The sequence below is a fragment of the Eubalaena glacialis genome, chromosome 1, assembly GCF_028564815.1.
Source record: "Eubalaena glacialis isolate mEubGla1 chromosome 1, mEubGla1.1.hap2.+ XY, whole genome shotgun sequence".
Taxonomy (NCBI): domain Eukaryota; kingdom Metazoa; phylum Chordata; class Mammalia; order Artiodactyla; family Balaenidae; genus Eubalaena; species Eubalaena glacialis.
This window is the reverse complement of record NC_083716.1, coordinates 133,111,532-133,183,620: the sequence shown is the minus strand read 5'-3', so window position 1 is coordinate 133,183,620 and position 72,089 is coordinate 133,111,532.

Below are 72,089 nucleotides of genomic sequence, written 5' to 3'. Positions count from 1 at the left end.
CTGTGGCTTCTCTAACAAATGACCACAAGCTGAGTGGTTTAAAACAACAGGAATTCATCCTCCCCCAGTCTTGGAGATCAGACATCTGAGATCAAGGTGTTGTAGGACTGAAGTCCCTCCAGAGGCTCCAGGATAGGGTTCTTGCTGCCTTGTCCAGATTCTGGGGGCTCCATGCATCCCCAGGCTTTTGGCTGTATCCCTCCCATCTCTGCATCTGTCTTCACGTGGCTTCTCCTGTGTCTGGGTCTCTCCTCTTTTGTCTCTTGCAAGGATGCTGTCATTGGATTGGGGGCCACCCTAACCCAACATGACCTTACCTCGAGATCCTTAACTACATATATGAAGACCCTTTTCCCAGATATGGTCCTGTTCACGTGTTCTGGGGGGACACATCTTTTGGGGTCACCATTCAACCCATTATCTGTGTATAAAATAACCCTCATTTTAGGAGATTACCAAGATCTCAAACAGATTGGCACAGACTACAACCATGTGGGTGGGGGTCTGGTGATGATGAGGACTCTAGAATCACCTGGAAAGGATCAAGGCCTGGCTTCATCAGAAAGTGAGCTCTTCCACCATGGGGCCAGTAGAAGCAGCCACTCCACTCTGCCCGTGGAAAGGGGCACAGTGCCAAGTCCAGAAGTGGTTATGTTGCAAAGCTGGCTCTTCTGGGATTTCCTCATCAATAGCATCATGTAACCAATAACTATGGGCTTGGAGGAATCGCTTTCTGGTACGTGATGACAGCACTGTCACTTTAGGTGCAGCAAGCCTAGAATAGGAATGTTTGAAGGAGAAGAGTTTGAGAGATTGCAAAGCTTGGTTGTCATGGAAATTGAGCAGGTTTTTCAAGGTTGTCAAAGAAACTTCTCTCTTAAACTGAAGGCACGGCTGGGAGAGCTGAACTCCAGGGATCTTTTAAAGGGGCTGCTCTGAAGCACCATCACCTAGGTGGTGGTCTCAGCATGAGCTGGGGTTTTCGAAAAGTGTGATGAGATTAAGCCTGACTTTGTGTGACAGCTGGGGAGGGGTTTGCAAAGCACCTTGGCTTTTAGAGCAAAGGTTTGTTGCTGGAATGAAGTGTCTCCCAAAAATGGGCCAAAGCTGAAGATGTCTCTGTCCCCCTTCTTGTGAAAGTCCAGGGAAGGTGGGTGTCAGGGCCCAGGCCCTGTTCCCCTTGTTTCTCCTCCCTGCTTCCAGGTGAGTGCTCTAACCAGCAGAGTGGGGTGACCACGGGGGCATCATTCCCTCCATCCTAGGATGCAGGCTGGCCAAGCCCCTCACCACCTCCCCCCCTTCCCCTTGGTAACACAAGACACTGTGTCCCAGCTGCAAGGGGTGGGAAGGCTGGGGGGTGCAGGGTAGGCATAAACAGGAAAAAGGGAAATGGGTTCTGATGGGCAGCTGGGCGGCTCTCCTGTGAGGGTCACCCAGATGCTAGTGCACAGACTCTGGGTCCTGTGAAGCTTTGATGCTTTGTGGTTCTGGAAATCCTATAGGAGACGGTCCACAGCAGGTGAAGCTAATGCTGTCAGTGGAGGTGGTGAAGCCAAAGATCCACAGTCCAGACTAAAGGTGCCAATGTACATACAGGACAAAACCATCTCGTGTGAATGTAATTCAGGCACATTTAACATGAATGCAGTCGTGTTAATGCCTAACATCTTCTATCTTGTGCCTCCCTTCCGGGACGCCCTTCTCAGTTCCTGAGGCTCCTGTAACTCATGTACAGGGGAATGGAGAGTGAGCTCTGTCCAGTCTGAGCCCTGAGTTATCCTGTGTGTGAGTCTATCCGGGGCTGCCATAACTAATACCACAGACAGGACAGCTTAAACAACAGACATCTCCCAGTCCTGGATGCTGTCTGAGATCAAGGTGTTTCTTCTCAGGCTTCTCTCCTTGGCACGTAGACAGCCATCTTCTCCCCATGTCCTCACATGGTATCCCCCGTGTCTATCTGTGTCCTAATCTCTTCTTGTAGGACATCAGTTCTATTGGATTAGGATCCATCCTGGTGACCTCATTTTTACCTTGATCGCCTCTTTAAAAACCCCATCCCCAAATACAGCCACATCCTGGGGTCCTGGGGGTTAGGGATTCAACATGTGAATTTGTGGGGGACATGGCTGAGCCCACACCATCCTGCTTAGGAACCAATATGTGCCTCAGTCCCTGCTTCCCTCAAGTCCCATGGGGATCACGCGATGGCTCAGGGAGAGTCTGGGCAGAGTTTGTGTCCCGGCTGGGGAACCCTTCTCTGCTCTCTTTGATCAGGCAGTGGCAGTGCATTGCTAGCCCCGTCCTGAGGTGAGCAGTTCTGGGGTTTTGTGCCGTGTCACCTGGCCTGCTGAGATGCTCATTGTCAGGGGACCCAGGAGCCAGCAGCCTAGTGGGCATACCAGGGACTCTCAGGGCCATAATGGACGCCTCTCCCACCAGACACCCCAGCAAAAGTGGGGAAACTTTGCGGGGGTGTACAGGTGGGAGAGAGTCAAAGTCTCATTTATGCTTCAGAAAGACCACTCTTTGGGGTGGGATGTGAGATGCACTTTGGGGGAAGTGAGCTTTGTCAGGGCCTAATGGAGGGATTGGGCTTGGGCCAGGGCTGCGGGTGTAGAGGTGAATTAGTGTGGGGACTGGCCACAGACTCTGGAGGAGGAGCTGACAGTCACTGGGGCACAAGGAGAGTGAGAGGCTGGGAGGCCCCAGTGTTACCGAACCAAACTTGGGTCCGCTTGCCCAAGTGCAGTAAAGCCAATCTACTGACACCGGTTGTGGTGATGGAAAGTAGAGCTTTAATTGTAAAAGTGCCGATACATGGAGGACAGGAGGCTTGTGCTCTAAAACCCAGAACTCCCTGAGGGATTTCAGCAAAGCATTTTAAAGGCCACTTTAAGGAGGGAGGTCACAGGGTATGTGATCAGCTGGTGCACAACCCTCTGGCTGATGGTAACAGGGCAGTTAACATTGTAAATTCATAGGCACCAGAAGCTCTGGGGCTACCTGTTCATGATCATCAAGTAGTTAATTTCTTCCACTTGGTGGTAGTTTTAACATCTGTAAAACAACTCAGGAAGCGTACATCAGATACTGTTATCCAGGTACTTCAGAGAGGAGCTACAGCAGATGATATGGGGGAGGGGTCTGTCCTGGGAAGGCTCCATAGGGTCCTGTTCGGTTACACCTGGTGCCTGGGCTTGGCAACCTGGGAAGGTGGGGCTGCTCCTGGCTGTGGGGAGCTGCAGGATCACAGTCCTCTGAGGGGGCCTGTTAACCCCCAAGGTGAGATGGGGATGCAGTGGCTGGACAGAGGCGTCTGGTCTGGGAGAGGGGTCCAGTCTGGAAATGTCACTGGAATCATCGCAGGGAGGGAGAGGAAAGGCCAATGGGGGCAGGTAGGTCACGGCAGACTACGTGCAGGTGACGGCGGTCCTGATGGAAACACCTCAGAGCCAGAAAGCAGTGGCCGTCAGGGACTCAGCTTCATTCTCTTGTTCCTTTGTAAAACCACTGTGTCAGAGTTTGAGTCACTGCCAGGAGACTTCTGAGCCCAGTGCTGCCATGGCTTCATCAAAGGGTCCAGGTGGAACACAGAACCACTGCAGGCCCCGCTCATGTCCCCACAGGGAATGAATCCCATCAGGGCACCAGGGCTCACAGACTTCAGAGAACCTCTGTCCTCAGGACTGGTCTTCCTCCTTCCTCTCACCTGCTGGTCAGAGGCCCAGGAACCCCCAATCTGGCGCCACCCCCAGGACCTGGATTCTGGGACAGCTTAGGGGTAAGCAAGACCCTTATGCTCTGTTATCTGCCTAGGGGTGAGGATGTCTTAAAAGCTACAATTGACTGATTATGAAGGACTAAGTGTTTCCAGCAGGTATGGGTGGAAAGATGGGGTGTGAAATTCTTATGTCTGCAGGGTCTTCCCAGCGTGAAGATCTGTGCGTTTCCCCCGGCCAGTCAGCATCCTCCCAGGAAGCCCAGATCCAGGATTACGAGGGCAGAGGCTCTCCCCTTGCTTACTTGTAACTTCCCACTCCCACACCAAGGAGCCTGGCTCCCACCATCTGCCATTTATGTATGCATTGCTCCTTTCCAGGTTACATGTGCAGAGGTTTCAGAATTGTTAGCTACTACACCCTGGAAAGAACTTCATAAAATAAAGCCCACTGTTTATGTATGGTCAAATTTACCTTTAGTCTACAGATTCTGTTCATTTCTAAAGGTTACTTAGGTCAGCACCTTTTGCCCTATCCCCTACCCGTACTGTGAGTTTTTTCCATACTTTTCTTTCTTTTGGGGGGGGGTTGCATTGGGTCTTCGTTGCTGTGCACGGGCTTTCTCTAGTTGCGGCGAGTGGGGGCTACTCTTCATTGTGGTGTGTGGGCTTCTCATTGTGGTGGCTTCTCGTGTTGCAGAGCATGGGCTCTAGGCTCACGGGCTTCAGTAGTTGTGGCACGCAGGCTCAGTAGTTATGGCACACGGGCTTAGTGGCTCTGGAGCATGTGGGATCTTCCTGGACCAGGGCTCAAACCATGTCCCCTGCATTGGCAGGTGGATTCTTAACCACTGAGCCACCAGAGAAGCCCCTTCCATACATTTCTAATGCAGTTACATTCTGGCACATTATGTATTCCATCCTGCGACACTCCTACATTCTAAATAACTAAATTTGAATAGATTATGATTGACCCCTTGGGCTATACAAATCGATGGGCTTAGACAAATGCATAGTGACAGGTATCCATCCTAGAGTATCACATGGAATACTTCAAACCCCCCACCCCAGGATTTGCTTATCATCTATGTAGCTTCGCCTTTCCTAGAATGTCATAAATGGGGTCATACTGGGTGCAGCCTCCTCAGACTGGGCTCTTTCACTTAGCAGTATATACTGAAGATTTATCTATGTCTTTCCATAGGTTGCTGGTGCATTCCTTTCTACTGCTGAGTAGTATTCCATTGTACATGTATGGGAGGAAAAACAATTTTCCCTCTACTTTTCTAGGTTCTTGGTTGAGACCACCCCCCGCCCCCCCAATAATAAAAGACAGATTACCAGGAGAAAAACAGAAGTTTAATGACATGTATACCCCCTGTATACAGGGGAGATACCAAGGAAAACTGACTCACTCCCTGAAATGACCAAAGCCATCACCTTAAATACCATCTTCAGCTAAAAACAGAAGAAAGGTGTTGGGGAAAGGGGGAAGCCAGTTATGGCAGGTTATCATGCAAAGCACAGTAAACAAACGTATGATTGTTTGCACATTTAAGTCAGGACTTCTTCACTGATAACAGTTACTTGAGATTTCATTATCCTTCTTTCTGGTGCAAAGAGGGACATATCTTTATAAATGGAAACTTCTCTACTGTAAATGTCCTTCACAAAAGGGAAATGTCTACTCAGTTTTCTGAGATTCCTTTTTTTTTTTAAAAAGCAAACTGAAATAATCCTTATGCCAGAGAGGCATATTTTGGGGTGGCATATTCTACTTACCTTGACATGGATGTACCCCAGTTTGCTTATGCATTCATCTATTGAAGGACATTCTGATTTCCTCAGGTTTTTAGCCATTTATGAGTAGAGCTGCTGTGCATAATTGCATCTTTGTTTGCATTTGGACATAGATTTTCAAAGCAGTTGCCTAAATACTGAAAGCACGATTGTTGGATCCCAAAGTGAGACTTGTTTAGCTTTGGAAAGAAGTGACAAACTGTCTTACAAAGTGGCTGTACATGCATCCCACCAGTAAGCAGGGAGAGTTCCTGTTGTTCCTCACCCTCTAGCAATTGGTATTGTCATTATTTTGAGTTTGCCAGTCCTGATTTTGGAGAGGTAGCAGTGAGTGGTGGTGTGAAGTGAGATCTTAATTCCCTGCCCAGGAATTGAACCTGGGTAGCCTGGATGAAAACTAGAAATGCTAGCCACCACACCCCCTGGCTCTTGCCCCCAGTGAAAAATGCATTTCTTACAGAGGCAAAACTGTAAAAACAGGTACAAAGTTTATTATTAAGACATAGCACAACAAGTGGGAGAGCACACAGAGAAACAGTTTGTTTAGTTAAGACAGAAGTAAGGCAGAGATGCACACCCGGAGAGAAAGGGTGTGGGCATCCCCCCAGTGAGAAGGAGCACAGTAAAGAGGCAGTTAAGTCACTTATATAGGGCAGTTCTTCCGGGTCTCTGTTTACCTCTGGCCAATTATCTGGTTTCTTTTTCCACATATGCCCTGTCCTAGGACCCTCCCCAACATGCGTGTGCAACTTTTTTCCAAGATGGATTACAGCCCAGAGACCTATGGGACGGCCTTAGCATCACCTATTTTGGGGTGGTGCTCCTTCCTTCTTGACCTCCAAGAAGGCTTTCTGCACATGCGCAATGTCTCCCTTGCCCCAAGGATGGGAAATGTATGACCTCTTGATCTTTTAACAGGGTTTAGTCCCACTCTGTCCTTGCCATAAAAATGTCCAATGTCCAATGTCCAGTTACTTACCCTGTTTCTGTTGCTGGTTTTTGTATCGAGGTGCAGGTCTCAAAATATAGACAGGAGTCCAGTCATAAACATGTAGTCCTGGAGCCCGTTTGTCTCTTGCTTCAGGAAATGTAAACAGGGGGCTGGTAATGAATGTCTGGCCTGGAGCCCATCTTCTTCTCACCCCAGGAAGGGTGAACAGGAGGCCAGTTGTAAATGTCTATCCTGGAGCCCATCTATCTCCTGCCTCAGTCCTAATAGGTGCGCTGTGGTAGCTCATGATTTTAATTTGTAATTCCCTAATGGTGTATGATGTTGACCATGTTTTTGTATGACTTTTACTATCTGTATATCTTTTTTGGCTGGGTGTCTGTTCAGATCCTAACCCATTTTTTATGGGGTTGTTTTAGAGGTCTTTGTCTATTTTGAGTCCAAATCCTTTATCAGATACAAGTTTTGCAAATATTTTTCTCCCAGTTTGTGGCTTGTCCCTTGATTTTCTGAATAAGGTCTTTGAGAGTAGAAATTTTTAATTTCATAAAGTCCATAAGATTACTTTTTTCTTTTGTGCATTGACATTTGTGTTGTGTGTTAAAACTCAAAGCTCATGATCTCCAGACCAAACCCAAGTTCATATAGATTTTCTATGTTTATTTCTGTAATTTTTATAGTTTCACATTTTAAAAGTCTGTTAATAAATTTGAGTGAGTTTGGCGTAAGTTTTAAAGTTTGTGTCTACAGTCATTTCATTTCATACAGTTTCCAGTTAATTGGTCCTTAACTATTTTGGAGAAGTCATGGGATACTTGACTGTATTTCAGTTTGAATTTTCACAGTTTAGCGGATGCAGCCCAAATGCCCTTAAACGGTGGGGCCTCCACTGAACTGGGAGGTGGCTTGGTCTGCACGTTTCCATTGGCTGGCAGGGAACGTGAGCCCGCCTCCCTGACCCTCGGCGGGAACGCGCATTCTGCCTGCGGACTTGGCTCCCCGCGCAGCCGATGGGAGCCCTGTCTCCTCAGGACCCCCTGGGGCTTTGGCTTCTGGAACACGCGGGGCTGAGTCCATGGTGACGGCCAGGCTTTGGGACAACCCGGGGTCGAGTCCACACTAACGGAAGCCGGGTCTCCTCAGGACCCACTGGGGCTTCAGCTTTGGGACATCGTGGGGTCCATTTCTCTCTGACAGGAGCCTGGTCTCCTCAGGACCTGCTGGGAGGTGATGCCGCTGGGAGAAAAGGTGAGGAAAAGTAGGGAGAAGGTTCCTGTGTGTGGCTGACCGCTGAGGGTGTCTGTCTTCAGAGGAGCCAGGAGAGGAAGGGCTTGATGTGGAAAACTGGGTTTTGGGCCGCTTTTGTGTGTGGTGTAGACAGAGTGCAGTGTTGTTCTTTGGCGTGTGGAGTCTGGTTTACCCAGCACCATTTATTGAGGGGACTGTCCCTTCCCTGGTGTATGTTCTTGGCTCCTTTCTTGTGAATTAACTGACCACATACCTGTAGGTTTATTCCTGGACTCTCTGCTGTGTTCCTCTGGTCTGTGTGCCTGTTTTTGTGCCAATTCCACACTTTTTTGGGACTGTAGCTTTGTAATGTAGTGTGAAATCAGGGAGCGAGATGCCTCCAGCCCGTTCTCCTTCCTCAGGGTCGCTTTGGCTCTTCTGGGTCCTTTGCGGCTCCACACAAATGTTAAGATTGTTTGTTTTGTTTCTATGAAATGTCATTGACATTTTGGTAGTGGTTGCGTGTATGTGTACATTGCTTTGGGTAGCATGGACATTTTCACAATATTTTCACCCATGCGCATGGGATACCTTTCCATTGATTGGTGTCTGTTCAGTTTCTTTCATCAATGTCTTAGTTTTCAGTGTGCAGGTCTTTCAAGTCCTTGGTTAAATTTATTCCGAGTTTCTTGGGGGATGAAATTATAAATGGAATTGTTTTCTTAATTCCTCTTTCTGATAGTTCATTATTAGTGTATAGAATCACAAATGATCCTTCAGTTTTACTGAATTCATTTTTTTAGTTCTGACCATTTTTTTGGTGGTTTTATGTGAAAACCTAGAATTCAGAAATCCCACTGTTTTCCACTACACCCAGGTCATCCACAGCGCCCAAGACCTAGTGAATCCTAATATTATCTTCCCACGGTGCCTCTTAATACCATGTGGACAAAGTGATTAGCATCACCACTTTGGTTGAATTTGGTCTGGGTAAGTCTTGGCCTCTCTAGCAATGTTTGATGTCATCGCTGATTTTCTGGCATGTTACTGACATGGTTGTATTGAAAAGTATTTTTAGTAAATTTCAAATGTTTAAACTTTAAGTAGCAGTACAAAGTTGTCTACATTCACACGAAATACTGCAGTATGTTTTGGCCAAAACAGGGCCAGTCTCCCAGGGAGCCAGGACATAACCCCAAAATGAGGGATAATTATGGTTTCCACATTATAATCCTATCCACAGGACCACTTCAGCTTTCACCAGCTGCCCCAACTTTGTGGAAATGTCTTTTTCCATTCTAATCCAGTTTTCTTTTTCTGGAACCATCACTGGGGCTTTCCCTCAGTTTAAAAACCTTCATGGATTTTAAGTGTACAAGATGAGTATGATCTGGGTGGCTTTTCCTGTGTGGCTTCTTTCATTTAGGATGATTTCAGTGTTTATCCATGTTGTAACATGTATCATTTTTTTTCATTGTGATTGAAAACACATAATATTTATCATTTAAGTCGTTTTAAGTATACACTTCTATAGCATTAAATACATTCACATTGTTGTAAAAACATCCTCACCATCCATCTCCAGAACTCTTTCCTTTTCCCCTAGTGAAACTGTAACCGTTAAACACTTATTCCCCTCAACCCCTGGCAAACTTATTCTACTTTCGTCTTTGAATTTGACTTATCTGGATACCTCATACTAGTGGAATCATAGAATGTTTGTCCTTTTCTGTCTGGCTTGTTTCACTTAGCATGATGCCTTCAAGGTTCATCCACATTGCAACCTGTGTGAGAATTACCTTAGTTTTAAAGGTTGAATCATATTCCATTGTGTATATACTACACTGTATTTATGCATCCATCTGTTGAAGGACACTTGTGTTGCTTCCACCTTTTGGCTATTGTGAATAATGTTGCTATGAATATGGGGTACAGATATCTGTTCCAGTCCTTGCTTTCTAATATTTTGGGTGTATACCCTGGAGCGGAATTGAGGGATCATACGTTAATTCCATGTTTAAGTTTTTGAGGAGCCGCCATACTGTTTTCCACAGCAGCAGCACAATTTTACTTTATTCCTTTATATGACAGAATAATGCAGCTTATGGATCTACCTTATTTTGCTTATCCATTCACCCGTTTGTGGACATTTTAATTGTTTCTACCTTGGGCTATTGTGAACATTGCTGCTATGAATATTGATGTATAAGTTTTTATTTGAACACCTGTTATCGGTTCTTTGGGTGTATATCTAGGAGTAGAGTTGCTGGAACATATGATAATTATATTTTTATATTTTTGAGAAAATGCCAAAGTTTTGTACACATACATTGCACCATTTTACATTTCCATAAGTAAAGTTTAAGGGTTCCAATTTCCCTACATTGTTGCCAACATTTGTTATTTTTATTTATTTTTAATATAACCATTCTAGTGTGTGTGAAAGGGTTTCATACTGTGGTCTTAATTTGCATTTCCATCATGGCTACTGATGTTTGACATCTTTTCATGTGCTTGTTGACCATTTGTATGCCTTGTCTGGAGAACAGTCTATGCAAGTCCTTTGTGCATTTCAAAGATTGGGTTGCTCTTTTATTGAGTGGTAAAAATTCTTGATATATTCTGGATAAAGACTTATCAGATATATAATGTGCCTATATTTTCTTCCATTCTGTGGGCTGTCTTTTTACTTTCTGGATAGCCTCTTTTGATGTACAAAAGTTTGTAATTTTGAGGAACTCCAGATTATCTGTTTTTTTCTTTCATTGCTTGTGTTTTAGTGTCAGATCTAAGAAACTATTGCTAAATGCAGGGTCATGAATCCCTTGGTTTATTCCAGAGTACCGTCATCCCTTGGTATCCACTGGGCTAGGGTTTAGGTCTGGGGTTTGAGTCAGGTCAAGGGTCAGGGTTTGAGAGTCAGGGTAGAGGGTCTAGGGTTCTGGGGTTAGGGTGTTAGGGTTAGAGGTTAGGGTTCTCTAGGGTTAGGGTTAGGTTTAAGCATAACTGGCCCCCATTGCCCTTCCTTTCTCCTCTCTCAGGTCTCCAGGATGGATAGCATTTGCCCAGGGTCACACATGAATCAGGGAGTTGAGCTGGACCACTGTATTTCTACCCCCCCAGTCCTGGGCTCTGAGAGAAGAATGAAATGTCTGTACTGTCTCTGAGTGTTTCAAATTGAACTCGATGTCAGTCATGGGTTGTGGAGGGTGTCAGGAGTCATGCATGGTTGCTTCCTGCCCTCCCATCTGGGAAAGGTGGTGCTGGCCCTACTCTGCCTGGGCAGCCCCAGTTCCAGCAGAGTGCCCAGAGAGGAGGGCACTCAGTGGACATGTGTGGATTAATGCAGGACTGGGTGTAGCAACGTGCCAGCCCCCTGCCTACTTGAGGGCTGGTGGGGCCCTCCTGGGACTGCAGGCATCCTTTGTCCCATCGGAGTGGGTATCAATAGACAATCAAGTCTCAGGCAGGACAGTCCTTGACCTCTGACCATCCAGGGAGGCATCTGTGGTCCTCTAGCTCAGTTCAGCCTGGGCCCTGTCAAGACCCCGTGGACAATTAGTGAGCTGACCATGGTGGTGAGCAATGGAACATCTACCTGGGCAATGTAGCCTTTCCTTTGAGATGTTTCAACTACCAACATCCATGTGGTTGAGAAAAGGGCCTCCCCTTCACAGCCTTCACAGCCTCCACAGCCTCATAGCCTGCCAAGAGAGGTAATAACCCTCTAAATATTTGAGTGTGTCCCTGATACAACAAGCATACAGCAGACCATGGCCCTGCAATCCTTTGTCCTTTTAGTTGTTAGAAATTTTGACATTCATATTCGTTAAGAGTCGAAGTTATGGGAGTAACTGGGCCTCCCAATGGGAGGTTCACACTGAGACTGCATTGTCTTGGAGAGCCATATGCATCCATGTGGCCTCTGGAAAGCCTGCCAATTATGGGTTCCATGGCATGGAATAATTCTTGCGCCTCCCATTACTTCATTGCACAAGAGTTTCCTTACCACCCTAGCATTTGGTTTCTTCCCTTAGTAAAGGAGACAGAAGAAACTGGAAAAGGAGCAGTATTGTTTTTCAGGGATGGGTAATTAATACGGCAAGGGAGATGGCATAACTCAAGGGCTTCCACCTCTCAGGGGCAGGAATGAGGTCTGTGTGTCTTCTGAGGGCACACGGGCTGTTCTGGGCCAGCCTTTGAGATGTGAGGACCTGATGCCCAAGGCAGGAGACTTGAGTTTACCAACAACAATGATCCTGCCTTTTCAGCAAGTCAAAGAACTTCTTGCAGTCTTGGGAAGACAGTAAAAGCACTGGATGAGTAGCTGCAGCCCCTGACCCTAAGTGAACCCCTTTCTTCCTTTTGTGTCAGATTCTGTGCTATGCTGTGAGCTGTCATTGACATAGAATCTGCTGCTTTCTCGCAGCCAGCACCTGTTCTCATGCCCAAGTCTAGTGCCTCAGTTTTCCTTTGGGAATTACATCTCACCTGCTTCCAGTCCAAATAGTTCCAGAAGGATGAGCCCATGTTCCACCCAGCTCGAAGATGGGTTTACAACCCACATCTAGCCAGTCCCATTTTCCATCTTCTGGTGATGGGTCAAGGATGAGAATGAAACCCAAGCCAGGCCAAAGGTATTCAAAACCATGACTTTTCTTAGAACCCAAGAAAAGGAGAAACTTTTTCTCGGAAAAAGGATGGTGAGTTGCTGTTGGCCCAAGGGCAGAGAGAGAGACTGTGCCTGTGAATGAGGTCCCCCAAAGGCACTGAGCAGGACAAAGGTTTGGAGAGAAACAAGGTCACACAGAGAGTGTGAGACATTGGACCTGCCAGGTCCAAACCCATTCTTAAACTTGCCACTTGTAAGTATTAATTTATTTCTACCCTTATAATAAATACTAATTTATTTTACTTCAGTAAGTGTGTCCAGTTGCTGGGAATAAAAAAAGTCCTAGTTGACACATCCGAATCAATAATCCCTGATCCATCCTCAGGTGTCCTCACTGGGTAGGTGTGGCTGGGGAGATGAAGACACTGGGTAGGGGCATATACTAGGGGAGCTGCCAAACAGCTCTGTCCCTGTTCTTTCCGTGTCCTGGGAGAGGGAAACCCTGGAACAGTGATAGGATAACCAATAAGGGAAGAGGTTCCTCAGTGGTTAATTAGTCTTTTTGTATTTTCCTTAATTTAGGGTCCATTTTGGTAATGTGTTTTTACAAAGAAATCACCCGTTTCCTCTGGATTTCCAGTTTTTACAATAGGTTTCTCTTATTTGACTTTTAATTTTTCCAGTCTAATTTTCTACAGAATCATCACAAATAATGAACAAATATTGATACTTTATTATTAACTTAAGTCTCTATTCATGTTCCCTTTGTTATACCTTTCCTTGTTCCAGGGTCTCAAAGGACATGGGGTCATCATGTCTGTTTTGTCTCTTCTGCGCTTTGACCGTTGCTCAGACTCTCCTTGTTTCCATGACCTTGACAGTGTGGAGGAGGATTGGTCAGGTATTGTGTAAACTGCCCTGCACTGGGATTTGCCTGGTGTTTTTGTTGTAATTAGACTTGGCTTTGAAAAAGCAGATCACAGAGGTAAAGTGCTTCCTCTTCACTATGTATCGAGAGAACAGGCTCTTAAGGGAACTTCTCACTTATATTCTTAACTTTGGTCACCAGGCTGAGGTAGTGTTTGTGAAGTTTTCACACAGTGAAGTTAATTTTTTCCCATGTTCATCCTGTGTGTCTTATTTAGGAGGGAGTCATAATGCAGAAGCCACACTTGAGGACAGAGTGGTTAGCTTCACATCCTTGATGGACAGCTGAGTATCTATATGAATCATTTAGAAACTTTCTGCCTAGGAGATTTCTATTTAACATAATTCATCAAAAACTATGTAACTTATTTTTACCGGTTTGGACACATGAATAATTATTGTAAACTTTTGGGTATAATCCAGCACTACATTATTAGACTGCTTAGTTCATTCTTGCTTTGGCGGTTGAGCGCTTTTTCCATTTGCTCCTGTTTTCATTTTACATAATTTTTCTTTTGTGGGTTTTTAAAATTTTTGGTACTTCTTTACTTTCTGATATTTTAAGATTATCCTGCTTCATATATTTACTGTCTCAGTCCTAGCATCAGCCCTTTCTTCAAAGAGCCCTTGTTCCTTTTATTAGAGAATGGTATTAAAAACTTACACGTGGGAGCTAAATATGCTCAGCTGACAGTGCATGGAAATATATGCATGTATCCCAGCCTATGCATATACACATAATTATAAAGATTTCCATGGGGAACTATGTGTATCTCTATTAGGCTAAAGATAGTGTATACTGATGTCTCCTACCTGGTCTGTTATGACATGGATATTGTAACCGTCTCCCTTTGTTTGTCTGTGACTTCCCACTCCAGTGGTAAGAAACCTGGCTTCCACCATTTGTCATTAAATTCAGTGCTTGTTCCATTCGATCACTGATATAGTAGTTTCAGTACTATTAGTTACCACTCTCCATGGGGAAGAACTTACAGAGTCCACTGTGTATGTACGGCATATTTTGCCTTTGGCCTACAGAGTCCGTTCATTTCCAAAGTTAACTTAGGTCAGCCCATTTTGTCCCACCACCAACAGTGAGTTTTTTTTCATACCTTTCTAAATCAGTTAGATTGTTTGTTACATTCTGTATGCCAGTCTTTGACACTTCCATATCCTAAGTAACTAAATTTGAATAGATTATAATTTACTTGTTGGGTTGTAAAAATCTGTGGGTGTAGACAAATGCGTAGTGACAGGTATTCACCACTAAAGCATCATATGGACGTCTTCAACTACATATTCCATAAACTGTTTACCATGTCTGTTTTGCCTTTTCTAGAATGTCATATAAATGAGGTCATACAGTGTGTAGCGCTTCAGACTGGATTCTTTCACTTAGCAATGTAAGTGTTAGATTCATCTATTTTTTTTTTTTGCACGGGTTGATGATTCATTCCTTTATATCTCTGAATACTATTGCATTGCATGTATATGAGAGGAAAAATAATTTTCCCTCTACCCTTCTATGTTCTTCATTGATATCCCCCTTGTAATGAAAGGGAGATGAACTGGAGAAAAACAATCAGAAGTTTAATATATACCATGCATACCTCCTGTATTCTTGAAAGATACCTAGGAAAACTTAGTCTGGCCCAAGCCATTACCTTAAAGGCTACCTTCAGCTAAGAACAGAAGAAAGATGTTAGGGAATGAAGGAAGCCATTTAAGGGAGGTTATTAGGCAAAGCACAGTAAACAAGGGTATGGTTGTTATGCAGATTTACATCCAGACCTATTTCATTGACAAGCTTTTTTTTTTAATATTTATTTATTTGGCTGTGCCAGGTGTTAGTTGCGTTATGTGGGATCTAGTTCCCTGACCAGGGATCGAACCCAGGCCCCTGTCTTGGGAGTGTGGAGTCTTAACCACTGGACGACCAGGGAAGTCCCAACAAGTTTTTCTTGATATTTAGTCATCATTCAATTCCTGGTCCAGAGAGGGACGTACCCTTATAAATGGAGATATCCTTAATAAATGTAAATTTACCTCCTAAAAGGGCATTTTCTACTTGGTTTTCAAAGATTCTCCTGGGTCTGCTGTTTTTTAAATTAATCAGTCCAAAATAATCCTTTTGTCTAATGGGCATATCTTGGGGTGGTGTATTCTGCTCCCTTTGACATGTATGTGCCCTAATTTGCTTATGAATTCATCTACAGAAGGACATCCTGATATCTTTAAGTTTTTAACCATTATGAATAGAGCTGCTCTGCATTACTTGATGCTAGTTTTTGTTTGAACACAGGTTTTCAAAGCAGTTGTCTAAATACAAGAGGTACGCTTCTTGGATCCTAAGGTGAGACTATTTAGACTTGGAAAAAACTGCCAAACCGTCTTCCAAAGTTGGTTGTACGTGCATTCCACCAGCATCTTGAGTATATTCCCGTATGCTTATTTAGTATCTGTTTATCTTCTTTGGCCAGGTGTGTGTGTTTCAATCTTTACCAAATTTTAATGGCACTGTTTGGTATAATTTGGGTACAAACCCTTTATCAGATACGTGTTTTGGAAATAGTTTCTTCCAGTTTGTGGTTTGCCTTTTGTTTTTCTGAATAAGTTCTTTCATAGAGTAGAAATTTTTAATTTTATAAAGTCCACATTATCAATTATTTTTCTTTTGTTGATAGACTTTTGGTGTTGTGTGTTTAAAACGCATCACCAGACCCAAGGTCATGTAGATTTTCTTTTTTAAAAATAAATTTATTTATTTATTTATTTTTGGCTGTGTTGGGTCTTCGTTGCTGCACGCGGGCTTTCTCTAGTTGCGGCTAGCGGGGGCTACTCTTTGTTGCCATGTGTGGGCTTCTCATTGCGGTGGTTTCTCTAGTTGTGGAGCATGGGCTCTAGGTGCGTGAGCTTCAATAGTTGTGGCATGTGGGCTCAGTAGTTGTGGTGTGTGGGCTCTAGAGTGCAGGCTCTGTAGTTGTGGCACATGGGCTTAGTTGCTCTGTGGCATGTGGGATCTTCCCGGACCAGGGCTCGAACCTGTGTCCCCCGCATTGGCAGGCGGATTCTTAACCACTGCACCACCAGGGAAGTCTTAGATTTTCTTTTTTTTCTAGAATTTTTATAGTTTGGTAATTTAAACTTGTCTATGGGCACTTTTGAGTGAATTTCGGTTTACATTGTAAAGTTTGTGTCTACATTCATTTCATTACATATGGTTTCTAATTAATTGTTCCTTAACCATGTTTTGAGAAGATACAGAGAGATACTTGGCTCCATTTCAGTTTGGATTTCCAAACTTAGTATATACAGCAGAACAGCATTCTGGATGAGGCCTCTGGGTTTGTGAGTGTGGCGCTCCCGGCACTTTTCTGACGTCCCACAGGGGGCGCCGAACCCACCTGTCTGACCCTGGGGGCACAGGTGCATCCGGCCCACAGACTTTGCTCTGTGACAAGCAGACAGGAGCTTTGTCTCCTGTCAGGGTTTAGGTTTCTGGACGATGGGGCAGTGTCTACACTGACTGGAGCTAGCTTTTCTCAGGACCCACTGGTGAGGAGATGCCATGAGAGGAAAAAATGGGAAAGTGTAGAGAATCTTCCTGTGCAGCTGACTGCTGGGTGGATGGGGTGCATCTTCAGGGGACTCAGGAGAGAAACGGTTTAATGTGGAATACTGTGCGCTTTTAGTTAGTTTTATGTGCAGTGTAGATGGTGACCAGTGTTGTTCTTTGGAGCCTGGAGTCTAGTTTTCCTGGAACTGTTTGTTGATGGCTTTGGGTAGAATAAACATTTTAAGAATAGTCATTTTTCTGATGCATGAGCATGGAATATTGTTTTCTATTGTGTCTTCAATTTCTATATCAATACTTTATAGTTTTCTGAGTATAGGTCTTTCATGTCCTTGGTTAAATTTATTCCTAAATAGTTTGTTCTTTTTGATGGAGTTGTAAATGGGGTTGTTTTCTTAATTTTTCTTTCTGATGGTTCGTTTGAAGTGTATAGAAACAAAACTGATTTGTGTGTAATGATTCCATATTTTGCAACTTTACTGAATTTATTTTAACATTTTTTTGAAGTAATGTGAAAAATTGTAATGCTAAAATCTCACTGTTTCTACTGCATCCCAGGTAATCCACAGGACCCAAGACATGGTAGCTACTAATATACTCCTCTCATGGTGCCTTTTTTTTTTAAATTTATTTTTGGCTGTGTTGGGTCTTCGTTGCTGTGCACGGGCTTTCTCTAGTTGTGGCAGTGGGAGCTACTCTTTGCTGCAGTACGCGGGCTTCTCATTGTAGTGGCTTCTCTTGTTGGGGAGCACAGGCTCTAGGCGCGTGGGCTCAGTAGTTGTGATGCATGGGCTTAGTTTCTCTGCGGCACGTGGGATCTTCCCGGACCAGGGGTTCAACCCGTGTTCCCTGCACTGGCAGACGGATTCTTAACCACTGTGTCACCACGGAAGTCCCTCCCACTGTACCTCTTAATGCCATGTGGACCCCTACAAAGGAAATAACAATCACAACTTTGGTTGAACTTTGTCTGGGTAAGTCTTGGCCTCTATAACGAAGATTGATGGCTGTCTTCTCTGATTTTCTGGCATGGTACTGACATGGTTATTTTGAAAAGTAATTTACTTTCCAGTAATTTAAAATGTACACAAAAGTTTCAGTAGTGGCAAAAGTACTCACATTTGCCACTTCACACAAAATGCTCAGTGTGTTTTACCCATAACAGGGACACTCTCCTTAGGAATCAGCACATAACCCCTAAATGAGGAAATCATGATGTCTACATTATAATGTAATACACAGGCCCACTTCAACTTTTGCCTGTTGTCCCAACTGTATGAAAATGTATTTTTCCATCCTGATTCAGTTTTCTTTTTCTGGAACCATTACTGAGTTTTGCCCTCATTTGGACAAGCTTGATGGATTTAAAGCAGACAAGATGAGTATGGGATCTTGGTGGCCTTTTCTGTATGGCTTTTTTCACTAGGATGGTTTTAATGTACATTTATGTTGTAAGAAATATCAGCACTACACTTTTTTTTCATTGTCATTAAAAATACAAAACATGACATTTACCATTTAATTCATATTACATATACACTTTTGTGGTATTGACTGCCTTCATATAGTTGCACAAACAAGTTAACTAACATGGGTACCACCTGTGTGCATGGGAGATACCCAGGAAATTGAGTAACACCCTGAAATGGCCCAAGACATCACCTTAAATACCGTCTTCATCTCAAAGGGAAAAAAAGGGAAAAAAAAAAGGAAGGGTATGGTTGTTTCTGTCTACATTCATCTGATTGCATATGGTTTCCAATTGATTGATTGATTGTCGTATAACTAGTTTTGGAGAAGTCATGGGATAGTTGGCTTCATTTTAGTTTGAATTTCCAAATTTAGTGGATTCTGCAGGCTTAATACAAGGTTTACAAACTTGATATTGGATCAGGCCATCCCATGGTGTAATCGGTATTAATGGTTTGTTCAACAATTGAAGTTCTGTGTCATATGAGTTGAGTTCAGACTGGAGTAATCTTGGTTAGTTTCTATCTGTTATACATTTGTCCCAGGATGAAAGGACAAAAGAAAAACAAGGCCTACTTTATAAAAGTGCCTTCAAACTAATCGATGGTATAATCTCCACCTAATTTTTTAAAAATTTATTTCATTGAAGTATAGTTGACTTACAATGTTGTGTTAATTTCTGCTGTATAACAGTGATTCAGATCTATATATATATACACACACACATAGTTTTTTACATATATACATATGGTTTACTACAGGGTATTGAATATAGTTTCCTCTGCTGTACAGTAAGACCTTGTTGTGTATCCATCCTATATATAATAGTTTGCATCTGCTAATCCCAAACTCCAAATCCATCCCTCCCCCGTCTTCCTCTTGGCAACCACAAGTCTGTTTGTTTCCTATATCTGTGAGTTGGTTTCTGTTTTGTAGATTCATTTGTGTCTCATTTTAGATTTCACATATAAGTGATATCATATGGTATTTGTCGTTCTCTGTCTGACTTAACTTAGTATGATAATTGCTAGGTCCATCCATGTAGATGCAAATGGCATTATTTCACTCTGTTTTATGGTTGAGTAATATCCCATTGTATATATTTATTTATCACACTTTCTTTATCAATTCATCTGTTGATGGACATTCAGGTTGCTTTCATGTCTTGGCTATTGTGAATAGTGTTGCTATGAACAGAGTGGTGCATGTATCTTTTCGAATTACAGTTTTGTTTGGATATATGCCCAGGAGTGGGATGGGTGGTTCATATGGCAATTCTATTTTTATTTTATTTACATTTTTATAAATTTATTTATTATTTATTTTTATTTTTGGCTGCATTGGGTCTTCGTTGCTGCAGGTGAGCTTTCTCTGGTTATGGCGAGTGGGGGTTACTCTTCGTTGTAGCGCAAAGGCTTCTCATTGCAGTGGCTTCTCTTGTAGGGCGCACGAGCTCTGGGCACGTGGGCTTCAGTAGTTGTGGTATGCGGGCTCAGTAGTTGTGACTCGTGAGCTCTAGAACGCAGGCTCAGTAGTTGTCGTGCATGGCAGGGCATTTAAAGTTAAAAATTGAGTTACCATATAACCTGAAAGGCCCACTATTGGGCCTGTCACCTGTGAAAGCCAGAATCAAAAAGACACGGGATGGATAATCGTGTACTGCAGCAGTATTATCAATAGCCAAGACATGGAAGCAAAAAAAAGGTCCATAAACAGATGAATGGAGAAAGAAGAAGTGGTATATGAACAGAATGGAATATCAGTCATGAAAATAAATAAAAGAATGGCCTATGAAGCACCACAAAAGAGCCTAGAGATAATCACACAACGTGAAGTAAGTCAGAATGCAAAAGACAAATATCCTATGATATCACTTATGTTATCTGAAAATTCATAAAAATAAACATATTTCCATAGAGAAAGACAATCTCAGATTGAGAAGACAAACTTATGGTTAAGCCAAAGAAAAGGTGTGAGGAATGGATAAATTAGGATATTGGGGTTAACACACATACACTAATACATATAAAATATATAATCCCCAAAGACCTATGGAATACCAAGAGTGGTCTACTCAACAATCTATAATAACGTACATGGAAAATGACCCAAAGATCAATAGATATATGTATATGTGTAAATGAACAAGATTCTGTACACCTAGAACCAAAGACATTTTTCAATCAAATTTGCTCTGTTAAAAACGACAACTTAAAGACACAAACAAGAATTAAGGAGGCTAAAACTTATGGGGGTTTGTCCTGGCACATTCCACTCTAATCTGCAACCTAAAACCACAACTTGCAGCAAGGTTCTGTTTCCCTAGCAAGCAGACTTGGCAACGTAGAAATGCTGCCACCCTAAGGCCGTTTCCTCAAACAGCAGCTTTACGTCTACTGCTAATGGTCACTAATATTCACAAGGACTGCAGGGCTGTAAATGACTCATGCCCTCAAAAAATGTCCTGGGGTAGGGAATGAGCAAAAAAATCCAAATGCGGCAAATTATTCAAGAAGGCAATTTGAAGTTGTAAGATTAGCTCAATCTTACACAAAAATGAAAAGGACACTGATAAATGCAAAACATCAGTAATTATTAGACGCATGCAAATCCAATCTACATAAAGGTATCACCTCGCACCAGTCAGAATGACCGTCAGCAAAAAGTCAACAAACAATAGACGTTGAAGAAGTTGTGGAGAATAGCGTAACCTCTCGGTCTAAGTGGGATGTAAACTGGTAACAGCCAATAATAGGAACAGAATGACAGTGAGTTTAAAGGTAAAAATTGAGTCACCATATGATCCGGAAGGCCCACTATTGGGCCTGTCACCTGTGAAAGCCAGAATCAAAAAGGCACGGGATGGAAAATCGTGTATTGCAGCAGTATTTACAATAGTCAAGACATGGAAGCAAACAAAATGTCCATCAACAGATAAATGGACAAAGAAGAAGTGGTATACATACCGAATGGAATAGTAGCCTTGGGAAAAAAATGACAATGCCATTTTCAGGACTACAGATGAGCCTAGAAATAATCATATTAGGTAAAGTAGGTCAAAAGGGAATGACAAATATCCTATGATATCATTTATACAAGTTATCCTAAGATTGCTACAAATGAACATATTTCCACAGAAAAAGACACTCACAGACTTATAAAACAAACTAATGGTTAGCCAAAATGAAAGGTGGGAGGATGGATAAACTAGGACTATGGGGCCAACATACATATACTGATGTATGTTAAATGTATATAAACATAGAACATATAAACTATATGAATTATATAATCACCAATACATATAAAATATATACTGACAAAACACCTACCAAATACCAAGGGAGGTCTACTCAACATTCTGTAATAACATATATGGTAACAGGCTCCGAAGATGAACAGACATATGTATGAATCATTGAGCAGATTCTGTACAGCCAGACAATCACAACACTCTAATCAAATTTACTCCGATAAGAAATAGAAATTAAATTTAAAAAACAAACATAAGTAAGGAGACATAAACTTCTGGGGGCTTGTCCCAGCACGTTCCACTCTAATTTACAACCTCGGAACACTACCTCCAGGAAGACTCTGTTACCCTAGTAACAAGAGTTGAGAACGTAATAATGCTGCCGCCTTGTGGCTGTTTCCCACAACAGCAAGTTGAAACCGAGTGCTAATGGTTGCTTAGGAGTCACAAGGACTGCAGGGCTGTAAATGACACCTGCCCTCAAAAAATGCCCTGGGGTAGGGAATAGGCAAGAAAATTCAACACATGACACATTTTTCAAGAAGTCAATATGAAGAAGAAGTTGTACTCACTCATTAAAAAAAAAAGGGAAAAGAAAAAAAAGGACATGCCTAAAGCTCTGTATAAGGAATTATTACCACATGCAAATCCAACCTCCAAAAAGGTTTCAGCTCAAACCAGTCAAATGACCATCACCAAAAAGTCTACAAAGTATAAATGCTGAAGGGGTTTTACAGAACTGTGTACCTTCTAGCTGCTGGTGGGATGTAAAGTGGTAACAGCACTAATGAAAACTGAAGGGAGCTGCTTTAAAAGGTAAAAATTGAGCTACCATATGATGCGGCAGGGCACCTTTTGGGCCTATAACCTAAGACCACCAGAATCGGAAAGACAGAGGCAGGCAAATGTGCACTGCAGCAATATTGAAATAGCCAAGACATGGAAGCAAAAAAAAGGTCCATAAACAGATGAATGGACAATGAAGAAGTGGTATATGGACAGACTGGAATATTACTCACGAAAAAAAATAAAAGAATGGCACACGCAGCACCACACATGAGCCTAGAAATAATCACACAACGTGTAGTAAGTCACAATGCCAAAGACAAATATCCTAGGATATCACTTATGTTATCTGAAAATACGTAAAAATGAACATATTTCCCCAGATAAAGACAATCTCAGATTGAGAAGACAAACTTAAGGTTAAGCCAAAGAAAAGGTGTGAGGAATGGATAAATTAGGATATTGGGGTTAACAAACATATACTAATACATATAAAATATATCATCCCCAAACACCTATGGAATACCAAGAGTGGTCTACTCAACACTCTGTAATAACCTACATGGAAAAGGACCCAAAGATCAATAGATATATGTATATGTGTAAATGAACAAGATTCTGTACACCTACAACCAAAGACATTTTTGAATCAAATTTGCTTTGATAAAAACTACAACTTAAAGGCACAAACAAGAATTAAGGAGGATAAAACTTATGAGGGTTTGTCGTGGCACATTCCACTCTAATCTGCAACCTAAAAGCACAACTTGCTGCAAGGTTCCTTTTCCCTAGCAAGCAGAGTTGGCAACGTAGAAATGCTGCCACCCTAAGGCCATTTCCTCAAACAGCAGCTTTAAATCTACTGCTAATGATCACTAATATTCACAAGGACTGCAGGGCTGTAAATGACTCATGCCCTCAAAAATGTCCTGGGGTAGGGAATGGCCAAGAAACTTCACAACACAGAAAACTTTTCAAGAAAACAGTTTGAAGAGGTTAAGTGTTATTCACTCTGTGATTTAAAAAACAGAAGAACATGGATAAAAGCTCAATACCAGGAATTATTGGTTGGATGCAAATGCAAACTACAAACAGTTTTCGCCACCCAAAATTCAAAATGCCATCCGTAAAAAGTCTACAAACAATGAATGCTGACGGGTTAGTGGAGAAAGGCATACCCAATATGCTGTTGGTTGGATGTAAACTGGTAAGAGCTAGTCATGAGAACAGAATGGAGCTGCATTTAAAAGGTAAAAACTGAGCTACCATATGATGCGGCATATCCCCTAACGGGCCTATACCCTCAGGAGACCAGAATAGGAAAGGCACAGACAGGCAAACATGCACTGCAGCAATATTTACAATAGCCAAGACATGCAAGCAAACAAAATGTCCATCAACAGATGAATGGACAAAGAAGAAGTGGTATACGTACCGAATGGAATGGTAGCCTCGGGAAAAAAATGAACAATGCCGTTTTCAGGACTACAGATGAGCCTAGAAATAATCATATTAGGTTAAGTAAGTCAAAAGGGAATGACAAATATCCTATGTTATCATTTATACACGTTATCCTAAGATTGCTACTAATGAACATATTTCCACAGAAAAAGACACTCACAGACTTATAAAACAAACTAATGGTTAACCAAAATGAAAGGTGGGAGGATGGATAAATTAGGATTATGGGGCTAACATACATATACTAATGTATGTGAAATATATATAATCATATAACATATAAACTATATGAATTATATAATCACCAATACATATAAAATATAGAATGACAAAACACCTACCAAATAGCAAGGGAGGTCTACTCAATATTCTGTAATAACATACATGGTAACAGGATCCGAAGATGAACAGACATATGTATGAATCATTGAGCGATTCTGTACAGCCAGACAATCACAACACTCTAATCAAATTTACTCCGATAAGAAATAGAAATTAACTTTAAAAAACAAACCTAAGTAAGGAGACATAAATTTCTGGGGACTCGTCTCAGGACATTCCACTCTAATTTACAACCTCGGAACACTACCTCCAGGAAGACTCTGTTGCCCTAGTAACAAGAGTTGAGAACGTAATAATGCTGCCGCCTTGTGGCTGTTTCCCACAACAGCAGCTTTAAATCCAGTGCTAATGGTTGCTTAAGAGCCACAAGGACTGCAGGGCGGTAAATAACACCTGCCCTCAAAAAATGCCCTGGGGTAGGGAATAGGCAAGAAAATTCAACACATGACAAATTTGTCAAGAAGTCAATGTGAAGAGGGAAGTTGTACTCACACTTTTAAAAAAAAAGGTAAAGAAAAAAACAAGACATGCCTAAAGCTCAGTATAAGGAATTAGTAGCCACATGCAACTCCAACCTCCAAAAAGGTTTCAGCTCACACCAGTCAAATCACATTCAGCAAAAAGTCTACACACTGTAAACGCTGAAGGGATTTTAGACAACTCTGTACCTTCTAGCTGCTGCTGGGATGTAAAGTGGTAACAGCACTAAAGAACACTGAATGGAGCTGCTTTAACAGGGAACAACTGAGCTACCATATGATGCGGCAGGGCACCTTCTGGGCCTATAGTCTAAGACCACCAGAATCGGAAAGACAGAGGCAGGCAAATGTGTAATGCAGCAATATTGAAATAGCCAAGACATGGAAGCAAAAAAAAGGTCCATAAACACATGAATGGACAAAGAAGAAGTGGTATATGGACAGAATGGAATATTACTCACGAAAAAAAATAAAAGAATGGCACAGGCAGCACCACACATGAGCCTAGAGATAATCACACAACGTGAAGTAAGTCAGAATGCGAAGGACAAATATCCTAGGATATCACTTATGTTATCTGAAAATTCGTAAAAATGAACATATTTCCCCAGAGAAAGACAATCTCAGATTGAGAAGACAAACTTATGGTTAAGCCAAAGAAAAGGTGTGAGGAATGGATAAATTAGGATATTGGGGTTAACAAACATATACTAATACATATAAAATATATCATCCCCAAAGACCTACGGAATACCAAGAGTGGTCACTCAACACTCTGTAATAACCTACATGGAAAAGGACCCAAAGATCAATAGATATATGTATATGTGTAAATGAACAAGATTCTGTACACCTACAACCAAAGACATTTTTCAATCAAACTTGCTCTGATCAAAACTACAACTTAAAGACACAAACAAGAATTAAGGAGGCTAAAACTTATGAGGGTTTGTCGTGGCACATTCCACTCTAATCTGCAACCTAAAAGCACAACTTGCTGCAAGGTTCCTTTTCCCTAGCAAGCAGAGTTGGCAACGTAGAAATGCTGCCACCCTAAGGCCATTTCCTCAAACAGCAGCTTTAAATCTACTGCTAATGATCACTAATATTCACAAGGACTGCAGGGCTGTAAATGACTCATGCCCTCAAAAATGTCCTGGGGTAGGGAATGGCCAAGAAACTTCACAACACAGAAAACTTTTCAAGAAAACAGTTTGAAGAGGTTAAGTGTTATTCACTCTGTGATTTAAAAAACAGAAGAACATGGATAAAAGCTCAATACCAGGAATTATTGGTTGGATGCAAATGCAAACTACAAACAGTTTTCGCCACCCAATATTCAAAATGCCATCCGTAAAAAGTCTACAAACAATGAATGCTGACGGGTTAGTGGAGAAAGGCATACCCAATATGCTGTTGGTTGGATGTAAACTGGTAAGAGCTAGTCATGAGAACAGAATGGAGCTGCATTTAAAAGGTAAAAACTGAGCTACCATATGATGCGGCATATCCCCTAACGGGCCTATACCCTCAGGAGACCAGAATAGGAAAGGCACAGACAGGCAAACATGCACTGCAGCAATATTTACAATAGCCAAGACATGCAAGCAAACAAAATGTCCATCAACAGATAAATGGACAAAGAAGAAGTGGTATACGTCCCGAATGGAATGGTTGCCTCGGGAAAAAAATGAACAATGCCGTTTTCAGGACTACAGATGAGCCTAGAAATAATCATATTAGGTTAAGTAAGTCAAAAGGGAATGACAAATATCCTATGATATCATTTATACATGTTATCCTAAGATTGCTACCAATGAACATATTTCCACCGAAAAAGACACTCACAGACTTATAAAACAAACTAACGGTTAACCAAAATGAAAGGTGGGAGGACGGATAAATTAGGATTATGGGGCTAACATACATATACTCATGTATGTGAAATCTATATAAACATATAACATATAAACTATATGAATTATATAATCACCAATACATATAAAATATAGAATGACAAAACACCTACCAAATAGCAAGGGAGGTCTACTCAATATTCTGTAATAACATACATGGTAACAGGATCCGACGATGAACAGACATATGTATGAATCATTGAGCAGATTCTGTACAGCCAGACAATCACAACACTCTAAGCAAATTTACTCCGATAAGAAATAGAAATTAACTTTAAAAAACAAACCTAAGTAAGGAGACATAAATTTCTGGGGACTCGTCTCAGGACATTCCACTCTAATTTACAACCTCGGAACACTACCTCCAGGAAGACTCTGTTGCCCTAGTAACAAGAGTTGAGAACGTAATAATGCTGCCGCCTTGTGGCTGTTTCCCACAACAGCAGCTTTAAATCCAGTGCTAATGGTTGCTTAAGAGCCACAAGGACTGCAGGGCGGTAAATAACACCTGCCCTCAAAAAATGCCCTGGGGTAGGGAATAGGCAAGAAAATTCAACACATGACAAATTTGTCAAGAAGTCAATGTGAAGAGGGAAGTTGTACTCACACTTTAAAAAAAAAAGGTAAAGAAAAAAACAAGACATGCCTAAAGCTCAGTATAAGGAATTAGTAGCCACATGCAACTCCAACCTCCAAAAAGGTTTCAGCTCACACCAGTCAAATGACATTCAGCAAAAAGTCTACACACTGTAAACGCTGAAGGGATTTTAGACAACTCTGTACCTTCTAGCTGCTGCTGGGATGTAAAGTGGTAACAGCACTAAAGAACACTGAATGGAGCTGCTTTAACAGGGAACAACTGAGCTACCATATGATGCGGCAGGGCACCTTCTGGGCCTATAGTCTAAGACCACCAGAATCGGAAAGACAGAGGCAGGCAAATGTGTAATGCAGCAATATTGAAATAGCCAAGACATGGAAGCAAAAAAAAGGTCCATAAACACATGAATGGACAAAGAAGAAGTGGTATATGGACAGAATGGAATATTACTCACGAAAAAAAATAAAAGAATGGCACAGGCAGCACCACACATGAGCCTAGAGATAATCACACAACGTGAAGTAAGTCAGAATGCGAAGGACAAATATCCTAGGATATCACTTATGTTATCTGAAAATTCGTAAAAATGAACATATTTCCCCAGAGAAAGACAATCTCAGATTGAGAAGACAAACTTATGGTTAAGCCAAAGAAAAGGTGTGAGGAATGGATAAATTAGGATATTGGGGTTAACAAACATATACTAATACATATAAAATATATCATCCCCAAAGACCTACGGAATACCAAGAGTGGTCACTCAACACTCTGTAATAACCTACATGGAAAAGGACCCAAAGATCAATAGATATATGTATATGTGTAAATGAACAAGATTCTGTACACCTACAACCAAAGACATTTTTCAATCAAACTTGCTCTGATCAAAACTACAACTTAAAGACACAAACAAGAATTAAGGAGGCTAAAACTTATGAGGGTTTGTCGTGGCACATTCCACTCTAATCTGCAACCTAAAAGCACAACTAGCTGCAAGGTTCCTTTTCCCTAGCAAGCAGAGTTGGCAACGTAGAAATGCTGCCACCCTAAGGCCATTTCCTCAAACAGCAGCTTTAAATCTACTGCTAATGATCACTAATATTCACAAGGACTGCAGGGCTGTAAATGACTCATGCCCTCAAAAATGTCCCGGGGTAGGGAATGGCCAAGAAACTTCACAACACAGAAAACTTTTCAAGAAAACAGTTTGAAGAGGTTAAGTGTTATTCACTCTGTGATTTAAAAAACAGAAGAACATGGATAAAAGCTCAATACCAGGAATTATTGGTTGGATGCAAATGCAAACTACAAACAGTTTTCGCCACCCAATATTCAAAATGCCATCCGTAAAAAGTCTACAAACAATGAATGCTGACGGGTTAGTGGAGAAAGGCATACCCAATATGCTGTTGGTTGGATGTAAACTGGTAAGAGCTAGTCATGAGAACAGAATGGAGCTGCATTTAAAAGGTAAAAACTGAGCTACCATATGATGCGGCATATCCCCTAATGGGCCTATACCCTCAGGAGACCAGAATAGGAAAGGCACAGACAGGCAAACATGCACTGCAGCAATATTTACAATAGCCAAGACATGCAAGCAAACAAAATGTCCATCAACAGATAAATGGACAAAGAAGAAGTGGTATACGTCCCGAATGGAATGGTTGCCTCGGGAAAAAAATGAACAATGCCGTTTTTAGGACTACAGATGAGCCTAGAAATAATCATATTAGGTTAAGTAAGTCAAAAGGGAATGACAAATATCCTATGATATCATTTATACATGTTATCCTAAGATTGCTACCAATGAACATATTTCCACCGAAAAAGACACTCACAGACTTATAAAACAAACTAACGGTTAACCAAAATGAAAGGTGGGAGGATGGATAAATTAGGATTATGGGGCTAACATACATATACTCATGTATGTGAAATCTATATAAACATATAACATATAAACTATATGAATTATATAATCACCAATACATATAAAATATAGAATGACAAAACACCTACCAAATAGCAAGGGAGGTCTAATCAATATTCTGTAATAACATACATGGTAACAGGATCCGACGATGAACAGACATATGTATGAATCATTGAGCAGATTCTGTACAGCCAGACAATCACAACACTCTAAGCAAATTTACTCTGATAAGAAATAGAAATTAACTTTAAAAAACAAACCTAAGTAAGGAGACATAAACTTCTGGGGGCTTGTCCCAGCACGTTCCACTCTAATTTACAACCTCAGAACACTACCTCCAGTAAGACTCTGTTGCGGTAGCAACAAGAGTTGAGAACGTAATAATGCTGCCCCCTTGTGGCTGTTTCCCACAACAGCAGCTTTAAGTCCAGTGCTAATGGTTGCTTAAGAGTCACAAGAACTGCAGGGCGGTAAACAACACCTGCCCTCAAGAAATGCCCTGGGGTAGGGAATAGGCAAGAAAATTCAACACATGACAAATTTTTCAAGAAGTCAATGTGAAGAGGGAAGTTGTACTCACACTTTTACAAAAAAAGGTAAAGAAAAAAACAAGACATGCCTAAAGCTCAGTATAAGGAATTAGTAACCACATGCAACTCCAACCTCCAAAAAGGTTTCAGCTCACACCAGTCAAATGACCATCAGCAAAAAGTCTACAAACTATAAATGCTGAAGGGATTTTAGACAACTGTGTACCTTCTAGCTGCTGCTGGGATGTAAAGTGGTAACACCACTAACGAACACTGAATGGAGCTGCTTTAACAGGGAAAAACTGAGCTACCATATGATGCGGCAGGGCACCTTTTGGTCCTATAATCTAAGACCACCAGAATCGGAAAGACAGAGGCAGGCAAATGTGCACTGCAGCAATACTGAAATAGCCAAGACATGGAAGCAAAACAAAGGTCCATAAACACATGAATGGACAATGAAGAAGTGGTATATGGACAGAATGGAATATTACTCACGAAAAATAATAAAAGAATGGCACAGGCAGCACCACACATGAGCCTAGAGATAATCACACAACGTGAAGTAAGTCAGAATGCGAAGGACAAATATCCTAGGATATCACTTATGTTATCTGAAAATTCGTAAAAATGAACATATTTCCCCAGAGAAAGACAATCTCAGATTGAGAAGACAAACTTATGGTTAAGCCAAAGAAAAGGTGTGAGGAATGGATAAATTAGGATATTGGGGTTAACAAACATATACTAATACATATAAAATATATCATCCCCAAAGACCTACGGAATACCAAGAGTGGTCACTCAACACTCTGTAATAACCTACATGGAAAAGGACCCAAAGATCAATAGATATATGTGTATGTGTAAATGAACAAGATTCTGTACACCTACAACCAAAGACATTTTTCAATCAAACTTGCTCTGATCAAAATTACAACTTAAAGACCCAAACAAGAATTAAGGAGGCTAAGACTTATGGGGGTTTGTCATGGAACATTCCACTCTAATCTGCAACCTAAAAGCACAACTTGCTGCAAGGTTCCTTTTCCCTAGCAAGCAGAGTTGGCAACGTACAAATGCTGCCACCCTAAGGCCATTACCTCAAACAGCAGCTTTAAATCTACTGCTAATGGTCACTAATATTCACAAGGACTGCAGGGCTGTAAATGACTCATGCCCTCAAAAATGTCCTGGGGTAGGGAATGGCCAAGAAAGTTCACAACACGGAAAACTTTTCAAGAAAACAGTTTGAAGAGGTAAGTGTTACTCACTCTGTAATTTAAAAAACAGAAGAACTTGGATAAAAGCTCAGTATCAGGAATTATTGCTTGGATGCAAATCCAAATTACAACCATATTTCGCCACCCAATATTCAAAATGCCATCCGTAAAAAGTCTACAAACAATGAATGCTGACGGGTTAGTGGAGAAAGGCATACCCAATATGCTGTTGGTTGGATGTAAACTGGTAAGAGCTAGTCATGAGAACAGAATGGAGCTGCATTTAAAAGGTAAAAACTGAGCTACCATATGATGTGGCTCATCCCCTAACGGGCCTATACCCTAAGAAGTCCAGAATCGAAAAGGCAAAGACAGGGAAATATGGACTGCAGCAATATTTACAATAGCCAAGACATGCAAGCAAACAAAATGTCCATCAACAGATGAATGGACAAAGAAGAAGTGGTATACGTACCGAATGGAATGGTAGCCTCGGGAAAAAAATGAACAATGCCGTTTTCAGGACTACAGATGAGCCTAGAAATAATCATATTAGGTTAAGTAAGTCTAAAGGGAATGACAAATATCCTATGTTATCATTTATACACGTTATCCTAAGATTGCTACTAATGAACATATTTCCACAGAAAAAGACACTCACAGACTTATAAAACAAACTAATGGTTAACCAAAATGAAAGGTGGGAGGATGGATAAATTAGGATTATGGGGCTAACATACATATACTAATGTATGTGAAATATATATAATCATATAACATATAAACTATATGAATTATATAATCACCAATACATATAAAATATAGAATGACAAAACACCTACCAAATAGCAAGGGAGGTCTACTCAATATTCTGTAATAACATACATGGTAACAGGATCCGAAGATGAACAGACATATGTATGAATCATTGAGCGATTCTGTACAGCCAGACAATCACAACACTCTAATCAAATTTACTCCGATAAGAAATAGAAATTAACTTTAAAAAACAAACCTAAGTAAGGAGACATAAATTTCTGGGGACTCGTCTCAGGACATTCCACTCTAATTTACAACCTCGGAACACTACCTCCAGGAAGACTCTGTTGCCCTAGTAACAAGAGTTGAGAACGTAATAATGCTGCCGCCTTGTGGCTGTTTCCCACAACAGCAGCTTTAAATCCAGTGCTAATGGTTGCTTAAGAGCCACAAGGACTGCAGGGCGGTAAATAACACCTGCCCTCAAAAAATGCCCTGGGGTAGGGAATAGGCAAGAAAATTCAACACATGACAAATTTGTCAAGAAGTCAATGTGAAGAGGGAAGTTGTACTCACACTTTTAAAAAAAAAGGTAAAGAAAAAAACAAGACATGCCTAAAGCTCAGTATAAGGAATTAGTAGCCACATGCAACTCCAACCTCCAAAAAGGTTTCAGCTCACACCAGTCAAATCACATTCAGCAAAAAGTCTACAAACTGTAAACGCTGAAGGGATTTTAGACAACTCTGTACCTTCTAGCTGCTGCTGGGATGTAAAGTGGTAACAGCACTAAAGAACACTGAATGGAGCTGCTTTAACAGGGAACAACTGAGCTACCATATGATGCGGCAGGGCACCTTCTGGGCCTATAGTCTAAGACCACCAGAATCGGAAAGACAGAGGCAGGCAAATGTGTAATGCAGCAATATTGAAATAGCCAAGACATGGAAGCAAAAAAAAGGTCCATAAACACATGAATGGACAAAGAAGAAGTGGTATATGGACAGAATGTAATATTACTCACGAAAAATAATAAAAGAATGGCACAGGCAGCACCACACATGAGCCTAGAGATAATCACACAACGTGAAGTAAGTCAGAATGCGAAGGACAAATATCCTAGGATATCACTTATGTTATCTGAAAATTCGTAAAAATGAACATATTTCCCCAGAGAAAGACAATCTCAGATTGAGAAGACAAACTTATGGTTAAGCCAAAGAAAAGGTGTGAGGAATGGATAAATTAGGATATTGGGGTTAACAAACATATACTAATACATATAAAATATATCATCCCCAAAGACCTACGGAATACCAAGAGTGGTCACTCAACACTCTGTAATAACCTACATGGAAAAGGACCCAAAGATCAATAGATATATGTATATGTGTAAATGAACAAGATTCTGTACACCTACAACCAAAGACATTTTTCAATCAAACTTGCTCTGATCAAAACTACAACTTAAAGACACAAACAAGAATTAAGGAGGCTAAAACTTATGAGGGTTTGTCGTGGCACATTCCACTCTAATCTGCAACCTAAAAGCACAACTTGCTGCAAGGTTCCTTTTCCCTAGCAAGCAGAGTTGGCAACGTAGAAATGCTGCCACCCTAAGGCCATTTCCTCAAACAGCAGCTTTAAATCTACTGCTAATGATCACTAATATTCACAAGGACTGCAGGGCTGTAAATGACTCATGCCCTCAAAAATGTCCCGGGGTAGGGAATGGCCAAGAAACTTCACAACACAGAAAACTTTTCAAGAAAACAGTTTGAAGAGGTTAAGTGTTATTCACTCTGTGATTTAAAAAACAGAAGAACATGGATAAAAGCTCAATACCAGGAATTATTGGTTGGATGCAAATGCAAACTACAAACAGTTTTCGCCACCCAATATTCAAAATGCCATCCGTAAAAAGTCTACAAACAATGAATGCTGACGGGTTAGTGGAGAAAGGCATACCCAATATGCTGTTGGTTGGATGTAAACTGGTAAGAGCTAGTCATGAGAACAGAATGGAGCTGCATTTAAAAGGTAAAAACTGAGCTACCATATGATGCGGCATATCCCCTAATGGGCCTATACCCTCAGGAGACCAGAATAGGAAAGGCACAGACAGGCAAACATGCACTGCAGCAATATTTACAATAGCCAAGACATGCAAGCAAACAAAATGTCCATCAACAGATAAATGGACAAAGAAGAAGTGGTATACGTCCCGAATGGAATGGTTGCCTCGGGAAAAAAATGAACAATGCCGTTTTTAGGACTACAGATGAGCCTAGAAATAATCATATTAGGTTAAGTAAGTCAAAAGGGAATGACAAATATCCTATGATATCATTTATACATGTTATCCTAAGATTGCTACCAATGAACATATTTCCACCGAAAAAGACACTCACAGACTTATAAAACAAACTAACGGTTAACCAAAATGAAAGGTGGGAGGATGGATAAATTAGGATTATGGGGCTAACATACATATACTCATGTATGTGAAATCTATATAAACATATAACATATAAACTATATGAATTATATAATCACCAATACATATAAAATATAGAATGACAAAACACCTACCAAATAGCAAGGGAGGTCTAATCAATATTCTGTAATAACATACATGGTAACAGGATCCGACGATGAACAGACATATGTATGAATCATTGAGCAGATTCTGTACAGCCAGACAATCACAACACTCTAAGCAAATTTACTCTGATAAGAAATAGAAATTAACTTTAAAAAACAAACCTAAGTAAGGAGACATAAATTTCTGGGGACTCGTCTCAGGACATTCCACTCTAATTTACAACCTCGGAACACTACCTCCAGGAAGACTCTGTTGCCCTAGTAACAAGAGTTGAGAACGTAATAATGCTGCCGCCTTGTGGCTGTTTCCCACAACAGCAGCTTTAAATCCAGTGCTAATGGTTGCTTAAGAGCCACAAGGACTGCAGGGCGGTAAATAACACCTGCCCTCAAAAAATGCCCTGGGGTAGGGAATAGGCAAGAAAATTCAACACATGACAAATTTTTCAAGAAGTCAATGTGAAGAGGGAAGTTGTACTCACACTTTTAAAAAAAAAGGTAAAGAAAAAAACAAGACATGCCTAAAGCTCAGTATAAGGAATTAGTAGCCACATGCAACTCCAACCTCCAAAAAGGTTTCAGCTCACACCAGTCAAATGACCATCAGCAAAAAGTCTACAAACTATAAATGCTGAAGGGATTTTAGACAACTGTGTACCTTCTAGCTGCTGCTGGGATGTAAAGTGGTAACACCACTAACGAACACTGAATGGAGCTGCTTTAACAGGGAAAAACTGAGCTACCATATGATGCGGCAGGGCACCTTTTGGTCCTATAATCTAAGACCACCAGAATCGGAAAGACAGAGGCAGGCAAATGTGCACTGCAGCAATACTGAAATAGCCAAGACATGGAAGCAAAACAAAGGTCCATAAACACATGAATGGACAATGAAGAAGTGGTATATGGACAGAATGGAATATTACTCACGAAAAATAATAAAAGAATGGCACAGGCAGCACCACACATGAGCCTAGAGATAATCACACAACGTGAAGTAAGTCAGAATGCGAAGGACAAATATCCTAGGATATCACTTATGTTATCTGAAAATTCGTAAAAATGAACATATTTCCCCAGAGAAAGACAATCTCAGATTGAGAAGACAAACTTATGGTTAAGCCAAAGAAAAGGTGTGAGGAATGGATAAATTAGGATATTGGGGTTAACAAACATATACTAATACATATAAAATATATCATCCCCAAAGACCTACGGAATACCAAGAGTGGTCACTCAACACTCTGTAATAACCTACATGGAAAAGGAAACAAAGATCAATAGATATATGTGTATGTGTAAATGAACAAGATTCTGTACACCTACAACCAAAGACATTTTTCAATCAAACTTGCTCTGATCAAAACTACAACTTAAAGACCCAAACAAGAATTAAGGAGGCTAAGACTTATGGGGGTTTGTCATGGAACATTCCACTCTAATCTGCAACCTAAAAGCACAACTTGCTGCAAGGTTCCTTTTCCCTAGCAAGCAGAGTTGGCAACGTACAAATGCTGCCACCCTAAGGCCATTACCTCAAACAGCAGCTTTAAATCTACTGCTAATGGTCACTAATATTCACAAGGACTGCAGGGCTGTAAATGACTCATGCCCTCAAAAATGTCCTGGGGTAGGGAATGGCCAAGAAAGTTCACAACACGGAAAACTTTTCAAGAAAACAGTTTGAAGAGGTAAGTGTTACTCACTCTGTAATTTAAAAAACAGAAGAACTTGGATAAAAGCTCAGTATCAGGAATTATTGCTTGGATGCAAATCCAAATTACAACCATATTTCGCCACCCAATATTCAAAATGCCATCCGTAAAAAGTCTACAAACAATGAATGCTGACGGGTTAGTGGAGAAAGGCATACCCAATATGCTGTTGGTTGGATGTAAACTGGTAAGAGCTAGTCATGAGAACAGAATGGAGCTGCATTTAAAAGGTAAAAACTGAGCTACCATATGATGTGGCTCATCCCCTAACGGGCCTATACCCTAAGAAGTCCAGAATCGAAAAGGCAAAGACAGGGAAATATGGACTGCAGCAATATTTACAATAGCCAAGACATGCAAGCAAACAAAATGTCCATCAACAGATGAATGGACAAAGAAGAAGTGGTATACGTACCGAATGGAATGGTAGCCTCGGGAAAAAAATGAACAATGCCGTTTTCAGGACTACAGATGAGCCTAGAAATAATCATATTAGGTTAAGTAAGTCTAAAGGGAATGACAAATATCCTATGTTATCATTTATACACGTTATCCTAAGATTGCTACTAATGAACATATTTCCACAGAAAAAGACACTCACAGACTTATAAAACAAACTAATGGTTAACCAAAATGAAAGGTGGGAGGATGGATAAATTAGGATTATGGGGCTAACATACATATACTAATGTATGTGAAATATATATAATCATATAACATATAAACTATATGAATTATATAATCACCAATACATATAAAATATAGAATGACAAAACACCTACCAAATAGCAAGGGAGGTCTACTCAATATTCTGTAATAACATACATGGTAACAGGATCCGAAGATGAACAGACATATGTATGAATCATTGAGCGATTCTGTACAGCCAGACAATCACAACACTCTAAGCAAATTTACTCCGATAAGAAATAGAAATTAACTTTAAAAAACAAACCTAAGTAAGGAGACATAAATTTCTGGGGACTCGTCTCAGGACATTCCACTCTAATTTACAACCTCGGAACACTACCTCCAGGAAGACTCTGTTGCCCTAGTAACAAGAGTTGAGAACGTAATAATGCTGCCGCCTTGTGGCTGTTTCCCACAACAGCAGCTTTAAATCCAGTGCTAATGGTTGCTTAAGAGCCACAAGGACTGCAGGGCGGTAAATAACACCTGCCCTCAAAAAATGCCCTGGGGTAGGGAATAGGCAAGAAAATTCAACACATGACAAATTTGTCAAGAAGTCAATGTGAAGAGGGAAGTTGTACTCACACTTTTAAAAAAAAAGGTAAAGAAAAAAACAAGACATGCCTAAAGCTCAGTATAAGGAATTAGTAGCCACATGCAACTCCAACCTCCAAAAAGGTTTCAGCTCACACCAGTCAAATCACATTCAGCAAAAAGTCTACAAACTGTAAACGCTGAAGGGATTTTAGACAACTCTGTACCTTCTAGCTGCTGCTGGGATGTAAAGTGGTAACAGCACTAAAGAACACTGAATGGAGCTGCTTTAACAGGGAACAACTGAGCTACCATATGATGCGGCAGGGCACCTTCTGGGCCTATAGTCTAAGACCACCAGAATCGGAAAGACAGAGGCAGGCAAATGTGTAATGCAGCAATATTGAAATAGCCAAGACATGGAAGCAAAAAAAAGGTCCATAAACACATGAATGGACAAAGAAGAAGTGGTATATGGACAGAATGGAATATTACTCACGAAAAATAATAAAAGAATGGCACAGGCAGCACCACACATGAGCCTAGAGATAATCACACAACGTGAAGTAAGTCAGAATGCGAAGGACAAATATCCTAGGATATCACTTATGTTATCTGAAAATTCGTAAAAATGAACATATTTCCCCAGAGAAAGACAATCTCAGATTGAGAAGACAAACTTATGGTTAAGCCAAAGAAAAGGTGTGAGGAATGGATAAATTAGGATATTGGGGTTAACAAACATATACTAATACATATAAAATATATCATCCCCAAAGACCTACGGAATACCAAGAGTGGTCACTCAACACTCTGTAATAACCTACATGGAAAAGGACCCAAAGATCAATAGATATATGTATATGTGTAAATGAACAAGATTCTGTACACCTACAACCAAAGACATTTTTCAATCAAACTTGCTCTGATCAAAACTACAACTTAAAGACACAAACAAGAATTAAGGAGGCTAAAACTTATGAGGGTTTGTCGTGGCACATTCCACTCTAATCTGCAACCTAAAAGCACAACTTGCTGCAAGGTTCCTTTTCCCTAGCAAGCAGAGTTGGCAACGTAGAAATGCTGCCACCCTAAGGCCATTTCCTCAAACAGCAGCTTTAAATCTACTGCTAATGATCACTAATATTCACAAGGACTGCAGGGCTGTAAATGACTCATGCCCTCAAAAATGTCCTGGGGTAGGGAATGGCCAAGAAACTTCACAACACAGAAAACTTTTCAAGAAAACAGTTTGAAGAGGTTAAGTGTTATTCACTCTGTGATTTAAAAAACAGAAGAACATGGATAAAAGCTCAATACCAGGAATTATTGGTTGGATGCAAATGCAAACTACAAACAGTTTTCGCCACCCAATATTCAAAATGCCATCCGTAAAAAGTCTACAAACAATGAATGCTGACGGGTTAGTGGAGAAAGGCATACCCAATATGCTGTTGGTTGGATGTAAACTGGTAAGAGCTAGTCATGAGAACAGAATGGAGCTGCATTTAAAAGGTAAAAACTGAGCTACCATATGATGCGGCATATCCCCTAATGGGCCTATACCCTCAGGAGACCAGAATAGGAAAGGCACAGACAGGCAAACATGCACTGCAGCAATATTTACAATAGCCAAGACATGCAAGCAAACAAAATGTCCATCAACAGATAAATGGACAAAGAAGAAGTGGTATACGTCCCGAATGGAATGGTTGCCTCGGGAAAAAAATGAACAATGCCGTTTTTAGGACTACAGATGAGCCTAGAAATAATCATATTAGGTTAAGTAAGTCAAAAGGGAATGACAAATATCCTATGTTATCATTTATACACGTTATCCTAAGATTGCTACTAATGAACATATTTCCACAGAAAAAGACACTCACAGACTTATAAAACAAACTAATGGTTAACCAAAATGAAAGGTGGGAGGATGGATAAATTAGGATTATGGGGCTAACATACATATACTAATGTATGTGAAATATATATAATCATATAACATATAAACTATATGAATTATATAATCACCAATACATATAAAATATAGAATGACAAAACACCTACCAAATAGCAAGGGAGGTCTAATCAATATTCTGTAATAACATACATGGTAACAGGATCCGAAGATGAACAGACATATGTATGAATCATTGAGCGATTCTGTACAGCCAGACAATCACAACACTCTAATCAAATTTACTCCGATAAGAAATAGAAATTAACTTTAAAAAACAAACCTAAGTAAGGAGACATAAATTTCTGGGGACTCGTCTCAGGACATTCCACTCTAATTTACAACCTCGGAACACTACCTCCAGGAAGACTCTGTTGCCCTAGTAACAAGAGTTGAGAACGTAATAATGCTGCCGCCTTGTGGCTGTTTCCCACAACAGCAGCTTTAAATCCAGTGCTAATGGTTGCTTAAGAGCCACAAGGACTGCAGGGCGGTAAATAACACCTGCCCTCAAAAAATGCCCTGGGGTAGGGAATAGGCAAGAAAATTCAACACATGACAAATTTGTCAAGAAGTCAATGTGAAGAGGGAAGTTGTACTCACACTTTTAAAAAAAAAGGTAAAGAAAAAAACAAGACATGCCTAAAGCTCAGTATAAGGAATTAGTAGCCACATGCAACTCCAACCTCCAAAAAGGTTTCAGCTCACACCAGTCAAATGACATTCAGCAAAAAGTCTACAAACTGTAAACGCTGAAGGGATTTTAGACAACTCTGTACCTTCTAGCTGCTGCTGGGATGTAAAGTGGTAACAGCACTAAAGAACACTGAATGGAGCTGCTTTAACAGGGAACAACTGAGCTACCATATGATGCGGCAGGGCACCTTCTGGGCCTATAGTCTAAGACCACCAGAATCGGAAAGACAGAGGCAGGCAAATGTGTAATGCAGCAATATTGAAATAGCCAAGACATGGAAGCAAAAAAAAGGTCCATAAACACATGAATGGACAAAGAAGAAGTGGTATATGGACAGAATGGAATATTACTCACGAAAAAAAATAAAAGAATGGCACAGGCAGCACCACACATGAGCCTAGAGATAATCACACAACGTGAAGTAAGTCAGAATGCGAAGGACAAATATCCTAGGATATCACTTATGTTATCTGAAAATTCGTAAAAATGAACATATTTCCCCAGAGAAAGACAATCTCAGATTGAGAAGACAAACTTATGGTTAAGCCAAAGAAAAGGTGTGAGGAATGGATAAATTAGGATATTGGGGTTAACAAACATATACTAATACATATAAAATATATCATCCCCAAAGACCTACGGAATACCAAGAGTGGTCACTCAACACTCTGTAATAACCTACATGGAAAAGGACCCAAAGATCAATAGATATATGTATATGTGTAAATGAACAAGATTCTGTACACCTACAACCAAAGACATTTTTCAATCAAACTTGCTCTGATCAAAACTACAACTTAAAGACACAAACAAGAATTAAGGAGGCTAAAACTTATGAGGGTTTGTCGTGGCACATTCCACTCTAATCTGCAACCTAAAAGCACAACTTGCTGCAAGGTTCCTTTTCCCTAGCAAGCAGAGTTGGCAACGTAGAAATGCTGCCACCCTAAGGCCATTTCCTCAAACAGCAGCTTTAAATCTACTGCTAATGATCACTAATATTCACAAGGACTGCAGGGCTGTAAATGACTCATGCCCTCAAAAATGTCCTGGGGTAGGGAATGGCCAAGAAACTTCACAACACAGAAAACTTTTCAAGAAAACAGTTTGAAGAGGTTAAGTGTTATTCACTCTGTGATTTAAAAAACAGAAGAACATGGATAAAAGCTCAATACCAGGAATTATTGGTTGGATGCAAATGCAAACTACAAACAGTTTTCGCCACCCAATATTCAAAATGCCATCCGTAAAAAGTCTACAAACAATGAATGCTGACGGGTTAGTGGAGAAAGGCATACCCAATATGCTGTTGGTTGGATGTAAACTGGTAAGAGCTAGTCATGAGAACAGAATGGAGCTGCATTTAAAAGGTAAAAACTGAGCTACCATATGATGCGGCATATCCCCTAATGGGCCTATACCCTCAGGAGACCAGAATAGGAAAGGCACAGACAGGCAAACATGCACTGCAGCAATATTTACAATAGCCAAGACATGCAAGCAAACAAAATGTCCATCAACAGATAAATGGACAAAGAAGAAGTGGTATACGTCCCGAATGGAATGGTTGCCTCGGGAAAAAAATGAACAATGCCGTTTTTAGGACTACAGATGAGCCTAGAAATAATCATATTAGGTTAAGTAAGTCAAAAGGGAATGACAAATATCCTATGATATCATTTATACATGTTATCCTAAGATTGCTACCAATGAACATATTTCCACCGAAAAAGACACTCACAGACTTATAAAACAAACTAACGGTTAACCAAAATGAAAGGTGGGAGGATGGATAAATTAGGATTATGGGGCTAACATACATATACTCATGTATGTGAAATCTATATAAACATATAACATATAAACTATATGAATTATATAATCACCAATACATATAAAATATAGAATGACAAAACACCTACCAAATAGCAAGGGAGGTCTAATCAATATTCTGTAATAACATACATGGTAACAGGATCCGACGATGAACAGACATATGTATGAATCATTGAGCAGATTCTGTACAGCCAGACAATCACAACACTCTAAGCAAATTTACTCTGATAAGAAATAGAAATTAACTTTAAAAAACAAACCTAAGTAAGGAGACATAAATTTCTGGGGACTCGTCTCAGGACATTCCACTCTAATTTACAACCTCGGAACACTACCTCCAGGAAGACTCTGTTGCCCTAGTAACAAGAGTTGAGAACGTAATAATGCTGCCGCCTTGTGGCTGTTTCCCACAACAGCAGCTTTAAATCCAGTGCTAATGGTTGCTTAAGAGCCACAAGGACTGCAGGGCGGTAAATAACACCTGCCCTCAAAAAATGCCCTGGGGTAGGGAATAGGCAAGAAAATTCAACACATGACAAATTTGTCAAGAAGTCAATGTGAAGAGGGAAGTTGTACTCACACTTTTAAAAAAAAAGGTAAAGAAAAAAACAAGACATGCCTAAAGCTCAGTATAAGGAATTAGTAGCCACATGCAACTCCAACCTCCAAAAAGGTTTCAGCTCACACCAGTCAAATGACATTCAGCAAAAAGTCTACAAACTGTAAACGCTGAAGGGATTTTAGACAACTCTGTACCTTCTAGCTGCTGCTGGGATGTAAAGTGGTAACAGCACTAAAGAACACTGAATGGAGCTGCTTTAACAGGGAACAACTGAGCTACCATATGATGCGGCAGGGCACCTTCTGGGCCTATAGTCTAAGACCACCAGAATCGGAAAGACAGAGGCAGGCAAATGTGTAATGCAGCAATATTGAAATAGCCAAGACATGGAAGCAAAAAAAAGGTCCATAAACACATGAATGGACAAAGAAGAAGTGGTATATGGACAGAATGGAATATTACTCACGAAAAAAAATAAAAGAATGGCACAGGCAGCACCACACATGAGCCTAGAGATAATCACACAACGTGAAGTAAGTCAGAATGCGAAGGACAAATATCCTAGGATATCACTTATGTTATCTGAAAATTCGTAAAAATGAACATATTTCCCCAGAGAAAGACAATCTCAGATTGAGAAGACAAACTTATGGTTAAGCCAAAGAAAAGGTGTGAGGAATGGATAAATTAGGATATTGGGGTTAACAAACATATACTAATACATATAAAATATATCATCCCCAAAGACCTACGGAATACCAAGAGTGGTCACTCAACACTCTGTAATAACCTACATGGAAAAGGACCCAAAGATCAATAGATATATGTATATGTGTAAATGAACAAGATTCTGTACACCTACAACCAAAGACATTTTTCAATCAAACTTGCTCTGATCAAAACTACAACTTAAAGACACAAACAAGAATTAAGGAGGCTAAAACTTATGAGGGTTTGTCGTGGCACATTCCACTCTAATCTGCAACCTAAAAGCACAACTTGCTGCAAGGTTCCTTTTCCCTAGCAAGCAGAGTTGGCAACGTAGAAATGCTGCCACCCTAAGGCCATTTCCTCAAACAGCAGCTTTAAATCTACTGCTAATGATCACTAATATTCACAAGGACTGCAGGGCTGTAAATGACTCATGCCCTCAAAAATGTCCTGGGGTAGGGAATGGCCAAGAAACTTCACAACACAGAAAACTTTTCAAGAAAACAGTTTGAAGAGGTTAAGTGTTATTCACTCTGTGATTTAAAAAACAGAAGAACATGGATAAAAGCTCAATACCAGGAATTATTGGTTGGATGCAAATGCAAACTACAAACAGTTTTCGCCACCCAATATTCAAAATGCCATCCGTAAAAAGTCTACAAACAATGAATGCTGACGGGTTAGTGGAGAAAGGCATACCCAATATGCTGTTGGTTGGATGTAAACTGGTAAGAGCTAGTCATGAGAACAGAATGGAGCTGCATTTAAAAGGTAAAAACTGAGCTACCATATGATGCGGCATATCCCCTAATGGGCCTATACCCTCAGGAGACCAGAATAGGAAAGGCACAGACAGGCAAACATGCACTGCAGCAATATTTACAATAGCCAAGACATGCAAGCAAACAAAATGTCCATCAACAGATAAATGGACAAAGAAGAAGTGGTATACGTCCCGAATGGAATGGTTGCCTCGGGAAAAAAATGAACAATGCCGTTTTTAGGACTACAGATGAGCCTAGAAATAATCATATTAGGTTAAGTAAGTCAAAAGGGAATGACAAATATCCTATGATATCATTTATACATGTTATCCTAAGATTGCTACCAATGAACATATTTCCACCGAAAAAGACACTCACAGACTTATAAAACAAACTAACGGTTAACCAAAATGAAAGGTGGGAGGATGGATAAATTAGGATTATGGGGCTAACATACATATACTCATGTATGTGAAATCTATATAAACATATAACATATAAACTATATGAATTATATAATCACCAATACATATAAAATATAGAATGACAAAACACCTACCAAATAGCAAGGGAGGTCTAATCAATATTCTGTAATAACATACATGGTAACAGGATCCGACGATGAACAGACATATGTATGAATCATTGAGCAGATTCTGTACAGCCAGACAATCACAACACTCTAAGCAAATTTACTCCGATAAGAAATAGAAATTAACTTTAAAAAACAAACCTAAGTAAGGAGACATAAATTTCTGGGGACTCGTCTCAGGACATTCCACTCTAATTTACAACCTCGGAACACTACCTCCAGGAAGACTCTGTTGCCCTAGTAACAAGAGTTGAGAACGTAATAATGCTGCCGCCTTGTGGCTGTTTCCCACAACAGCAGCTTTAAATCCAGTGCTAATGGTTGCTTAAGAGCCACAAGGACTGCAGGGCGGTAAATAACACCTGCCCTCAAAAAATGCCCTGGGGTAGGGAATAGGCAAGAAAATTCAACACATGACAAATTTGTCAAGAAGTCAATGTGAAGAGGGAAGTTGTACTCACACTTTTAAAAAAAAAGGTAAAGAAAAAAACAAGACATGCCTAAAGCTCAGTATAAGGAATTAGTAGCCACATGCAACTCCAACCTCCAAAAAGGTTTCAGCTCACACCAGTCAAATGACATTCAGCAAAAAGTCTACAAACTGTAAACGCTGAAGGGATTTTAGACAACTCTGTACCTTCTAGCTGCTGCTGGGATGTAAAGTGGTAACAGCACTAAAGAACACTGAATGGAGCTGCTTTAACAGGGAACAACTGAGCTACCATATGATGCGGCAGGGCACCTTCTGGGCCTATAGTCTAAGACCACCAGAATCGGAAAGACAGAGGCAGGCAAATGTGTAATGCAGCAATATTGAAATAGCCAAGACATGGAAGCAAAAAAAAGGTCCATAAACACATGAATGGACAAAGAAGAAGTGGTATATGGACAGAATGGAATATTACTCACGAAAAAAAATAAAAGAATGGCACAGGCAGCACCACACATGAGCCTAGAGATAATCACACAACGTGAAGTAAGTCAGAATGCGAAGGACAAATATCCTAGGATATCACTTATGTTATCTGAAAATTCGTAAAAATGAACATATTTCCCCAGAGAAAGACAATCTCAGATTGAGAAGACAAACTTATGGTTAAGCCAAAGAAAAGGTGTGAGGAATGGATAAATTAGGATATTGGGGTTAACAAACATATACTAATACATATAAAATATATCATCCCCAAAGACCTACGGAATACCAAGAGTGGTCACTCAACACTCTGTAATAACCTACATGGAAAAGGACCCAAAGATCAATAGATATATGTATATGTGTAAATGAACAAGATTCTGTACACCTACAACCAAAGACATTTTTCAATCAAACTTGCTCTGATCAAAACTACAACTTAAAGACACAAACAAGAATTAAGGAGGCTAAAACTTATGAGGGTTTGTCGTGGCACATTCCACTCTAATCTGCAACCTAAAAGCACAACTTGCTGCAAGGTTCCTTTTCCCTAGCAAGCAGAGTTGGCAACGTAGAAATGCTGCCACCCTAAGGCCATTTCCTCAAACAGCAGCTTTAAATCTACTGCTAATGATCACTAATATTCACAAGGACTGCAGGGCTGTAAATGACTCATGCCCTCAAAAATGTCCTGGGGTAGGGAATGGCCAAGAAACTTCACAACACAGAAAACTTTTCAAGAAAACAGTTTGAAGAGGTTAAGTGTTATTCACTCTGTGATTTAAAAAACAGAAGAACATGGATAAAAGCTCAATACCAGGAATTATTGGTTGGATGCAAATGCAAACTACAAACAGTTTTCGCCACCCAATATTCAAAATGCCATCCGTAAAAAGTCTACAAACAATGAATGCTGACGGGTTAGTGGAGAAAGGCATACCCAATATGCTGTTGGTTGGATGTAAACTGGTAAGAGCTAGTCATGAGAACAGAATGGAGCTGCATTTAAAAGGTAAAAACTGAGCTACCATATGATGCGGCATATCCCCTAATGGGCCTATACCCTCAGGAGACCAGAATAGGAAAGGCACAGACAGGCAAACATGCACTGCAGCAATATTTACAATAGCCAAGACATGCAAGCAAACAAAATGTCCATCAACAGATAAATGGATAAAGAAGAAGTGGTATACGTCCCGAATGGAATGGTTGCCTCGGGAAAAAAATGAACAATGCCGTTTTTAGGACTACAGATGAGCCTAGAAATAATCATATTAGGTTAAGTAAGTCAAAAGGGAATGACAAATATCCTATGATATCATTTATACATGTTATCCTAAGATTGCTACCAATGAACATATTTCCACCGAAAAAGACACTCACAGACTTATAAAACAAACTAACGGTTAACCAAAATGAAAGGTGGGAGGATGGATAAATTAGGATTATGGGGCTAACATACATATACTCATGTATGTGAAATCTATATAAACATATAACATATAAACTATATGAATTATATAATCACCAATACATATAAAATATAGAATGACAAAACACCTACCAAATAGCAAGGGAGGTCTAATCAATATTCTGTAATAACATACATGGTAACAGGATCCGACGATGAACAGACATATGTATGAATCATTGAGCAGATTCTGTACAGCCAGACAATCACAACACTCTAAGCAAATTTACTCCGATAAGAAATAGAAATTAACTTTAAAAAACAAACCTAAGTAAGGAGACATAAATTTCTGGGGACTCGTCTCAGGACATTCCACTCTAATTTACAACCTCGGAACACTACCTCCAGGAAGACTCTGTTGCCCTAGTAACAAGAGTTGAGAACGTAATAATGCTGCCGCCTTGTGGCTGTTTCCCACAACAGCAGCTTTAAATCCAGTGCTAATGGTTGCTTAAGAGCCACAAGGACTGCAGGGCGGTAAACAACACCTGCCCTCAAAAAATGCCCTGGGGTAGGGAATAGGCAAGAAAATTCAACACATGACAAATTTTTCAAGAAGTCAATGTGAAGAGGGAAGTTGTACTCACACTTTTAAAAAAAAGGTAAAGAAAAAAACAAGACATGCCTAAAGCTCAGTATAAGGAATTAGTAGCCACATGCAACTCCAACCTCCAAAAAGGTTTCAGCTCACACCAGTCAAATGACATTCAGCAAAAAGTCTACAAACTGTAAACGCTGAAGGGATTTTAGACAACTCTGTACCTTCTAGCTGCTGCTGGGATGTAAAGTGGTAACAGCACTAAAGAACACTGAATGGAGCTGCTTTAACAGGGAACAACTGAGCTACCATATGATGCGGCAGGGCACCTTCTGGGCCTATAGTCTAAGACCACCAGAATCGGAAAGACAGAGGCAGGCAAATGTGTAATGCAGCAATATTGAAATAGCCAAGACATGGAAGCAAAAAAAAGGTCCATAAACACATGAATGGACAAAGAAGAAGTGGTATATGGACAGAATGGAATATTACTCACGAAAAAAAATAAAAGAATGGCACAGGCAGCACCACACATGAGCCTAGAGATAATCACACAACGTGAAGTAAGTCAGAATGCGAAGGACAAATATCCTAGGATATCACTTATGTTATCTGAAAATTCGTAAAAATGAACATATTTCCCCAGAGAAAGACAATCTCAGATTGAGAAGACAAACTTATGGTTAAGCCAAAGAAAAGGTGTGAGGAATGGATAAATTAGGATATTGGGGTTAACAAACATATACTAATACATATAAAATATATCATCCCCAAAGACCTACGGAATACCAAGAGTGGTCACTCAACACTCTGTAATAACCTACATGGAAAAGGACCCAAAGATCAATAGATATATGTGTATGTGTAAATGAACAAGATTCTGTACACCTACAACCAAAGACATTTTTCAATCAAACTTGCTCTGATCAAAACTACAACTTAAAGACCCAAACAAGAATTAAGGAGGCTAAGACTTATGGGGGTTTGTCGTGGCACATTCCACCCTAATCCGCAACCTAAAAGCACAACTTGATGCAAGGTTGTGTTTCCCTAGCAAGCAGACTTGGCAACGTAGAAATGCTGCCACCCTAAGGCCATTTCCTCAAACAGCAGCTTTAAATCTACTGCTAATGATCACTAATATTCACAAGGACTGCAGGGCTGTAAATGACTCATGCCCTCAAAAATGTCCTGGGGTAGGGAATGGCCAAGAAACTTCACAACACAGAAAACTTTTCAAGAAAACAGTTTGAAGAGGTTAAGTGTTATTCACTCTGTGATTTAAAAAACAGAAGAACATGGATAAAAGCTCAGTACCAGGAATTATTGGTTGGATGCAAATGCAAACTACAAACAGTTTTCGCCACCCAATATTCAAAATGCCATCCGTAAAAAGTCTACAAACAATGAATGCTGACGGGTTAGTGGAGAAAGGCATACCCAATATGCTGTTGGTTGGATGTAAACTGGTAAGAGCTAGTCATGAGAACAGAATGGAGCTGCATTTAAAAGGTAAAAACTGAGCTACCATATGATGCGGCATATCCCCTAATGGGCCTATACCCTCAGGAGACCAGAATAGGAAAGGCACAGACAGGCAAACATGCACTGCAGCAATATTTACAATAGCCAAGACATGCAAGCAAACAAAATGTCCATCAACAGATAAATGGACAAAGAAGAAGTGGTATACGTCCCGAATGGAATGGTTGCCTTGGGAAAAAAATGAACAATGCCGTTTTTAGGACTACAGATGAGCCTAGAAATAATCATATTAGGTTAAGTAAGTCAAAAGGGAATGACAAATATCCTATGATATCATTTATACATGTTATCCTAAGATTGCTACCAATGAACATATTTCCACCGAAAAAGACACTCACAGACTTATAAAACAAACTAACGGTTAACCAAAATGAAAGGTGGAGGATGGATAAATTAGGATTATGGGGCTAACATACATATACTCATGTATGTGAAATCTATATAAACATATAACATATAAACTATATGAATTATATAATCACCAATACATATAAAATATAGAATGACAAAACACCTACCAAATAGCAAGGGAGGTCTAATCAATATTCTGTAATAACATACATGGTAACAGGATCCGACGATGAACAGACATATGTATGAATCATTGAGCAGATTCTGTACAGCCAGACAATCACAACACTCTAAGCAAATTTACTCTGATAAGAAATAGAAATTAACTTTAAAAAACAAACCTAAGTAAGGAGACATAAACTTCTGGGGGCTTGTCCCAGCACGTTCCACTCTAATTTACAACCTCAGAACACTACCTCCAGTAAGACTCTGTTGCGGTAGCAACAAGAGTTGAGAACGTAATAATGCTGCCCCCTTGTGGCTGTTTCCCACAACAGCAGCTTTAAGTCCAGTGCTAATGGTTGCTTAAGAGTCACAAGAACTGCAGGGCGGTAAACAACACCTGCCCTCAAGAAATGCCCTTGGGTAGGGAATAGGCAAGAAAATTCAACACATGACAAATTTTTCAAGAAGTCAATGTGAAGAGGGAAGTTGTACTCACACTTTTACAAAAAAAGGTAAAGAAAAAAACAAGACATGCCTAAAGCTCAGTATAAGGAATTAGTAACCACATGCAACTCCAACCTCCAAAAAGGTTTCAGCTCACACCAGTCAAATGACCATCAGCAAAAAGTCTACAAACTATAAATGCTGAAGGGATTTTAGACAACTGTGTACCTTCTAGCTGCTGCTGGGATGTAAAGTGGTAACACCACTAACGAACACTGAATGGAGCTGCTTTAACAGGGAAAAACTGAGCTACCATATGATGCGGCAGGGCACCTTTTGGTCCTATAATCTAAGACCACCAGAATCGGAAAGACAGAGGCAGGCAAATGTGCACTGCAGCAATACTGAAATAGCCAAGACATGGAAGCAAAACAAAGGTCCATAAACACATGAATGGACAATGAAGAAGTGGTATATGGACAGAATGGAATATTACTCACGAAAAATAATAAAAGAATGGCACAGGCAGCACCACACATGAGCCTAGAGATAATCACACAACGTGAAGTAAGTCAGAATGCGAAGGACAAATATCCTAGGATATCACTTATGTTATCTGAAAATTCGTAAAAATGAACATATTTCCCCAGAGAAAGACAATCTCAGATTGAGAAGACAAACTTATGGTTAAGCCAAAGAAAAGGTGTGAGGAATGGATAAATTAGGATATTGGGGTTAACAAACATATACTAATACATATAAAATATATCATCCCCAAAGACCTACGGAATACCAAGAGTGGTCACTCAACACTCTGTAATAACCTACATGGAAAAGGACCCAAAGATCAATAGATATATGTGTATGTGTAAATGAACAAGATTCTGTACACCTACAACCAAAGACATTTTTCAATCAAACTTGCTCTGATCAAAACTACAACTTAAAGACCCAAACAAGAATTAAGGAGGCTAAGACTTATGGGGGTTTGTCATGGCACATTCCACTCTAATCTGCAACCTAAAAGCACAACTTGCTGCAAGGTTCCTTTTCCCTAGCAAGCAGAGTTGGCAACGTAGAAATGCTGCCACCCTAAGGCCATTACCTCAAACAGCAGCTTTAAATCTACTGCTAATGGTCACTAATATTCACAAGGACTGCAGGGCTGTAAATGACTCATGCCCTCAAAAATGTCCTGGGGTAGGGAATGGCCAAGAAAGTTCACAACACGGAAAACTTTTCAAGAAAACAGTTTGAAGAGGTAAGTGTTACTCACTCTGTAATTTAAAAAACAGAAGAACTTGGATAAAAGCTCAGTATCAGGAATTATTGCTTGGATGCAAATCCAAATTACAACCATATTTCGCCACCCAATATTCAAAATGCCATCCGTAAAAAGTCTACAAACAATGAATGCTGACGGGTTAGTGGAGAAAGGCATACCCAATATGCTGTTGGTTGGATGTAAACTGGTAAGAGCTAGTCATGAGAACAGAATGGAGCTGCATTTAAAAGGTAAAAACTGAGCTACCATATGATGTGGCTCATCCCCTAACGGGCCTATACCCTAAGAAGTCCAGAATCGAAAAGGCAAAGACAGGGAAACATGGACTGCAGCAATATTTACAATAGCCAAGACATGCAAGCAAACAAAATGTCCATCAACAGATGAATGGACAAAGAAGAAGTGGTATACGTACCGAATGGAATGGTAGCCTCGGGAAAAAAATGAACAATGCCGTTTTCAGGACTACAGATGAGCCTAGAAATAATCATATTAGGTTAAGTAAGTCTAAAGGGAATGACAAATATCCTATGTTATCATTTATACACGTTATCCTAAGATTGCTACTAATGAACATATTTCCACAGAAAAAGACACTCACAGACTTATAAAACAAACTAATGGTTAACCAAAATGAAAGGTGGGAGGATGGATAAATTAGGATTATGGGGCTAACATACATATACTAATGTATGTGAAATATATATAATCATATAACATATAAACTATATGAATTATATAATCACCAATACATATAAAATATAGAATGACAAAACACCTACCAAATAGCAAGGGAGGTCTACTCAATATTCTGTAATAACATACATGGTAACAGGATCCGAAGATGAACAGACATATGTATGAATCATTGAGCGATTCTGTACAGCCAGACAATCACAACACTCTAATCAAATTTACTCTGATAAGAAATAGAAATTAACTTTAAAAAACAAACCTAAGTAAGGAGACATAAATTTCTGGGGACTCGTCTCAGGACATTCCACTCTAATTTACAACCTCGGAACACTACCTCCAGGAAGACTCTGTTGCCCTAGTAACAAGAGTTGAGAACGTAATAATGCTGCCGCCTTGTGGCTGTTTCCCACAACAGCAGCTTTAAATCCAGTGCTAATGGTTGCTTAAGAGCCACAAGGACTGCAGGGCGGTAAATAACACCTGCCCTCAAAAAATGCCCTGGGGTAGGGAATAGGCAAGAAAATTCAACACATGACAAATTTTTCAAGAAGTCAATGTGAAGAGGGAAGTTGTACTCACACTTTTAAAAAAAAAGGTAAAGAAAAAAACAAGACATGCCTAAAGCTCAGTATAAGGAATTAGTAGCCACATGCAACTCCAACCTCCAAAAAGGTTTCAGCTCACACCAGTCAAATGACATTCAGCAAAAAGTCTACAAACTGTAAACGCTGAAGGGATTTTAGACAACTCTGTACCTTCTAGCTGCTGCTGGGATGTAAAGTGGTAACAGCACTAAAGAACACTGAATGGAGCTGCTTTAACAGGGAACAACTGAGCTACCATATGATGCGGCAGGGCACCTTCTGGGCCTATAGTCTAAGACCACCAGAATCGGAAAGACAGAGGCAGGCAAATGTGTAATGCAGCAATATTGAAATAGCCAAGACATGGAAGCAAAAAAAAGGTCCATAAACACATGAATGGACAAAGAAGAAGTGGTATATGGACAGAATGGAATATTACTCACGAAAAAAAATAAAAGAATGGCACAGGCAGCACCACACATGAGCCTAGAGATAATCACACAACGTGAAGTAAGTCAGAATGCGAAGGACAAATATCCTAGGATATCACTTATGTTATCTGAAAATTCGTAAAAATGAACATATTTCCCCAGAGAAAGACAATCTCAGATTGAGAAGACAAACTTATGGTTAAGCCAAAGAAAAGGTGTGAGGAATGGATAAATTAGGATATTGGGGTTAACAAACATATACTAATACATATAAAATATATCATCCCCAAAGACCTACGGAATACCAAGAGTGGTCACTCAACACTCTGTAATAACCTACATGGAAAAGGACCCAAAGATCAATAGATATATGTGTATGTGTAAATGAACAAGATTCTGTACACCTACAACCAAAGACATTTTTCAATCAAACTTGCTCTGATCAAAACTACAACTTAAAGACCCAAACAAGAATTAAGGAGGCTAAGACTTATGGGGGTTTGTCGTGGCACATTCCACCCTAATCCGCAACCTAAAAGCACAACTTGATGCAAGGTTGTGTTTCCCTAGCAAGCAGACTTGGCAACGTAGAAATGCTGCCACCCTAAGGCCATTTCCTCAAACAGCAGCTTTAAATCTACTGCTAATGATCACTAATATTCACAAGGACTGCAGGGCTGTAAATGACTCATGCCCTCAAAAATGTCCTGGGGTAGGGAATGGCCAAGAAACTTCACAACACAGAAAACTTTTCAAGAAAACAGTTTGAAGAGGTTAAGTGTTATTCACTCTGTGATTTAAAAAACAGAAGAACATGGATAAAAGCTCAGTACCAGGAATTATTGGTTGGATGCAAATGCAAACTACAAACAGTTTTCGCCACCCAATATTCAAAATGCCATCCGTAAAAAGTCTACAAACAATGAATGCTGACGGGTTAGTGGAGAAAGGCATACCCAATATGCTGTTGGTTGGATGTAAACTGGTAAGAGCTAGTCATGAGAACAGAATGGAGCTGCATTTAAAAGGTAAAAACTGAGCTACCATATGATGCGGCATATCCCCTAATGGGCCTATACCCTCAGGAGACCAGAATAGGAAAGGCACAGACAGGCAAACATGCACTGCAGCAATATTTACAATAGCCAAGACATGCAAGCAAACAAAATGTCCATCAACAGATAAATGGACAAAGAAGAAGTGGTATACGTCCCGAATGGAATGGTTGCCTCGGGAAAAAAATGAACAATGCCGTTTTTAGGACTACAGATGAGCCTAGAAATAATCATATTAGGTTAAGTAAGTCAAAAGGGAATGACAAATATCCTATGATATCATTTATACATGTTATCCTAAGATTGCTACCAATGAACATATTTCCACCGAAAAAGACACTCACAGACTTATAAAACAAACTAACGGTTAACCAAAATGAAAGGTGGGAGGATGGATAAATTAGGATTATGGGGCTAACATACATATACTCATGTATGTGAAATCTATATAAACATATAACATATAAACTATATGAATTATATAATCACCAATACATATAAAATATAGAATGACAAAACACCTACCAAATAGCAAGGGAGGTCTAATCAATATTCTGTAATAACATACATGGTAACAGGATCCGACGATGAACAGACATATGTATGAATCATTGAGCAGATTCTGTACAGCCAGACAATCACAACACTCTAAGCAAATTTACTCTGATAAGAAATAGAAATTAACTTTAAAAAACAAACCTAAGTAAGGAGACATAAACTTCTGGGGGCTTGTCCCAGCACGTTCCACTCTAATTTACAACCTCAGAACACTACCTCCAGTAAGACTCTGTTGCGGTAGCAACAAGAGTTGAGAACGTAATAATGCTGCCCCCTTGTGGCTGTTTCCCACAACAGCAGCTTTAAGTCCAGTGCTAATGGTTGCTTAAGAGTCACAAGAACTGCAGGGCGGTAAACAACACCTGCCCTCAAGAAATGCCCTGGGGTAGGGAATAGGCAAGAAAATTCAACACATGACAAATTTTTCAAGAAGTCAATGTGAAGAGGGAAGTTGTACTCACACTTTTACAAAAAAAGGTAAAGAAAAAAACAAGACATGCCTAAAGCTCAGTATAAGGAATTAGTAACCACATGCAACTCCAACCTCCAAAAAGGTTTCAGCTCACACCAGTCAAATGACCATCAGCAAAAAGTCTACAAACTATAAATGCTGAAGGGATTTTAGACAACTGTGTACCTTCTAGCTGCTGCTGGGATGTAAAGTGGTAACACCACTAACGAACACTGAATGGAGCTGCTTTAACAGGGAAAAACTGAGCTACCATATGATGCGGCAGGGCACCTTTTGGTCCTATAATCTAAGACCACCAGAATCGGAAAGACAGAGGCAGGCAAATGTGCACTGCAGCAATACTGAAATAGCCAAGACATGGAAGCAAAACAAAGGTCCATAAACACATGAATGGACAATGAAGAAGTGGTATATGGACAGAATGGAATATTACTCACGAAAAATAATAAAAGAATGGCACAGGCAGCACCACACATGAGCCTAGAGATAATCACACAACGTGAAGTAAGTCAGAATGCGAAGGACAAATATCCTAGGATATCACTTATGTTATCTGAAAATTCGTAAAAATGAACATATTTCCCCAGAGAAAGACAATCTCAGATTGAGAAGACAAACTTATGGTTAAGCCAAAGAAAAGGTGTGAGGAATGGATAAATTAGGATATTGGGGTTAACAAACATATACTAATACATATAAAATATATCATCCCCAAAGACCTACGGAATACCAAGAGTGGTCACTCAACACTCTGTAATAACCTACATGGAAAAGGACCCAAAGATCAATAGATATATGTGTATGTGTAAATGAACAAGATTCTGTACACCTACAACCAAAGACATTTTTCAATCAAACTTGCTCTGATCAAAACTACAACTTAAAGACCCAAACAAGAATTAAGGAGGCTAAGACTTATGGGGGTTTGTCATGGCACATTCCACTCTAATCTGCAACCTAAAAGCACAACTTGCTGCAAGGTTCCTTTTCCCTAGCAAGCAGAGTTGGCAACGTAGAAATGCTGCCACCCTAAGGCCATTACCTCAAACAGCAGCTTTAAATCTACTGCTAATGGTCACTAATATTCACAAGGACTGCAGGGCTGTAAATGACTCATGCCCTCAAAAATGTCCTGGGGTAGGGAATGGCCAAGAAAGTTCACAACACGGAAAACTTTTCAAGAAAACAGTTTGAAGAGGTAAGTGTTACTCACTCTGTAATTTAAAAAACAGAAGAACTTGGATAAAAGCTCAGTATCAGGAATTATTGCTTGGATGCAAATCCAAATTACAACCATATTTCGCCACCCAATATTCAAAATGCCATCCGTAAAAAGTCTACAAACAATGAATGCTGACGGGTTAGTGGAGAAAGGCATACCCAATATGCTGTTGGTTGGATGTAAACTGGTAAGAGCTAGTCATGAGAACAGAATGGAGCTGCATTTAAAAGGTAAAAACTGAGCTACCATATGATGTGGCTCATCCCCTAACGGGCCTATACCCTAAGAAGTCCAGAATCGAAAAGGCAAAGACAGGGAAACATGGACTGCAGCAATATTTACAATAGCCAAGACATGCAAGCAAACAAAATGTCCATCAACAGATGAATGGACAAAGAAGAAGTGGTATACGTACCGAATGGAATGGTAGCCTCGGGAAAAAAATGAACAATGCCGTTTTCAGGACTACAGATGAGCCTAGAAATAATCATATTAGGTTAAGTAAGTCTAAAGGGAATGACAAATATCCTATGTTATCATTTATACACGTTATCCTAAGATTGCTACTAATGAACATATTTCCACAGAAAAAGACACTCACAGACTTATAAAACAAACTAATGGTTAACCAAAATGAAAGGTGGGAGGATGGATAAATTAGGATTATGGGGCTAACATACATATACTAATGTATGTGAAATATATATAATCATATAACATATAAACTATATGAATTATATAATCACCAATACATATAAAATATAGAATGACAAAACACCTACCAAATAGCAAGGGAGGTCTACTCAATATTCTGTAATAACATACATGGTAACAGGATCCGAAGATGAACAGACATATGTATGAATCATTGAGCGATTCTGTACAGCCAGACAATCACAACACTCTAATCAAATTTACTCTGATAAGAAATAGAAATTAACTTTAAAAAACAAACCTAAGTAAGGAGACATAAATTTCTGGGGACTCGTCTCAGGACATTCCACTCTAATTTACAACCTCGGAACACTACCTCCAGGAAGACTCTGTTGCCCTAGTAACAAGAGTTGAGAACGTAATAATGCTGCCGCCTTGTGGCTGTTTCCCACAACAGCAGCTTTAAATCCAGTGCTAATGGTTGCTTAAGAGCCACAAGGACTGCAGGGCGGTAAATAACACCTGCCCTCAAAAAATGCCCTGGGGTAGGGAATAGGCAAGAAAATTCAACACATGACAAATTTTTCAAGAAGTCAATGTGAAGAGGGAAGTTGTACTCACACTTTTAAAAAAAAAGGTAAAGAAAAAAACAAGACATGCCTAAAGCTCAGTATAAGGAATTAGTAGCCACATGCAACTCCAACCTCCAAAAAGGTTTCAGCTCACACCAGTCAAATGACATTCAGCAAAAAGTCTACAAACTGTAAACGCTGAAGGGATTTTAGACAACTCTGTACCTTCTAGCTGCTGCTGGGATGTAAAGTGGTAACAGCACTAAAGAACACTGAATGGAGCTGCTTTAACAGGGAACAACTGAGCTACCATATGATGCGGCAGGGCACCTTCTGGGCCTATAGTCTAAGACCACCAGAATCGGAAAGACAGAGGCAGGCAAATGTGTAATGCAGCAATATTGAAATAGCCAAGACATGGAAGCAAAAAAAAGGTCCATAAACACATGAATGGACAAAGAAGAAGTGGTATATGGACAGAATGGAATATTACTCACGAAAAAAAATAAAAGAATGGCACAGGCAGCACCACACATGAGCCTAGAGATAATCACACAACGTGAAGTAAGTCAGAATGCGAAGGACAAATATCCTAGGATATCACTTATGTTATCTGAAAATTCGTAAAAATGAACATATTTCCCCAGAGAAAGACAATCTCAGATTGAGAAGACAAACTTATGGTTAAGCCAAAGAAAAGGTGTGAGGAATGGATAAATTAGGATATTGGGGTTAACAAACATATACTAATACATATAAAATATATCATCCCCAAAGACCTACGGAATACCAAGAGTGGTCACTCAACACTCTGTAATAACCTACATGGAAAAGGACCCAAAGATCAATAGATATATGTGTATGTGTAAATGAACAAGATTCTGTACACCTACAACCAAAGACATTTTTCAATCAAACTTGCTCTGATCAAAACTACAACTTAAAGACCCAAACAAGAATTAAGGAGGCTAAGACTTATGGGGGTTTGTCGTGGCACATTCCACCCTAATCCGCAACCTAAAAGCACAACTTGATGCAAGGTTGTGTTTCCCTAGCAAGCAGACTTGGCAACGTAGAAATGCTGCCACCCTAAGGCCATTTCCTCAAACAGCAGCTTTAAATCTACTGCTAATGATCACTAATATTCACAAGGACTGCAGGGCTGTAAATGACTCATGCCCTCAAAAATGTCCTGGGGTAGGGAATGGCCAAGAAACTTCACAACACAGAAAACTTTTCAAGAAAACAGTTTGAAGAGGTTAAGTGTTATTCACTCTGTGATTTAAAAAACAGAAGAACATGGATAAAAGCTCAGTACCAGGAATTATTGGTTGGATGCAAATGCAAACTACAAACAGTTTTCGCCACCCAATATTCAAAATGCCATCCGTAAAAAGTCTACAAACAATGAATGCTGACGGGTTAGTGGAGAAAGGCATACCCAATATGCTGTTGGTTGGATGTAAACTGGTAAGAGCTAGTCATGAGAACAGAATGGAGCTGCATTTAAAAGGTAAAAACTGAGCTACCATATGATGCGGCATATCCCCTAATGGGCCTATACCCTCAGGAGACCAGAATAGGAAAGGCACAGACAGGCAAACATGCACTGCAGCAATATTTACAATAGCCAAGACATGCAAGCAAACAAAATGTCCATCAACAGATAAATGGACAAAGAAGAAGTGGTATACGTCCCGAATGGAATGGTTGCCTCGGGAAAAAAATGAACAATGCCGTTTTTAGGACTACAGATGAGCCTAGAAATAATCATATTAGGTTAAGTAAGTCAAAAGGGAATGACAAATATCCTATGATATCATTTATACATGTTATCCTAAGATTGCTACCAATGAACATATTTCCACCGAAAAAGACACTCACAGACTTATAAAACAAACTAACGGTTAACCAAAATGAAAGGTGGGAGGATGGATAAATTAGGATTATGGGGCTAACATACATATACTCATGTATGTGAAATCTATATAAACATATAACATATAAACTATATGAATTATATAATCACCAATACATATAAAATATAGAATGACAAAACACCTACCAAATAGCAAGGGAGGTCTAATCAATATTCTGTAATAACATACATGGTAACAGGATCCGACGATGAACAGACATATGTATGAATCATTGAGCAGATTCTGTACAGCCAGACAATCACAACACTCTAAGCAAATTTACTCTGATAAGAAATAGAAATTAACTTTAAAAAACAAACCTAAGTAAGGAGACATAAACTTCTGGGGGCTTGTCCCAGCACGTTCCACTCTAATTTACAACCTCAGAACACTACCTCCAGTAAGACTCTGTTGCGGTAGCAACAAGAGTTGAGAACGTAATAATGCTGCCCCCTTGTGGCTGTTTCCCACAACAGCAGCTTTAAGTCCAGTGCTAATGGTTGCTTAAGAGTCACAAGAACTGCAGGGCGGTAAACAACACCTGCCCTCAAGAAATGCCCTGGGGTAGGGAATAGGCAAGAAAATTCAACACATGACAAATTTTTCAAGAAGTCAATGTGAAGAGGGAAGTTGTACTCACACTTTTACAAAAAAAGGTAAAGAAAAAAACAAGACATGCCTAAAGCTCAGTATAAGGAATTAGTAACCACATGCAACTCCAACCTCCAAAAAGGTTTCAGCTCACACCAGTCAAATGACCATCAGCAAAAAGTCTACAAACTATAAATGCTGAAGGGATTTTAGACAACTGTGTACCTTCTAGCTGCTGCTGGGATGTAAAGTGGTAACACCACTAACGAACACTGAATGGAGCTGCTTTAACAGGGAAAAACTGAGCTACCATATGATGCGGCAGGGCACCTTTTGGTCCTATAATCTAAGACCACCAGAATCGGAAAGACAGAGGCAGGCAAATGTGCACTGCAGCAATACTGAAATAGCCAAGACATGGAAGCAAAACAAAGGTCCATAAACACATGAATGGACAATGAAGAAGTGGTATATGGACAGAATGGAATATTACTCACGAAAAATAATAAAAGAATGGCACAGGCAGCACCACACATGAGCCTAGAGATAATCACACAACGTGAAGTAAGTCAGAATGCGAAGGACAAATATCCTAGGATATCACTTATGTTATCTGAAAATTCGTAAAAATGAACATATTTCCCCAGAGAAAGACAATCTCAGATTGAGAAGACAAACTTATGGTTAAGCCAAAGAAAAGGTGTGAGGAATGGATAAATTAGGATATTGGGGTTAACAAACATATACTAATACATATAAAATATATCATCCCCAAAGACCTACGGAATACCAAGAGTGGTCACTCAACACTCTGTAATAACCTACATGGAAAAGGACCCAAAGATCAATAGATATATGTGTATGTGTAAATGAACAAGATTCTGTACACCTACAACCAAAGACATTTTTCAATCAAACTTGCTCTGATAAAAACTACAACTTAAAGACCCAAACAAGAATTAAGGAGGCTAAGACTTATGGGGGTTTGTCATGGAACATTCCACTCTAATCTGCAACCTAAAAGCACAACTTGCTGCAAGGTTCCTTTTCCCTAGCAAGCAGAGTTGGCAACGTACAAATGCTGCCACCCTAAGGCCATTACCTCAAACAGCAGCTTTAAATCTACTGCTAATGGTCACTAATATTCACAAGGACTGCAGGGCTGTAAATGACTCATGCCCTCAAAAATGTCCTGGGGTAGGGAATGGCCAAGAAAGTTCACAACACGGAAAACTTTTCAAGAAAACAGTTTGAAGAGGTAAGTGTTACTCACTCTGTAATTTAAAAAACAGAAGAACTTGGATAAAAGCTCAGTATCAGGAATTATTGCTTGGATGCAAATCCAAATTACAACCATATTTCGCCACCCAATATTCAAAATGCCATCCGTAAAAAGTCTACAAACAATGAATGCTGACGGGTTAGTGGAGAAAGGCATACCCAATATGCTGTTGGTTGGATGTAAACTGGTAAGAGCTAGTCATGAGAACAGAATGGAGCTGCATTTAAAAGGTAAAAACTGAGCTACCATATGATGTGGCTCATCCCCTAACGGGCCTATACCCTAAGAAGTCCAGAATCGAAAAGGCAAAGACAGGGAAACATGGACTGCAGCAATATTTACAATAGCCAAGACATGCAAGCAAACAAAATGTCCATCAACAGATGAATGGACAAAGAAGAAGTGGTATACGTACCGAATGGAATGGTAGCCTCGGGAAAAAAATGAACAATGCCGTTTTCAGGACTACAGATGAGCCTAGAAATAATCATATTAGGTTAAGTAAGTCTAAAGGGAATGACAAATATCCTATGTTATCATTTATACACGTTATCCTAAGATTGCTACTAATGAACATATTTCCACAGAAAAAGACACTCACAGACTTATAAAACAAACTAATGGTTAACCAAAATGAAAGGTGGGAGGATGGATAAATTAGGATTATGGGGCTAACATACATATACTAATGTATGTGAAATATATATAATCATATAACATATAAACTATATGAATTATATAATCACCAATACATATAAAATATAGAATGACAAAACACCTACCAAATAGCAAGGGAGGTCTACTCAATATTCTGTAATAACATACATGGTAACAGGATCCGAAGATGAACAGACATATGTATGAATCATTGAGCGATTCTGTACAGCCAGACAATCACAACACTCTAATCAAATTTACTCCGATAAGAAATAGAAATTAACTTTAAAAAACAAACCTAAGTAAGGAGACATAAATTTCTGGGGACTCGTCTCAGGACATTCCACTCTAATTTACAACCTCGGAACACTACCTCCAGGAAGACTCTGTTGCCCTAGTAACAAGAGTTGAGAACGTAATAATGCTGCCGCCTTGTGGCTGTTTCCCACAACAGCAGCTTTAAATCCAGTGCTAATGGTTGCTTAAGAGCCACAAGGACTGCAGGGCGGTAAATAACACCTGCCCTCAAAAAATGCCCTGGGGAAGGGAATAGGCAAGAAAATTCAACACATGACAAATTTTTCAAGAAGTCAATGTGAAGAGGGAAGTTGTACTCACACTTTTAAAAAAAAAGGTAAAGAAAAAAACAAGACATGCCTAAAGCTCAGTATAAGGAATTAGTAGCCACATGCAACTCCAACCTCCAAAAAGGTTTCAGCTCACACCAGTCAAATGACATTCAGCAAAAAGTCTACAAACTGTAAACGCTGAAGGGATTTTAGACAACTCTGTACCTTCTAGCTGCTGCTGGGATGTAAAGTGGTAACAGCACTAAAGAACACTGAATGGAGCTGCTTTAACAGGGAACAACTGAGCTACCATATGATGCGGCAGGGCACCTTCTGGGCCTATAGTCTAAGACCACCAGAATCGGAAAGACAGAGGCAGGCAAATGTGTAATGCAGCAATATTGAAATAGCCAAGACATGGAAGCAAAAAAAAGGTCCATAAACACATGAATGGACAAAGAAGAAGTGGTATATGGACAGAATGGAATATTACTCACGAAAAAAAATAAAAGAATGGCACAGGCAGCACCACACATGAGCCTAGAGATAATCACACAACGTGAAGTAAGTCAGAATGCGAAGGACAAATATCCTAGGATATCACTTATGTTATCTGAAAATTCGTAAAAATGAACATATTTCCCCAGAGAAAGACAATCTCAGATTGAGAAGACAAACTTATGGTTAAGCCAAAGAAAAGGTGTGAGGAACGGATAAATTAGGATATTGGGGTTAACAAACATATACTAATACATATAAAATATATCATCCCCAAAGACCTACGGAATACCAAGAGTGGTCACTCAACACTCTGTAATAACCTACATGGAAAAGGACCCAAAGATCAATAGATATATGTGTATGTGTAAATGAACAAGATTCTGTACACCTACAACCAAAGACATTTTTCAATCAAACTTGCTCTGATCAAAACTACAACTTAAAGACCCAAACAAGAATTAAGGAGGCTAAGACTTATGGGGGTTTGTCGTGGCACATTCCACCCTAATCCGCAACCTAAAAGCACAACTTGATGCAAGGTTGTGTTTCCCTAGCAAGCAGACTTGGCAACGTAGAAATGCTGCCACCCTAAGGCCATTTCCTCAAACAGCAGCTTTAAATCTACTGCTAATGATCACTAATATTCACAAGGACTGCAGGGCTGTAAATGACTCATGCCCTCAAAAATGTCCTGGGGTAGGGAATGGCCAAGAAACTTCACAACACAGAAAACTTTTCAAGAAAACAGTTTGAAGAGGTTAAGTGTTATTCACTCTGTGATTTAAAAAACAGAAGAACATGGATAAAAGCTCAGTACCAGGAATTATTGGTTGGATGCAAATGCAAACTACAAACAGTTTTCGCCACCCAATATTCAAAATGCCATCCGTAAAAAGTCTACAAACAATGAATGCTGACGGGTTAGTGGAGAAAGGCATACCCAATATGCTGTTGGTTGGATGTAAACTGGTAAGAGCTAGTCATGAGAACAGAATGGAGCTGCATTTAAAAGGTAAAAACTGAGCTACCATATGATGCGGCATATCCCCTAATGGGCCTATACCCTCAGGAGACCAGAATAGGAAAGGCACAGACAGGCAAACATGCACTGCAGCAATATTTACAATAGCCAAGACATGCAAGCAAACAAAATGTCCATCAACAGATAAATGGACAAAGAAGAAGTGGTATACGTCCCGAATGGAATGGTTGCCTCGGGAAAAAAATGAACAATGCCGTTTTTAGGACTACAGATGAGCCTAGAAATAATCATATTAGGTTAAGTAAGTCAAAAGGGAATGACAAATATCCTATGATATCATTTATACATGTTATCCTAAGATTGCTACCAATGAACATATTTCCACCGAAAAAGACACTCACAGACTTATAAAACAAACTAACGGTTAACCAAAATGAAAGGTGGGAGGATGGATAAATTAGGATTATGGGGCTAACATACATATACTCATGTATGTGAAATCTATATAAACATATAACATATAAACTATATGAATTATATAATCACCAATACATATAAAATATAGAATGACAAAACACCTACCAAATAGCAAGGGAGGTCTAATCAATATTCTGTAATAACATACATGGTAACAGGATCCGACGATGAACAGACATATGTATGAATCATTGAGCAGATTCTGTACAGCCAGACAATCACAACACTCTAAGCAAATTTACTCTGATAAGAAATAGAAATTAACTTTAAAAAACAAACCTAAGTAAGGAGACATAAACTTCTGGGGGCTTGTCCCAGCACGTTCCACTCTAATTTACAACCTCAGAACACTACCTCCAGTAAGACTCTGTTGCGGTAGCAACAAGAGTTGAGAACGTAATAATGCTGCCCCCTTGTGGCTGTTTCCCACAACAGCAGCTTTAAGTCCCGTGCTAATGGTTGCTTAAGAGTCACAAGAACTGCAGGGCGGTAAACAACACCTGCCCTCAAGAAATGCCCTGGGGTAGGGAATAGGCAAGAAAATTCAACACATGACAAATTTTTCAAGAAGTCAATGTGAAGAGGGAAGTTGTACTCACACTTTTACAAAAAAAGGTAAAGAAAAAAACAAGACATGCCTAAAGCTCAGTATAAGGAATTAGTAACCACATGCAACTCCAACCTCCAAAAAGGTTTCAGCTCACACCAGTCAAATGACCATCAGCAAAAAGTCTACAAACTATAAATGCTGAAGGGATTTTAGACAACTGTGTACCTTCTAGCTGCTGCTGGGATGTAAAGTGGTAACACCACTAACGAACACTGAATGGAGCTGCTTTAACAGGGAAAAACTGAGCTACCATATGATGCGGCAGGGCACCTTTTGGTCCTATAATCTAAGACCACCAGAATCGGAAAGACAGAGGCAGGCAAATGTGCACTGCAGCAATACTGAAATAGCCAAGACATGGAAGCAAAACAAAGGTCCATAAACACATGAATGGACAATGAAGAAGTGGTATATGGACAGAATGGAATATTACTCACGAAAAATAATAAAAGAATGGCACAGGCAGCACCACACATGAGCCTAGAGATAATCACACAACGTGAAGTAAGTCAGAATGCGAAGGACAAATATCCTAGGATATCACTTATGTTATCTGAAAATTCGTAAAAATGAACATATTTCCCCAGAGAAAGACAATCTCAGATTGAGAAGACAAACTTATGGTTAAGCCAAAGAAAAGGTGTGAGGAATGGATAAATTAGGATATTGGGGTTAACAAACATATACTAATACATATAAAATATATCATCCCCAAAGACCTACGGAATACCAAGAGTGGTCACTCAACACTCTGTAATAACCTACATGGAAAAGGACCCAAAGATCAATAGATATATGTGTATGTGTAAATGAACAAGATTCTGTACACCTACAACCAAAGACATTTTTCAATCAAACTTGCTCTGATCAAAACTACAACTTAAAGACCCAAACAAGAATTAAGGAGGCTAAGACTTATGGGGGTTTGTCATGGCACATTCCACTCTAATCTGCAACCTAAAAGCACAACTTGCTGCAAGGTTCCTTTTCCCTAGCAAGCAGAGTTGGCAACGTACAAATGCTGCCACCCTAAGGCCATTACCTCAAACAGCAGCTTTAAATCTACTGCTAATGGTCACTAATATTCACAAGGACTGCAGGGCTGTAAATGACTCATGCCCTCAAAAATGTCCTGGGGTAGGGAATGGCCAAGAAAGTTCACAACACGGAAAACTTTTCAAGAAAACAGTTTGAAGAGGTAAGTGTTACTCACTCTGTAATTTAAAAAACAGAAGAACTTGGATAAAAGCTCAGTATCAGGAATTATTGCTTGGATGCAAATCCAAATTACAACCATATTTCGCCACCCAATATTCAAAATGCCATCCGTAAAAAGTCTACAAACAATGAATGCTGACGGGTTAGTGGAGAAAGGCATACCCAATATGCTGTTGGTTGGATGTAAACTGGTAAGAGCTAGTCATGAGAACAGAATGGAGCTGCATTTAAAAGGTAAAAACTGAGCTACCATATGATGTGGCTCATCCCCTAACGGGCCTATACCCTAAGAAGTCCAGAATCGAAAAGGCAAAGACAGGGAAACATGGACTGCAGCAATATTTACAATAGCCAAGACATGCAAGCAAACAAAATGTCCATCAACAGATGAATGGACAAAGAAGAAGTGGTATACGTACCGAATGGAATGGTAGCCTCGGGAAAAAAATGAACAATGCCGTTTTCAGGACTACAGATGAGCCTAGAAATAATCATATTAGGTTAAGTAAGTCAAAAGGGAATGACAAATATCCTATGTTATCATTTATACACGTTATCCTAAGATTGCTACTAATGAACATATTTCCACAGAAAAAGACACTCACAGACTTATAAAACAAACTAATGGTTAACCAAAATGAAAGGTGGGAGGATGGATAAATTAGGATTATGGGGCTAACATACATATACTAATGTATGTGAAATATATATAATCATATAACATATAAACTATATGAATTATATAATCACCAATACATATAAAATATAGAATGACAAAACACCTACCAAATAGCAAGGGAGGTCTACTCAATATTCTGTAATAACATACATGGTAACAGGATCCGAAGATGAACAGACATATGTATGAATCATTGAGCGATTCTGTACAGCCAGACAATCACAACACTCTAATCAAATTTACTCCGATAAGAAATAGAAATTAACTTTAAAAAACAAACCTAAGTAAGGAGACATAAATTTCTGGGGACTCGTCTCAGGACATTCCACTCTAATTTACAACCTCGGAACACTACCTCCAGGAAGACTCTGTTGCCCTAGTAACAAGAGTTGAGAACGTAATAATGCTGCCGCCTTGTGGCTGTTTCCCACAACAGCAGCTTTAAATCCAGTGCTAATGGTTGCTTAAGAGCCACAAGGACTGCAGGGCGGTAAATAACACCTGCCCTCAAAAAATGCCCTGGGGTAGGGAATAGGCAAGAAAATTCAACACATGACAAATTTTTCAAGAAGTCAATGTGAAGAGGGAAGTTGTACTCACACTTTTAAAAAAAAAGGTAAAGAAAAAAACAAGACATGCCTAAAGCTCAGTATAAGGAATTAGTAGCCACATGCAACTCCAACCTCCAAAAAGGTTTCAGCTCACACCAGTCAAATGACATTCAGCAAAAAGTCTACAAACTGTAAACGCTGAAGGGATTTTAGACAACTCTGTACCTTCTAGCTGCTGCTGGGATGTAAAGTGGTAACAGCACTAAAGAACACTGAATGGAGCTGCTTTAACAGGGAACAACTGAGCTACCATATGATGCGGCAGGGCACCTTCTGGGCCTATAGTCTAAGACCACCAGAATCGGAAAGACAGAGGCAGGCAAATGTGTAATGCAGCAATATTGAAATAGCCAAGACATGGAAGCAAAAAAAAGGTCCATAAACACATGAATGGACAAAGAAGAAGTGGTATATGGACAGAATGGAATATTACTCACGAAAAATAATAAAAGAATGGCACAGGCAGCACCACACATGAGCCTAGAGATAATCACACAACGTGAAGTAAGTCAGAATGCGAAGGACAAATATCCTAGGATATCACTTATGTTATCTGAAAATTCGTAAAAATGAACATATTTCCCCAGAGAAAGACAATCTCAGATTGAGAAGACAAACTTATGGTTAAGCCAAAGAAAAGGTGTGAGGAACGGATAAATTAGGATATTGGGGTTAACAAACATATACTAATACATATAAAATATATCATCCCCAAAGACCTACGGAATACCAAGAGTGGTCACTCAACACTCTGTAATAACCTACATGGAAAAGGACCCAAAGATCAATAGATATATGTGTATGTGTAAATGAACAAGATTCTGTACACCTACAACCAAAGACATTTTTCAATCAAACTTGCTCTGATCAAAACTACAACTTAAAGACCCAAACAAGAATTAAGGAGGCTAAGACTTATGGGGGTTTGTCGTGGCACATTCCACCCTAATCCGCAACCTAAAAGCACAACTTGATGCAAGGTTGTGTTTCCCTAGCAAGCAGACTTGGCAACGTAGAAATGCTGCCACCCTAAGGCCATTTCCTCAAACAGCAGCTTTAAATCTACTGCTAATGATCACTAATATTCACAAGGACTGCAGGGCTGTAAATGACTCATGCCCTCAAAAATGTCCTGGGGTAGGGAATGGCCAAGAAACTTCACAACACAGAAAACTTTTCAAGAAAACAGTTTGAAGAGGTTAAGTGTTATTCACTCTGTGATTTAAAAAACAGAAGAACATGGATAAAAGCTCAGTACCAGGAATTATTGGTTGGATGCAAATGCAAACTACAAACAGTTTTCGCCACCCAATATTCAAAATGCCATCCGTAAAAAGTCTACAAACAATGAATGCTGACGGGTTAGTGGAGAAAGGCATACCCAATATGCTGTTGGTTGGATGTAAACTGGTAAGAGCTAGTCATGAGAACAGAATGGAGCTGCATTTAAAAGGTAAAAACTGAGCTACCATATGATGCGGCATATCCCCTAATGGGCCTATACCCTCAGGAGACCAGAATAGGAAAGGCACAGACAGGCAAACATGCACTGCAGCAATATTTACAATAGCCAAGACATGCAAGCAAACAAAATGTCCATCAACAGATAAATGGACAAAGAAGAAGTGGTATACGTCCCGAATGGAATGGTTGCCTCGGGAAAAAAATGAACAATGCCGTTTTTAGGACTACAGATGAGCCTAGAAATAATCATATTAGGTTAAGTAAGTCAAAAGGGAATGACAAATATCCTATGATATCATTTATACATGTTATCCTAAGATTGCTACCAATGAACATATTTCCACCGAAAAAGACACTCACAGACTTATAAAACAAACTAACGGTTAACCAAAATGAAAGGTGGGAGGATGGATAAATTAGGATTATGGGGCTAACATACATATACTCATGTATGTGAAATCTACATAAACATATAACATATAAACTATATGAATTATATAATCACCAATACATATAAAATATAGAATGACAAAACACCTACCAAATAGCAAGGGAGGTCTAATCAATATTCTGTAATAACATACATGGTAACAGGATCCGACGATGAACAGACATATGTATGAATCATTGAGCAGATTCTGTACAGCCAGACAATCACAACACTCTAAGCAAATTTACTCTGATAAGAAATAGAAATTAACTTTAAAAAACAAACCTAAGTAAGGAGACATAAACTTCTGGGGGCTTGTCCCAGCACGTTCCACTCTAATTTACAACCTCAGAACACTACCTCCAGTAAGACTCTGTTGCGGTAGCAACAAGAGTTGAGAACGTAATAATGCTGCCCCCTTGTGGCTGTTTCCCACAACAGCAGCTTTAAGTCCCGTGCTAATGGTTGCTTAAGAGTCACAAGAACTGCAGGGCGGTAAACAACACCTGCCCTCAAGAAATGCCCTGGGGTAGGGAATAGGCAAGAAAATTCAACACATGACAAATTTTTCAAGAAGTCAATGTGAAGAGGGAAGTTGTACTCACACTTTTACAAAAAAAGGTAAAGAAAAAAACAAGACATGCCTAAAGCTCAGTATAAGGAATTAGTAACCACATGCAACTCCAACCTCCAAAAAGGTTTCAGCTCACACCAGTCAAATGACCATCAGCAAAAAGTCTACAAACTATAAATGCTGAAGGGATTTTAGACAACTGTGTACCTTCTAGCTGCTGCTGGGATGTAAAGTGGTAACACCACTAACGAACACTGAATGGAGCTGCTTTAACAGGGAAAAACTGAGCTACCATATGATGCGGCAGGGCACCTTTTGGTCCTATAATCTAAGACCACCAGAATCGGAAAGACAGAGGCAGGCAAATGTGCACTGCAGCAATACTGAAATAGCCAAGACATGGAAGCAAAACAAAGGTCCATAAACACATGAATGGACAATGAAGAAGTGGTATATGGACAGAATGGAATATTACTCACGAAAAATAATAAAAGAATGGCACAGGCAGCACCACACATGAGCCTAGAGATAATCACACAACGTGAAGTAAGTCAGAATGCGAAGGACAAATATCCTAGGATATCACTTATGTTATCTGAAAATTCGTAAAAATGAACATATTTCCCCAGAGAAAGACAATCTCAGATTGAGAAGACAAACTTATGGTTAAGCCAAAGAAAAGGTGTGAGGAATGGATAAATTAGGATATTGGGGTTAACAAACATATACTAATACATATAAAATATATCATCCCCAAAGACCTACGGAATACCAAGAGTGGTCACTCAACACTCTGTAATAACCTACATGGAAAAGGACCCAAAGATCAATAGATATATGTGTATGTGTAAATGAACAAGATTCTGTACACCTACAACCAAAGACATTTTTCAATCAAACTTGCTCTGATCAAAACTACAACTTAAAGACCCAAACAAGAATTAAGGAGGCTAAGACTTATGGGGGTTTGTCATGGCACATTCCACTCTAATCTGCAACCTAAAAGCACAACTTGCTGCAAGGTTCCTTTTCCCTAGCAAGCAGAGTTGGCAACGTACAAATGCTGCCACCCTAAGGCCATTACCTCAAACAGCAGCTTTAAATCTACTGCTAATGGTCACTAATATTCACAAGGACTGCAGGGCTGTAAATGACTCATGCCCTCAAAAATGTCCTGGGGTAGGGAATGGCCAAGAAAGTTCACAACACGGAAAACTTTTCAAGAAAACAGTTTGAAGAGGTAAGTGTTACTCACTCTGTAATTTAAAAAACAGAAGAACTTGGATAAAAGCTCAGTATCAGGAATTATTGCTTGGATGCAAATCCAAATTACAACCATATTTCGCCACCCAATATTCAAAATGCCATCCGTAAAAAGTCTACAAACAATGAATGCTGACGGGTTAGTGGAGAAAGGCATACCCAATATGCTGTTGGTTGGATGTAAACTGGTAAGAGCTAGTCATGAGAACAGAATGGAGCTGCATTTAAAAGGTAAAAACTGAGCTACCATATGATGTGGCTCATCCCCTAACGGGCCTATACCCTAAGAAGTCCAGAATCGAAAAGGCAAAGACAGGGAAACATGGACTGCAGCAATATTTACAATAGCCAAGACATGCAAGCAAACAAAATGTCCATCAACAGATGAATGGACAAAGAAGAAGTGGTATACGTACCGAATGGAATGGTAGCCTCGGGAAAAAAATGAACAATGCCGTTTTCAGGACTACAGATGAGCCTAGAAATAATCATATTAGGTTAAGTAAGTCAAAAGGGAATGACAAATATCCTATGTTATCATTTATACACGTTATCCTAAGATTGCTACTAATGAACATATTTCCACAGAAAAAGACACTCACAGACTTATAAAACAAACTAATGGTTAACCAAAATGAAAGGTGGGAGGATGGATAAATTAGGATTATGGGGCTAACATACATATACTAATGTATGTGAAATATATATAATCATATAACATATAAACTATATGAATTATATAATCACCAATACATATAAAATATAGAATGACAAAACACCTACCAAATAGCAAGGGAGGTCTACTCAATATTCTGTAATAACATACATGGTAACAGGATCCGAAGATGAACAGACATATGTATGAATCATTGAGCGATTCTGTACAGCCAGACAATCACAACACTCTAATCAAATTTACTCCGATAAGAAATAGAAATTAACTTTAAAAAACAAACCTAAGTAAGGAGACATAAATTTCTGGGGACTCGTCTCAGGACATTCCACTCTAATTTACAACCTCGGAACACTACCTCCAGGAAGACTCTGTTGCCCTAGTAACAAGAGTTGAGAACGTAAT